Source organism: Lactuca virosa, chromosome 1 (assembly GCF_052849685.1).
Source record: "Lactuca virosa cultivar CGN04683 chromosome 1, Lactuca_virosa_CGN04683_v6, whole genome shotgun sequence".
NCBI lineage: Eukaryota > Viridiplantae > Streptophyta > Magnoliopsida > Asterales > Asteraceae > Lactuca > Lactuca virosa.
Genome location: NC_136426.1, coordinates 116,546,686 through 116,618,774, shown reverse-complemented (window position 1 = coordinate 116,618,774; position 72,089 = coordinate 116,546,686). Strand labels below are relative to the sequence as shown.

Here is a 72,089-nt window from a genome sequence, read left to right as displayed (position 1 = left end):
TACGACTCACAATAGTATAAACTAACCTTATTGTTTACGGGATTTCATTCTTCTTTAGTTTTATTTTTATTAATAAAACTAGTTCATACTACAACTGGAGGATTCCAGGGATTTCAACTCATAGTTTTAGTTTAAGTAATGAAACTACTATACATACCGGTGGTAACCAGGGTTTTTCAAACATGACATTCTATACATTAGTGGTGATAGTCATGGTTTTCATATAAAGGGTTTTTCATTCAAAACAACGATATACAATACATTTGGTGGTAACCAGGCATACAAACTAATACATTGTACATACTACAGAACACAGTATCAAACATATATGTTAGAAAATATTGGATTTTCTTGGAAAGCATACATACAATTTACAGATTCAATGACAGTTTTTCATCACAAAAACATGCTTATGAACTCACCAGCTTAATGCTGATACTCTTTTCAAAATTGCTTGTATTCTCAGGAAATCAGTAGACAGGTACCTCGGCAGACTTTTGAGAAGACGGAGCGTATAGAGTCTCGTTTTTATTTTGCTACTTTTGATGTATATAAATATGAATCAAACAGATGTAAATATCTTTTCTTATATTCAATGTAATGGTTGTGTTACTTTGATTACTATGATTCAATTGTTGTGATACTACATATGACGTCATCCACCCCCGAACGTTTCCCCTTGTATCTTTTTGAAAAATATGCCTCCCAGAAAGAGACCCAACAAAAAGAACAATGACCCTCCGCCGCCGCCACCTCCTCAGTTCGATCCTGCCATGTTCCAGGCAGCAGTTACAGTCGTTGTGGCTGCCACGATGGCGCAAATAAACCCTGGTGGTGCTAGCGGATCAGGAAGCGGTACCCATTCCCAGAATCTTGGCGGCAATCAGGGACATCTGAAGGAGTGTTCCTATAAAGACTTCATGAATGCCAAGCCTAAATCTTTCGATGGTAATGGGGGAGTCATTGCCCTAACCCGATGGTTCGAGAAGATCGAATCCATTTCCGAGATTTGTGCATGTTTTGAGGTAAACAAGGTGAAGTTTGCAGCCTGCACCTTCACTGACAGAGAATTGACTTGGTGGAATGGTCGGGTCAAATCCCTAACTCTACCGGTAGCAAATGTCATGGGTTGGGAAAGCTTGAAGGAGCTTATGCTTGCTGAGTACTGCCCAAGGGGCGAGATGCAAAAGTTAGAACACGAACTCTGGAATCTAAAGATAAAGGGTTCCGACATTGCTACCTATACAGCTAGATTCTGTGATCTGGCTCTTCTCTGTCCGGGGATGGTCACCCCGAAAAGCAAGAAAATAGAGAGATACATTTGGGGATTGACGCCCCCAACTCAAGGATACGTATTGGCTGCTAAGTCTTCTACTTTTGACAGCGCCAAGTGCCTGGTGCAGACCCTAATAGATCACGGGGTTGATCTCGATGAAGTGGCAGCCGCTCCCGAACCACCAAAGGCGAGTGGTGGAAAGAAAAAGTTCTGGAACAAGCGAAAGGGTCAGTCTTCACGGGAGCCCTCCAAGAAACAACAAATAGTGGCAGTTAATGTTGCTACCACTCCTGCCGCTGTTCCTGCAACCCAAGCACATGCCAGTAGATATGATGGTAATCTTCCAAGGTGCGACAAGTGCCACTTTCATCATCACGGACCTTGACTTGATTTGTTATGCAATAGTTGTGGCAAGAAGGGGCACACAGCTCGTTTTGCAAGACACCAGCCCAACCAACCAATCAGGCTCCTGGAGCGGGCGTTAGTCAAGCCTGTTATGGCTGTGGAGAGAACGGGCACTTCAAGAGGAATTGCCCCAAGGAAACAACAGCTGCCAACACAGGTAGAGTGCTAGCGATGGGCCAGGAGGAGGCAGTTGCTGATCTCACCGTTGTTACGGGTATGTTCCTCCTCGAGAACTCTTATGCATGAATTCTTTTCGATTCTGGTGCGGAGAGAAGTTTTGTTAGTCATGCGTTTAAGAATCTACTCCAGCATAAACCCCAACATTTAACCGAAACATTTACCGTCGAGATGGCTAACGGAAAGAAAGAGAGCACTAACGACATATTCATAGGCTATACCCTTACCCTAAATGACCATTCCTTCCCAATCGACCTTATGCCGGTTTCCATAAAAATCTTCGACGTCATCATCGGTATGGATTGGTTAAACCCCAATCATGTTGATATCCTTTACTACGAAAAAGCCATCCGTCTCAATCTACCCTCGGGCAAAACCCTCATAGTCTACGGTGATAAACTCAGCTCAAACCTTTGTATCATTTCATGCATCCAAGCCCAAAAATACCTGAGAAAGGAGTGTCACGCATTCCGAGCGCATGTCATTGATGACAATCAAAAAGTTAAAGACCTCGAGAGCATTCCCGAAGTCTGCAACTTTCCTGATGTCTTCCCTGAAGATCTTCCCGAAATTCCTCCCGAGATCCAAGTCGAGTTCCGTATCGACTTAATTCCCTGAGCTACTCCCGTAGCTAAATCCCCATACCGTCTAGCGCCGGCAAAAATGCAAGAGTTATCCAGCCAGCTCAATGAGCTACTCAGCAAAGGATTCATAAGACCAAGTTCCTCACCTTGGGGAACCCCGGTCTTATTTGTGAAGAAGAAAGTGTTGGGTTTTGAGCATTCTAACACTCCTATGGTGTACATGCAACCCTATAAACCTTGGATCTATGTTTTCTCTATTATACATGCAAATATTAACTATTCCAAGGTTTCATCCTAACTAGCATATTATGAAGCACCTATACTACAAAGTTCTAGTTAGATGACATACCTTTTTGATGTAGCTTGATGTCTTCAAGCTTTAAGAGCTTAGCCCCAATAGTGTGGAAGCCTCAAATGGAATCACAAATCACCAAAACACCTTGGAAGAACTTGAGAGAATATGTATGCACACTAAAATCGGCCTACTCTTATTTTCACACACTTGTGTCAATTTTGTGAGCCAAGGACCCCTTTATATATTATGGAGGATTAGGGTTACATCCATGTAAACCCTAATACCCATGACCTTTCATTTACATAGGATCCATGGGTTAAAAGCTCCATGGACCATCCATGAAAGCTTAGCCCAACCTAAATGAACTTGGCCCATTCCATATATATAAGAGTCCATATTTAATTAGTTCTTTTTGATCACTTAATTAATTATTGATCAATACTAATTAAATAATATGATTCCATATTAATATATTAGAACTTATAATATATTAATATAAATCATAAATATACTATTCTCAAAAGACTATCCATATAAATTGTGCCGGTGAAGTGCAACCCAAATGGACCATGTCGGGTCGGGTCAAGTACATACCAAATATAGTTATGGACTTAGACATTAATCCAACAGTCTCCCACTTGGATAAGTCTAAAACTATTATTGAGTATGACTTCAAAACCTAACTGGCAATCGTAGCTCTTAAAGCCGCTGTCGAACTCTGACCTTGTCAATGACTTGTCCATTAGATAAGGGATCATATATTCCTCCATTCTAGATATCATATGGACTGAGACATGGATTATAATCATTCTCTCTGTCCATTTGTTGTTTCCCGATTTTCGATTTATGATGACTGACTGATTGAACAAATCAAATCAGTCCTGGCTTGGCCAAGCACTCACATGTGTCATCGCTAAATCATCGAGGGGCCCACAGATATCGCTTTTATCTCGAAGGTAAAAGGAATGGATAAACTTCGACTCATATGGCTTGTTCCACTACTTGTTGAATCATACACAAAGGCACGTTTTCTAACATCGAGTTACCAAATGCGTTTTCGTGCAATCAATGTATAACCAACTCATAGTAACAACTCATATCTCTAGGTTTGAAGAATATAAGATATTATCGTCTCATGATCACTCGTGATAAAATCCATGAAGTGATTCAAATGAGCGCGGGTTGAATCCAATACTCAGAACTTATGAGCACTCATGAGTGTTGTAGCACCACTTTGTCCACCAACTTGGACCTCTACAAACCAACCCATGACAGTCTTGATTCATATCTACTTCCAACATATGACCGACTGTGGATGGTTTGAATAACTTAATCATTCAGGAAGAGCGACTTAGTTATTCTGGAAGTCAAAACATGCAAAGTGAAACACAAGAATAAATGAATCAAATATGGTATCAAACCCTATGAATATAAATAAACACTTTTATTTATCACCATACCGATTACTCATTATTCATTGTTTCGGTTTTATCAACTTTATACTTGAATTAAAAACACTAGTTGTCCCATGCATGTACACTATGTTTTTCTTAAACAATAGCTTTGCCATACACCAAGTATGAACTCTATGTTTGTCTATGATCCTTTTCTTTGTGAACTAGATCAATTGAACATAATTTCAATGATTCTCTTTTCACACTCCCAAATCCTTGTCTTAAATGTAAGAATTCCAAATTCCTATCATTTATCGAAATTTGTTTAGATTTTAAACTTATATGTAATGTTCCTCTTGTAATGATTATGCACAAAGCCACAAAGGCTTGGCAACAATCATTACAGAGTATCCCAATGGAGATCAATTCCATGGAAACGATGTCTCAAACTCAAAGCGCATTGCTTTGAACATGCTTCTTGCATTAAGTTTCTTTAATCTTACACAGATTGCTTCCACCTATGAAGACAACTCAATATTCCCATTTTGACTACCGCTTCTGAACAAGAGTTGCCTCTTTTCAGACTATGTCAATATGGTCCTTCCAATATTAAACAGTATACTTCCAACTGTCCTTGAGCAACCAATCTTTGGTAAACCTTAGATTGTCCTCGACAATTGCTTAATCACTTTAGTCATATCTAATTCTAGACATTGTTCCCCTTAATTCCCCAAGGCATTTGGAAAATTCAGAAAGGGTAAATATTATAGCACATGTAATCGATCTTGTACCCAAAGTAAATGGGACACGATTCATGATGTTTCACATAAAGACATGGTTCTAGTCTTTTGCCATAATAATTTTTTGTTTGCCATATTCTCAAATTTTGACTATGAACAGGGATGTCGTAATCATAATCGAATTTTGAGAACGCAATATATAGAATTTCCTTAAGTTGAACCAATCCAACATGAAATTCATATATATATTCTTGACTAAAGATGATTAAAATCTCAATCTAAGCTTAAAATCTCACTCTAAGCCTTTTAGAATTGACATGAAGTATAATATCCTCTCCCTTAATTATAGCAAAACAACTTTTTCAACCCCTGCAACCTCACGAATTGAAACTTTTGTTTTCTATAATTAACATTGCTAACTTGCAATACTTATCATAATTATCATGCTCCCACTAACATGATGATTATTAGCATAACACTCATGCTCCCACTAGCTTTGACATGTATCCAGAAAACAGCTGGACTTCTAGAAGTCAATACTTTATTGACATGTTTACCAAAGTTCAGATTTCTGATACTAGATTGCTTTGATAAGACTTTATCAAAATCATACACCTTATCTTAGATAGATCACAGGTGTGTCTAAACAATTTCAGAACTATGAAAAGGGATGCCATAATCATAGTCTCAATTGTTTAGACCTTTTGCCATTTCTCATAAGTCAATGTTAGTGTGCCGGTTAACCACGCACGCTCCACTAACGACTTTGAGAACTGCAAATATCAGAATTGCTATCTACTTAAAATCTACTTAGTGAAAGAATTTCCTCACCATCATTTTCATGAATCGGAGAGAAACCTTAAGACACTTAGATTTTATGGTGTATGTGTTCTTATCCATGTGAATTTGTCAAACCATAATCACAAGACTAGGTTAGTGACAAATCCTAACTCATATGGATTGAACTTGTGCAATCTTAACCTCTTGCCACCTGGCAGCACAAGGGCCTGCATTGCTTCCAAGTAGTTATGCAAACAATTGAGAACAGGTAGAACTCAAATATATATAGCCAACTTAACTGGAATGGGCACAGAAATGTCAACACGATAGGTTATAAACCTCTAGTTGTGTGCTAGTGATGAAATACATGTTTTATTCTTGATTACTTCTTGAAACCCTTTCAGGATCTTTTAGACTCTCACTGTCTCCTTGACCTATAAGACTTTCTTGCCAAATATTCAAGAGATAGTGTGGATTCTAATCAAGACAAACACTTAACACAATTGGCCTAAGTTGATCTCTGTTTTATCCAAAACATCACAACTTACCAAATTCAAATGTACAAGAGTAGAAAACCTTTTACTCTTACATTTCACTAGTGTTAATAAACCTTCTTTAAGATGTGTCACTCAAGTTACATTTGTGGTGGGCTTGGTCAGTGCACAAGAATGTGTACTCGATCCCTTAGTCATTTACTTGACTCACACATCCATGTGAACAAGTAATTAGTCTTAATTTTCCAATGCTTGAAAGTTCTCATTCATCATACTATACAACTTGCATGATTCCAAGTTTTTATCCAACTGAAACTTGGGTGATGAGAATCTTTCATTATTTGGAAAATTTAGACACTGCCACAAATGAAAGAATCAAATTCATATTTCCACTCTTGCTATTAATGGAATCATATAAGCAACAATTTTTTCCTTTTCACAAATGCCATTGTAAGGATATTTTAAAATAAATAAAATCAAAATATTTTTTCTTTTATTTTAAAAACTTTGCGGAAAAATTATCCTTACAGTGCAAAAGCACATGAAAAACTTTGTTGTTATCTATTCCTAAGCAATATATCATAACGCCTAAGCAACAGCTCAACATTCTGATCACAGAACCATGCGATCGAGATCCATCTTCACGATCAGAATCAGCATATACTTCCTTTAAGTTTCTTCACTTTTCTTTGATTCTTAAAACATCAACATGTGACCCAGTCACATCATGTAACAAGAATCTCAGAATAGAAACTTAACAGAGTTAGATAGTGGACTTTAACTGAAGTAGAGTCAATCTTCTTGACTTGATCAACCTTATGATCTTTCTGTTGGATAAGATGTCTAAGTCCATAACTTATTTGGTATATACTTGACCCGACCCGGCATGGTCCATTTGGGTTGCACTTCACCCAAACTAGTTATGGATAATTTTATGAGAGTTGTATACTTACGATTTATTAATATATTATAAGTTATAATATATTAATATAAAGTCATGTTACTTAATTAGTTTTAATCTTGAATTAATTATGAATTAATTTAGTGATTAAAAGGAAGACTAATTAAATCATGGGCTATTATATTCATATAGTGTGGGCTAACACTCATTTGGGAATGGGCTAAGCTTATATGGAAGTCCATGGATGATCCATGGAGCTTTTACCCATGGATCCTTGGAAGAGGAAAAGACATGGGTTATTAGGGTTTCACCCTAACCATGTACACTATATAAACAAGCTTATGTTGCATGAAAAAACACTAGTGTGTGTGTAAGTGTGGTGGCCAAAATCAAGAGTTAGTATACTCTCTCATACATTTTCCAAGTTTGTGGTGATTTGTGATTTCCATTTGAGGCATTCACATTATTGGTGCTTGGCTCTCAAACTCCAAGGAATCAACAATCAACAAAAGGTATGTAATTCATCTAGTTCTTTTATGGTTAAAAGTACCCCACGCCATGCTAGATAGGTTATAAACCTTGGAAAATAATATTTTGCATGTATCTTAGACAAACATACATCCAAGGTTTAATAGGGTTGCATGTACACTTAGGAAGTGTTAGAATGCTCAAAACCCAACAGTGGTATCAGAGACTAGGCTTGTTTGTTTGATACTTGATGCAAAATAGTGATAAAAAGTCGATTTTTTCTGTCTGACTGATGAACTCGCCGAGTCCATGGGGGGACTCGCCGAGTTCATGTGTAAACTCATCCTACTCGCCGAGTAGGTTCGTGCACTCGGCGAGTAGGAGCCTCAGAATGCAGATTTTCGACTTTTGCTGCTGGAAATGGACTAGAAACATTACCCTAAACTGTTTTGGTGTTTTAAAACTTGTTTTAGTTGGTGTAATGGTTGTTCTAATCCATTTACAATAGCTTATATCAAAATTTCATGCTTTGTATGTGTTCATATAATTCTTGAAACTTTGATGATCATGTTCATGTTCTTATGAATTTAGAAGATGATAGGAATTATTTGCTGAATTGTTTAGGATTAATTCTTGATCATTTATGTGTTTTAATGGAGTCCATAATTTGTCCTCAAGTTATGGATATCCAAAGGTCACTTCTTTTAAACACACACTTAAAACACATAAGTTACATGGAAATGAAGAGTCTTCATTTTTATGAACCTTTAATTCATAAGTTATGAACCTTTAATTCCAAACCCTTAGAGTTTTAAAAGTTAAAATTCAACCCTTATACTATTTATAACATTAATGGTTAATTATTATATATATGTATAAGATCAAAGTCGTCTTACCGCTAGTACGCCTCATTCACGAAGCCAGTCTATAAGGTGGGTATAAGGTTGTTGCCTATAAAATGGCAACTTAATGGGTGTCCACTCTCACCCACCGCTTGCTTGACTGGTGGAGGGTCGTTAGCCGAACGGGTAGGACAAGGACTTATAAATTCTCATTAAAAGTATGATGAATATTATAAAGTAACTAAACCTTTTATAAATTCCCAATCTTAGTTACTTTAGGAAAATGTGAATATGGTGCTAACCCATGAAATTCACACTTTGTACCTTACCAAGTCGTTGGTGGAGCGTGTGTGGTTAACTGGCACACTAACTTGGACTAGTAAGGATCACGAAGGGTGACTTAATGTTTATCATAGATCGGTGGAGCGTGTGTGGTTAACCGGCACATTGATTAGGTGATAATATTAAGGGTACCAAGTGAATTTGCATGGTTATTCACACCTTGTTTTGTGATCCTCGGCATCCCAGTCACAAAACTTGAAGGGCACAATCGAGATTGAAACATGCCATTGAAAAGTTCAATGAATCTCAAAAGAATCTAGGAATTTCAAAAAACCAATTAAACCTAATAATTCATTTCGTTTTCATGGTGGAAATTGGTGAATCGTCATTCACCTACCTTCAAATATATTATAGCTTAGATTACGGCATCCCTCTTCTAAGTTATAATATATTGTGTTGGATCCTAGCTTTAGTATTACATTTGGGTGTATTATTAAGGATTCGATATATCTAATCTGAACTTGTTTTCTTCTTTTCAGATGTCTTCCAACAACAAAGCTTCGGGCTCTAACCCTACTGGCTCCTTTTCCCTCATGAATCTTTGTGGGAGGGTCATCTTTGATGGTTCCAACTTCATGGATTGGATCCGGAACATCAGGATGGTTACTCGTTACGAGGACAAGGAATATGTCCTCGATAAGGAGCTAAAGGAGCTTGATGAGTCCACTGCTACTCCTGAGGAGGTCGCTGAGTATCAGGCACATGAAAGAGATGCCACCAAGGTGGCATGCATCATGATGGCCACCATGACAGCTGAACTCCAAAAGTCCTATGAGGACTATTACCCTTTTGAGATGCATCAGGATCTGATGGAAAGGTACCATCAGAGTGCTCGTCAAGAGCGGTATGAAATAATCTCCTCCATGATCACTACCCGTATGAAGGATAGCGAACCAATCACGAGCCACATGCAGAAAATGCAAAGGTATGTGGACCGTCTAATGAAACTGAATGTGAACTTCCCTGAGGAGTTGGCAATTGATATCATTTTGCACTCCTTGCCATCGTGTTATGATCAATTTCGTATGACATACCACATGAACAAGGAGGAAGTCACACTCAGTAAGCTTCAAGGACTTCTGAAGACTGCCGAAAGTGGTCTTAAGAGTAAGTCGGTTGCTACTCCTACTCCTACTACTACCCCTGTTTTGGCTATCGGGCAAGGCAAAGGGAAAAAGAGGAAGCACCCTTCGAAGGGTACCAAGGGAAAGTCCCTTGAAGGCTCCTCATCTGGAACCAAAGGTGGTTCTATCACTCCTTCTGCCATCCCTAAGGATGTTGAATGTTTCTACTGTCAAAATAAGGGGCACTGGAAGCGAAACTGCCCAAAGTACTTGCAGGATGTCAAGGATGGGAAAGTGAAACCATCCCATGCAGGTATTTACACTATATTGTCTAATAACTCACCATATTCTAATTCTTGGGTTCTTGATACAGGTTGTGGTATTCACATCTGTTGTGACTTGCAGGGCCTAAGAAGAAGTGAGGATATGGAGCACGGAAAGATAAACTTAATCATGGGGAACAAGAAGGTTGCACTTGTTACCAAGATTGGAGTTTATACTTTGTTGCTAGATAGTGGGTTAAAGTTAGATTTGAATAAATGTGTGTACTCGTCTGAAATGGCGAGGAATATTATTTCCTTTCATGCTTTGTACAAACAAGGTTTTACCTTTTCTTTTGATAATGAAGTTGGTAGTATTAATGCTTTCTTTAATAATGTTCTTTATTTTAAAGCATTACCTTGTGATGGTGTGTATGAAGCTGTATCGGTTGTAGATAATTTAGGAAATAATGTATTATATATTGATTCTTCTACTAGCTTGGATAAAGCATCTTTGTGGCATTGTCGTCTTGGACATGTAAGCAAGAAACGCATAGGTCAACTCCAAAAGGATGGAGTCTTGGAGTCGTTCGACCTCAAGTCGGATGATAGTTGTGAGTCTTGTCTACTTGGAAAAATGACAAAATCACCCTTCACTGGTACTTGTGCAAGGGGTGAGGGTTTGTTGGACCTTATACATACTGATGTATGTGGACCATTCAAAACCGCCACAAGGGATGCTAATCGCTATTATGTGACTTTTATTGATGATTTTAGTAGATACGGTTATGTCTACTTAATCAAACATAAGTCAGAAACTTTTGAAAGGTTTAAAGAGTTTAAACAGGAAGTAGAAAATCAATTGGGCAGGAACATTAAGATGCTTCGATCCGATCGAGGTGGTGAGTATCTTAGTACTGAGTTCCTCGACTATCTTAAGGAGTGTGGGATTGTCTCACAATTGACACCTCCCAGGACACCACAGCTGAATGGTGTAGCTGAGAGGCGCAATCAAACTTTGTTGGACATGGTTCGCTCTATGATGAGTCGAGCTTCACTACCAATCTCTTTTTGGGGGTATGCCTTAGAGACTGCCGCCCACATCCTTAATCTAGTCCCTACAAAGAAGGTTGCCAAAACACCTCATGAGATGTGTACTGGGAAAGTTCCCAATTTGGACCACATCAAGATTTGGGGTTGCGAGGCTTTCGTGAGGCGTGAGACTCATGACAAGCTCGAACCTCGAAGTGAAAGGTGTATTTTCATCGGCTACCCACAAAAATACTTTGGTTACCTCTTCTACAGACCCAGTGAGAATGTGGTCTTTGTGGCTAGGAGAGGGGTCTTTAGAGAGAGAGAATTTATAAGCCAAGGAGACAGTGGGAGGCAAATTGACCTTGAAGAAATTCAAGACTCGATTGGTGAAGGAACCTCAGACACTAGCAATCAACTTGAGGAGGAAATTCTTGTTGATCCAGCTGACGAGTCTATACTTCCGAGGCGTTCCACAAGGGTTAGGAACACACCTGAGTTTTATTATGGATTTCATATTACTACGGAAGGTGATACATTTATTAGTGACAGTACACTGGTAAATCTGGATGAACCTAACAGTGTTAAGGAAGCCATGGCAGGCCCAGAGTCTGCTAAATGGAAGGAGGCTATGGACAGCGAGATACAGTCCATGTATGACAATCAAGTTTGGAACTTGGTTGACAATGTACCAGGCCGTAAGACAGTCGGGTGCAAATGGATCTTCAAGAAGAAGACCGACATGGATGGGAAGGTGCACACTTATAAGGCTCGACTGGTTGCGAAGGGGTTTACTCAGACTCAGGGAATTGATTATGATGAAACCTTTTCACCAGTAGCAAAGATTAAGTCTATTAGGGTTATGCTAGCCATTGCTGCATTTCATGATTATGAAATATGGCAAATGGATGTCAAAACCGCTTTCCTTAACGGAAAGTTGGCTGAGGATGTTTACATGAATCAGCCAGAAGGTTTTGTCAGTGCAGAGTACCCCAATAGAGTGTGCAAGCTTGAGAAATCCATTTATGGATTGAAACAAGCATCTCGAAGTTGGAATCTTTGTTTCGATGAGAAGGTCAAAGAGTTTGGTTTCTCAAGAAGTGAAGATGAGTCCTGCGTGTATGTCAGAGCTAGTGGGAGTATAGTTAGTTTTTTGGTACTGTATGTGGATGACATACTACTCATAGGAAATGACATCCCAACCTTGCAGGAGGTTAAGTCCTGGCTTGGGAAGTGCTTTGCTATGAAGGACCTTGGAGAAGCTACCTATATCCTAGGGATAAGGATATTAAGAGAAAGGAGTAAAAGACTAATTGGACTTAGTCAGAGTATCTACTTGGATAAGGTGTTGAAAAGGTTCAACATGCAGAATTCCAAGAAAGGAGAATTACCGATCCAAAGCAATGCCAAACTGAGCAAGGCTCAAAGCCCGAGTACAGAAGATGAGATAGCTGAGATGAGTCGATTACCTTATGCTTCCACTGTTGGTTCGATCATGTATGCTATGACTTGTACTCGTCCTGATGTGGCCTTCGCTTTGAGCATGGTCAGCAGATATCAGGGGAACCCTGGCAAGGCTCATTGGACTGCGGTAAAGAATATTCTCAAGTACCTGCGGAGGACTAAGGATTGGATCCTTACCCTTGGTGGGAGTGATGACTTGAGAGTAGTAGGGTATAGTGATGCTAGCTTTCAGACTGATAGGGATAACTTCCGCTCTCAGTCGGGCTGGGTCTTTACCTTAAATGGAGAGGCAATCACTTGGAAGAGTTCCAAACAGGAGACTGTAGCTGATTCGACTTGTGAATCAGAGTACATAGCAGCGAGTGAAGCGGCAAAGGAGGCGATATGGCTGAGGAACTTCATCGGAGACCTTGGAGTTGTACCAGCTATTAAGGAGCCTATGGAGATTTTCTGTGACAGCAATAGCGCGGTTGCCTTAGCCAAGGAACCAAGAGATCATGGCAGATCCCGACACATTGACAGAAAATATCACTTCATAAGACACAAGATAGAAGAGGGACTCCTCGTGGCAAAGAGGGTATCGTCAGATGAGAACCCTGCGGATCCCCTTACGAAGGGACTGACGAGGGTGAAGCATTTGCAGCATGCGAGGCGCATCGGGCTGAGGGACGATATTAGTTTTACAGATTAGATAGCCTTTTTCTGAAACTTGTAAAATGTAATCGACGTTTGATGATGAATAAAATTTGTGATTTATTTATGAGTAAAGTGTTGCTATCATTGTCAATTATTTACTATTGTTTCAGTTTTGCATGTTTTGACTTCCAGAATAATTAATTTATTCAAACTCTCCACAGTCGGTCATATGTCGGAAGTAGGTATGAATCAAGACTGTCATGAATTGGGATTGTAGATGACTAAAGGTGTTTAGCCATAGCAATGGTTGCTACAACATTCATGAGTACTCATAAGTTATGAGTATTGGAATAAACCCACGCTCACTTGTATCACTTCATGGAATTTATCTCGAGTGATCGTGAGACGGTAATATCATATAAGTCTTCAAACCTAGAGATATGAGTTGTTACCTATGATTTGGTTGTGCATTGATTGCACGTAAACGCATCAGTAACTTGATGTTATAAAACGTGCCTTTGTGTGCAATTCAATAAGTAGTAGAACAAGCATATGAGTCGAAGTTTATCTGTTCCTTCTAGAAATCGAAGCGATATCTGGGCCCCTCGATGATTTTGTGTTGACCCATGTATCGGGCCCGGTCAGAACTAAATTGATGTGTTCAGTTAAGTTCCTTGTCAAACAAATCGGAAATCGAGAAACAACTGCTAGACAATAAGTAAGACATTGTTCCATGTATTTGTCCGGCTGATATCATGAGAGCAGAGGATTATATGATCACTTATCTAAAATGGCGTTTCATAGTTCACAAGAGTTTTCGAGAGCTACGATTGCCGGTTGGTTCCTGAAGTAATATAGGCAAATACAGTTATTAGACTTATCCAAGTGGGAGTCTGTTGGATAAGATGTCTAAGTCCATAACTTATTTGGTATATACTTGACCCGACCCGGCATGGTCCATTTGGGTTGCACTTCACCCAAACTAGTTATGGATAATTTTATGAGAGTTGTATACTTACGATTTATTAATATATTATAAGTTATAATATATTAATATAAAGTCATGTTACTTAATTAGTTTTAATCTTGAATTAATTATGAATTAATCTAGTGATTAAAAGGAAGACTAATTAAATCATGGGCTATTATATTTATATAGTGTGGGCTAACACTCATTTGGGAATGGGCTAAGCTTATATGGAAGTCCATGGATGATCCATGGAGCTTTTACCCATGGATCCTTGGAAGAGGAAAAGACATGGGTTATTAGGGTTTCACCCTAACCATGTACACTATATAAACAAGCTTATGTTGCATGAAAAAACACTAGTGTGTGTGTAAGTGTGGTGGCCAAAATCAAGAGTTAGTATACTCTCTCATACATTTTCCAAGTTTGTGGTGATTTGTGATTTCCATTTGAGGCATTCACATTATTGGTGCTTGGCTCTCAAACTCCAAGGAATCAACAATCAACAAAAGGTATGTAATTCATCTAGTTCTTTTATGGTTAAAAGTACCCCATGCCATGCTAGATAGGTTATAAACCTTGGAAAATAATATTTTGCATGTATCTTAGACAAACATAGATCCAAGGTTTAATAGGGTTGCATGTACACTTAGGAAGTGTTAGAATGCTCAAAACCCAACACTTTCAAGTAAATAGGCTGCTTCGCAATCAATGCCCCTTCCTTTGGCAAGAGAAACATAGGGACTCTTTGGGAATGGTACATGGGACTATCGCAGACGTAGCCTTTCTCTTTACCATTTGGTCAACCTAGTTGACTATGGTCAATCCCTTTCCTTGGGAAGAGAAGGCTTTTCTAGATATCCAATGTTACCATTGTCAATGTCCATGGTAGTTTGGGAAGTTGATCTACTAATCAAATTTGCTCTCCCAGTGCTCCAAATTATTGCTGATTCAGCAGCACCAAGCAAATAGATAAGATCATTAAGGGTCATGTCATAGTCTGTTTGATAGTAGTCCTAAAGGAATTCACTATGTGACTTAGAAAGTGATTGAACCACCAACTTTCTCAAGAGTTTGACACCCAACTCTCCCGGCTTGTCAATATGTGACTTCATCTCCAAAATGCGATCACACATAGACCTTGCTTGCCAATAGGGCTTGAGTGACCTTGAAGCTGTGGGTTAGGGAGAATAATTGGAGGAGGTGGAGGAAGTGAAGTTCCAAGAGATTTGGGAGGATCATAGATGTCTGAACCAGACATCTTTTTGGGAGATATTCAAGATAGTTGATCTAGAGTCCTTAATATAACACCCAATATGAAATATTAAGGCTAGGACCCAGCAAACTATTTTATAACTTGGAAGAGGGATGCCGTAATCCAAGCTATAAAATATTTGAAGGTAGGTGAATGACGATTCACCAATTTCCACCAAGATAAACGAAATGTATTATTAGGTTTTAATTGGTTTTGAAACTCCTAGATTCTTTTGAGATTCATTGAACTTTTCAAAGGCATGTTTCAATCTCGAGTGTGCCCTTCAGGTTTTGTGACTGGGATGCCGAGGATCACAAAACAAGGTGTGAATAACCATGCAAATATACTTGGTACCCTTAATATTTACCCCTCAATCGATGTGCCGGTTAACCACACACACTCCACCGATACTATGATAAACATTAAGTTACCCTTTGCCTACCTTGTTAAATCAAGCTAGTGTGCCGGTTAACCACACACGCTCCACTAACTGACTTAAGCAAAGTGCAAAGTGTAATTTCATGGGTTAGCACCAAATTCACATTTTCCTAAGTAACTAAGATTGAGTATTATTAAGAGTTTAGTTACTTAGTATTTATCATTAATACTTTTAATGAAGGGAGAATTATAGTCCTTGTCCTACCCGTTCGGCTAACGACCCTCCACCGGTCAAGGAAGCGGTGGGTGAGAGTAGACACCCATTAAACTGCCATTTTATAGGCAGTAACCTTATACCCCCCTTATAGACCGGCTTCGTGAATGAGGCCTACTATTGGTAATTATCCATGACTGTTTATGTCTCTAGCATGACCACTTGATGAAATGTGGAGGGAAGTGGGGTAAATGGCCGATACTACTGGAAGAATTCCTCTTTGGATAATAGGTACTGTAGCTGGTATTCTTGTGATCGGTTTAGTAGGTGTTTTCTTTTATGGTTCATATTCCGGATTGGGTTCATCCCTGTAGTAATCGGATGAATTGAGTTGTAGACATGAAAGCGTAAGAACTCAACGGATTCCCTTCTTTGTTTGTCTGATTTGAGGGAGAAGGTCCCGTTGAGTTCTTAATAATTAGAATATTTTTTTTATAAGTTCATTGAAGAAGTTCTATTTACTCAATTAATATATTAAACTTTTAATATTATAATAGTATAAGGTGTATTTTAGACATTTAAAATACTTGGTGGTTTAATCTATTAATTAAACTAAACTTTTAATTTAATTAAACTCAAACTATATCTTTATTTATGGATTTAATAATACTCATTTAATTAAACGCTTTAATTAACTATTAATAAAGTCCATAAGAGTTAATTTGAATTATTCAATAAAACATCATAATTCCAATTATTAAATTCAAAATTAAAACCATTTAATTAATTGTTTAAGTTATGAACCCAAGAGTTTTAGAATTCAATTCTTTTTTTTCATAAAAAGCTTTTTCCAAATTCCAAAACTTGAGAGCAAGTTTTGTAATTCTTGAAAACCTTTGGATTCCATAACTTATGGAGTTAAATACTTGTTTTATGATGAAACTTTTCATGTTCCATAACTTAAGAACAAGTTATGGAATTCTTTAAAACATTAACTCCAAATTTTATAACTCCATAAAAACTTTAAATCAATTTTTTTTTAAAAAAAACTTTCATATCCATAACTTATGGAGGTTTCAAAACACTTAAGATCACAACTTTAAAAAAAACTTTTGAGCTCCAAAATTTTATGACAAAATTTGTAACTCCATAAAACATTTAGATCAAACTTTTAAAACTAATAAAATAATCATATCATTTTATCTTTTACTAAATTTGACCTAATTCAACTCATATAGCAAATGATTCAAATTTTACAAATAATTAGTTTTTCACACAACAAGTAATTATCTTAAAATTTGACAAACGTCATGTTTTTTTTCCTTTTTTTTCAACTTGAAAATAAAACATTTGCATCAATATAACAGAAAACAACCCATGGCTCTGATACCACTGTTGGGTTTTGAGCATTCTAACACTCCTATGGTGTACATGCAACCCTATAAACCTTGGATCTATGTTTTCTCTATTATACATGCAAATATTAACTATTCCAAGGTTTCATCCTAACTAGCATATTATGAAGCACCTATACTACAAAGTTCTAGTTAGATGACATACCTTTTGATGTAGCTTGATGTCTTCAAGCTTTAAGAGCTTAGCCCCAATAGTGTGGAAGCCTCAAATGGAATCACAAATCACCAAAACACCTTGGAAGAACTTGAGAGAATATGTATGCACACTAAAATCGGTCCACTCTTATTTTCACACACTTGTGCCAATTTTGTGAGCCAAGGACCCATTTATATATTATGGAGGATTAGGGTTACATCCATGTAAACCCTAATACCCATGACCTTTCATTTACATAGGATCCATGGGTTAAAAGCTCCATGGACCATCCATGAAAGCTTAGCCCAACCTAAATGAACTTGGCCCATTCCATATATATAAGAGTCCATATTTAATTAGTTCTTTTTGATCACTTAATTAATTCTAAATTAATTCTTGATCAATACTAATTAAATAATATGATTCCATATTAATATATTAGAACTTATAATATATTAATATAAATCATAAATATACTATTCTCAAAAGACTATCCATATAAATTGTGTCGGTGAAGTGCAACCCAAATAGACCATGCCGGGTCGGGTCAAGTACATACCAAATATAGTTATGGACTTAGACATTAATCCAACAGATCAAAGCGATTGAGAGTTGGTCAGCACCAAAGACGCCCACAGAAATTCGTCAATTCTTCGGTCTCGTTGGCTACTATCGCAAATTTATCCAGAATTTCTCCAGGATTGCCAAGCCTTTAACCACCCTGACTCAGAAAGGTGTACCCTTTTGTTGGGAAGAAAAGCAAGACACTGCGTTTCAAACATTGAAGCAGACCCTATGCAGCGCACCTATTTTGTCTCTGCCTGAAGGGACAGAGGACTTTGTGGTCTACTATGATGCATCCAATCAGGGCCTAGGCTGTGTGTTCATGCAGCGAGGAAAGGTTATTGCCTATGCCTCGAGACAGCTGAAAGCACACGAGCTCAACTATCTAACTCACGATTTGGAGTTGGGAGCAGTGGTCTTTGCGTTAAAGATTTGGAGACATTATATCTACGGAACCAAGTGTACTGTCTTCACCGACCATAAGAGCCTACAACATATCTTTGATCAGAAAGAGTTAAACATGAGGCAACGGCGGTGGGTAGAGCTACTCAGTGATTATGAGTGCGAAATACGCTATCATCCCGGCAAGGCCAATGTAGTAGCAGATGCCCTCAGGCAGAAAGAGTATTCAGATCGTAAAGTGAAGGCACTGACAATGACCATCCATTCCCATCTATCCGCTCAAATCAAAGAGGCTCAGCAGGAAGCCTTAAAACCAGAGAACAGATCGGATGAAGCCTTGAGGGGGTGGAAAAGAACTTGGAGATCAGAGGAGATGGAGTTTACTATTTCATGGACCGGATCTGGGCTCCATAGTTGGGCGGTTACAGGGAGGTTGTCATGAACGAAGCTCACAAGACTAGATACTCTGTTCACCCGAGTTCGGATAAGATGTACCTGGATCTCAAAAAGCTCTATTGGTGGTCGAACATGAAAGCAGAGATCGCTACCTTTGTGGGCTAGTGTCTGAATTGCGCCAAGGTGAAGGTGGAATATCAAAAGCCCTCAGGTCTACTTCAGCAGCCAGAAATACCTGAGTGGAAGTGGGAAAGGATCACGATGGATTTCATCACTAAGTTGCCCAAGTCTCCGAGTGGGTACGATACCATTTGGGTAATTGTTGATCGGCTGATTAATCCGCCCACTTCCTGCCAATCAAAGAGACATTCAAGATGGAGAGACTTACACGAATCTATATCCAAGAGATAGTTCGTCTGCATGGTTTACCTGTGTCCATTATCTCCGATCGGGATAGCAGATTCACCTCGAGATTTTGGCAGTCACTGCAGAAGGCTCTTGGAACTAAGTTGGATATAAGCATAGCTTACCATCCACAGACAGACGGGCAGAGTGAGAGGACCATTCATACATTGGAAGACATGTTGAGAGCATGTGTCATAGACTTTGGAAAGTTGTGGGACACTCATTTTCCCTTCGTCGAGTTCTCCTACAACAACAACTACCATACCAGCATCAAGGCTATGCCGTTTGAAGTCCTCTATGGCCGTAAGTGCAGATCCCCTCTGTGTTGGGCTGAGGTGAGCGACACGCAGCTAGCTAAGGGTCAAGTCCCCGATAGCACTCTCACAGGCCCAGAAATCATTCGAGAAACTACAGAAAAGATCATACAAATCCGGGAACGACTAAAAGATTCAAGAGATAGACAAAAGAGCTACGCCGATAAGAGACGAAAACCTTTGGAGTTCCAGGTTGGTGACAGTGTTCTTTTACAGGTCTCACCCTGGAAAGGCATGATACGCTTTGGAAAGCGTGGAAAGCTGAATCCGAGATACATAGGACCATTCGATATCCTCGCTAGGATCGGTCCCGTAGCATACAAACTTTGTTTACCCCAAGAGTTTAGCAACATTCATCCCGTCTTCCACGTCTCGAACCTTAAAAAGTGTCTATCCGACGAAACACTTGTGATCCCTCTTGATGAGATCGAGATCAATGAGAACCTTAATTTCGTGGAAGAACCAGTCGAAATCATGGATCAAGAAGTCAAAGAACAAAACAAAGTCGCATACCGATAGTGAAGGTCCGCTGGAATGCCAAGCGGGGACCTGAATTCACTTGGGAGCGAGAAGATTCCATGAAACAGAAATACCCTCATCTTTTTCCGGGTCCATGATTTGTAATTTGTGTTTGAATTTCGGGACGAAATTCCCTCTATCGGGGGGATGATGTGACAACCCGAAACTTTTTCTGTTACCGTTAGCCAATTTCCGTTAATAAAATTTGAATTTTATTGAGTTCCGTCAAATTCCTTCGGTTTGGAAAATCATTTAGTTATATAATTTAATTTTATATATATGAGTCGGAACCAAAATCACGCGAAAAACCCGAGTTTCTTTTGAAAAATCAAAATTTTCGGCTAAAGTGATGTTTACGGTCGTAAACTCATTCACGGCTGTACACTCGTTTACAGCCAACGACAGGTGGCGCCACCACCGACCATGAAAACCCCCTATAAATATGAGCCCCTACCCCTGATTTACACTTTTCTAGCCGAAAACTCTCTCATTCTCTCTCTAAAACTCTTGACCGTAAACACCAAAAGCACCCTTATTCTTCCGAAAATCATCAAGAAACACCTTTGGAGGATTGTTTTGGAGCATCTAAAACGCGTTTTTCATCGAATCCAACATCAGTGTTCTTGAGTTTACGGTCGTACACACTTCAAATCTTCAAAGACTGCAAACTGTTTGCGGCCGTACACCCTTCAAATCTTCAAAGTTCCTTCAAGAACACCGTTTACGGCCGTAAACCCTTCAAGGGGCTGTTCACGGCCGAGAACAGTTCACGGCCGGAAACTCTTCACGGCCGCAAACTCCTTCACACCGTGAATCTTGGCCGCAAACCACTTTTCTACCTCGACCGAGTCTCGGTAACATTCCTAAACCAATGACAAGTGTTTTTCCAACACTATAATAGATGGTTTCACTAATAAAATACAATCATGAATTTAATTGTTGATTAGGATCCCGTTAAGTACCGCGTGCATCCAACCAAAGGTCTTCACTTCCAGTCTCGCAATCCGACTAATCACAAGACTAACAGTGAGTTCATACCCCTATGCTTTTACTATTTTCAGCGTTTTCAGGGGGGAATACAAGTCATACACAAATAATTTTTGTGAATTTATACAAAAGGATTTCAACACCTTTAAAACTGATGCAGTTACTACAAACATATAGTTTCCACATGTTTATAAAATATTTAGATATTTTATCCCTTTTGTAACATGCTGAGCATAAGGGACATTTTTCCAACGTATAGCCATAATTGCATAGTTTTCAAATCAATACATGAATCAAGTACACAACATACATAGAAACTATAACAGGTATAGTTTGGGATTTCAATACACAAGTTTACAAATTCAGAGTCATACATTAACAAACATATAAACTATGACAGACTTAGTTTATGATATATGATATACATTACTACTTTCTGAATTTGAGAGCACTACATTAAATAATTATTTAAGTATAATTATTTTTACACTACAAGTATACAACGGATTCAAATACAAGAGAACAATACAGAGCTACACGTAAACTAGTTAATACAGGATTGTGAGGCAACACTTCAATTGTACCTTTCGGGGTCCAGGTTAAATCCTATCATAGTATAACCAGAGTCTCCTGGAGGGAGAGCGTGAGATTTATGAATAGATCTATTCGGGACTGACAATCCCACACCTGAACTGCTAGCTACAGTTAGGCAGGCATGCTTGGGGTTACAAATGTCATTTATCCGACACTTGAAGAACGTCGTAAAGGTCACTAGGTCATATCAATCATGGTTATACTACTCACAATAGTATAAACTAACCTTATTGTTTACGGGATTTCATTCTTCTTTAGTTTTATTTTTATTAATAAAACTAGTTCATACTACAACTGGAGGATTCCAGGGATTTCAACTCATAGTTTTAGTTTAAGTAATGAATCTACTATACATACTGGTGGTAACCAGGGTTTTTCAAACAGGACATTTTATACATTACTGGTGATAGTCAGGGTTTTCATATAAAGGGTTTTTCATTCAAAACAACGATATACAATACATTTGGTGGTAACCAGGCATACAAACTAATACATTGTACACTACTACAGAACACAGTATCAAACATATATGTTAGAAAATATTGGATTTTCTTGGAAAGAATACATACAATTTACAGATTCAATGACAGGTTTTCATTACAAAAACATGCTTATGAACTCACCAGCTTAATGCTGATACTCTTTTCAAAACTGCTTGTATTCTCAGGAAATCAGTAGACAGGTACCTCGGCAGACTTTTGAGAAGATGGAGCGTATAGAGTCTCGTTTTTATTTTGCTACTTTTGATGTATATAAATATGAATCAAACAGATGTAAATATCTTTTCTTATATTCAATGTAATGGTTGTGTTACTTTTGATTACTATGATTCAATTGTTGTGATACTACATATGATGTCATCCACCCCCGAACGTTTCCCCTTGTATCTTTTAGAAAAAGATGCCTCCCAGAAAGAGACCCAACAGGAAGAACAACGACCCTCCACCGCCACCACCTCCTCAGTTCGATCCTGCCATGTTCCAGGCAGCAGTTACAGCAGCTGTGGCTGCCGCGATGGCGCAAATAAACCCTGGTGGTGCTAGTGAATCAGGAAGCGGTACCCATTCCCAGAATCTTGGTGGCAATCAGGGACACCTGAAGGAGTGTTCCTATAAATACTTCATGAATGCCAAGCCTAAATATTTCGATGGTAATGGAGGAGTCATTGCCCTAACCCGATGGTTCGAGAAGATCGAATCCATTTCCGAGATTTGCGCATGTTCTGAGGCAAACAAGGTGAAGTTTGCAGCCTGCACCTTCACTGACAGAGCATTGACTTGGTGGAATGGTCGGGTCAAATCCCTAACTCTACCGGTAGCAAATGACATGGGTTGGGAAATCTTGAAGGAGCTTATGCTTGCTAAGTACTGCCCAAGAGGCGAGATGCAGAAGTTAGAACACGAACTCTGGAATCTAAAGATGAAGGGTTCCGACATTGTTACCTATACACCTAGATTCTGTGATCTGGCTCTTCTCTGTCCGGGGATAGTCACCTCAGAAAGCAAGAAAATAGAGAGATACATTTGGGGATTGACGCCCCCAAATCAAGGAAACGTATTGGCTGCTAAGCCTTCTACCTTTGACAGCGCCAAGTGCCTGGCGCAGACCCTGATAGATCACGGGGTTGATCTCGATGAAGTGGCAGCCGCTCCCGAACCACCAAAGGCGAGTGGTGGAAAGAAAAAGTTATGAAACAAGCGAAAGGGTCAGTCTTCACAGGAGCCCTCCAAGAAACAACAAATAGTGGCAGTTAATGCTGCTACCACTCCTGCCGCTGTTCCTGCAACCCAAGCACCTGCCAGTAGATATGCTGGTACTCTTCCAAGGTGCGACAAGTGCAAATTTCATCATCACGGACCCTGACGTGATTTGTTATGCAATAGTTGTGGCAAGAAGGGGCATACAGCTCGATTTTGCAAGACACCAGCCCAACCAACCAATCAGGCTCCTGGAGCGGGCGTTGGTCAAGTGTTTTATGGCTATGGAGAGATCGGGTACTTCAAGATGAATTGCCCCAAGGCAACAACAGTTGGCAACACAGGTAGAGTGCTAGCGATGGGCCAGGAGGAGGCAGTTGCTGATCCCACCGTTGTTACGGGTATGTTCCTCCTCGACAACTCTTATGCATGCATTCTTTTCGATTCTGGTGCGGAGAGAAGTTTTGTTAGTCATGCATTTAAGCATCTACTCCAGCATAAACCCCAACCTTTAACCGAAACATTTACCGTCAAAAACTTAAAGACCTCGAGAGCATTCCCTAAGTCTGCAACTTTCCTGATGTCTTCCCTGAAGATCTTCCCGGAATTCCTCCCGAGTACCAAGTCGAGTTTCGTATCGACTTAATTCCCTAAGCTACTCCCGTAGCTAAATCCCCATATCGTCCAGCGCCGGCAAAAATGCAAGAGTTATCCAGCCAGCTCAATGAGCTACTCAGTAAATGATTCATAAGACCAAGTTCCTCACCTTGGGGAGCCCCGGTCTTGTTTGTGAAGAAGAAAGATGGATCCTTTCGGATGTGTATAGATTATCGTGAGTTGAACAAACTTACCATCAAGAACCGTTATCTCCTACCCAGAATCGACGACCTCTTCGATCAACTTCAAGGAGTCGGCTATTTCTCAAAGGTAGACCAAAGATCAGGGTACCACCAATTGTGAGTCCATGAGAGTGATGTTCCCAAGACAGCATTTCGAACAAGTTATGGTCACTACGAGTTTGTAGTAATGCCCTTTGGTCTAACCAACGCACCCGCAGTATTCATGGATCTAATGAATCGGGTGTGCCGCCCTTTCCTAGACAAGTTTGTAATCGTGTTCATTGATGATATACTTGTCTACTCTCGGAGTGAGGAAGATCATAGACAACACTTGAGGCTAGTGTTAGAAACACTAAGGGCGGAGAAACTCTATGCAAAATTCTCTAAGTGCGAATTCTGGATCAGAAAAGTAACTTTCCTTGGTCACGTGGTTAGCGAGGAAGGCATACACGTGGACCCTTCCAAGATCAAAGCGATTGAGAGTTGGTCAGCACTGAAGACGCCCACAGAAATTCGTCAATTCTTCGGTCTCGCTGGCTACTATCGCAGATTTATCCAGAATTTCTCCAGGATTGCCAAGCCTTTAACCACCCTGACTCGGAAAGGTGTACCCTTTTGTTGGGAAGAAAAGCAAGACACTGCGTTTCAAACAGTGAAGCAGGCCCTATGCAGCGCACCTATTTTGTCTCTACCTGAAGGAACAGAGGACTTCGTGGTCTACTGTGATGCATCCAATCAGGGCCTAGGCTGTGTGCTCATGCAGCGAGGAAAGGTTATTGCCTATGCCTCTAGACAGCTGAAAGCACACGAGGTCAACTATACAACTCACGATTTGGAGTTGGGAGCAGTGGTCTTTGCGTTAAAGATTTGGAGACATTATCTCTACGGAACCAAGTGTACTGTCTTCACCGACCATAAGAGCCTACAGCATATCTTTGATCGGAAAGAATTGAACATGAGGCAACGGCGGTGGGTAGAGCTACTCAGTGATTATGAGTGCGAAATACGCTACCTTCCCGGCAAGGCCAATGTGGTAGCGGATGCCCTCAGCCGGAAAGAGTATTCCGGGCGTAAAGTGAAGGCACTGACAATGACCATCCATTCCCATCTATCCATTCAAACCAGAGAGGCTCAGCAAGAAGCCTTAAAACCAGAGAACGGATCGGATGAAGCCTTGAGGGGGATGGAAAAGAACTTGGAGATTAGAGGAGATGGAGTTTACTATTTCATGGACCGGATCTGGGTCCCAAAGTTCGGCGGTTACAGGGAGGTTGTCATGAACGAAGCTCACAAGAATAGATACTCTGTTCACCCGGGTTCGGATAAGATGTACCTGGATCTCAAAAAGCTCTATTGGTGGCCGAACATGAACGCAGAGATCGCTACCTTCATGGGCTAGTGTCTGACTTGCGCCAAGGTGAAGGTGGAATATCAAAAGCCCTCAGGTCAACTTCAGCAGCCAGAAATACCTGAGTGGGAGTGGGAAAGGATCACGATGGATTTCATCATTAAGTTGCCCAAGTCTCCGAGTGGGAACGATACCGTTTGGGTAATTTTTGATCGGCTGACTAAATTCGCCCACTTCCTGCCAATCAAAGAGACATTCAAGATGGAGAGACTTACACGAATCTATATCCAAGAGATAGTTCGTCTGCATGGTGTACCTGTGTCCATTATCTCCGATCAGGATAGCAGATTCACCTCGAGATTTTGGCAGTCACTGCAGAAGGCCAGATTTTGTTCATGAAGTATCGCGTTCCATCGTTTCTAAGATCGAATTGCTTATCCATTCCTCGTAAAGCTTCGTCCGTTATGTTTTCTTCCTTTATAGCTTCGATTTGAGCTTCTCTTATCTGTGCACTGAGGTTGGAAAGGATAGTCACGGTTAGTGCTCTTACATGTATAGGGTTTGACGTATTCCTTACGACTCAGTGCATCTGCCACAACGTTTACTTTCCCGGGATGATAGCGAATTTCACACTCGTAATCATTTAGTAATTCGACCCATCTTCGTTGCCTCATATTTAGTTCCTTTTGATCGAAGATATGTTGGAGGCTCCTGTGGTCAGTAAAGATGGTACATCTCGTACCATCCAAGTAGTGTCACCATATTTTGAGTGCGAAAATCACTGCTCCTAATTCAAGGTCATGAATTGTGTAATTGGCCTCATGCACTTTGAGTTGTCTGGAGGCGTAAGCAATTACTCTATCTCTTTGCATTAATATGCAACCTAATCCTTGATGAGACGCATCGCAGTAGACGACGAAGTCTTTGTTGGATTAGTGTCTAAGTCCATAACTATATTTGGTATGTACTTGACCCGATTGGCATGGTCCATTTGGGTTGCATGGCATCATGCATTTGGATAGACTAAAATGAGAGAAATAACACTTAAGGTTTATTAATATATTATAAGTTCTAATATATTAATAAGATTATTTAATTAGTATTGATCAAGAATTAATTTGGAATTAATTAAGTGATCAAAAGGAGACTAATTAAATATATGGGTTGATTGTGTAAATCATCCATACTTTTATAGTGGGCTAATGCTCCATGGATTATCAAGTTGGGCTAAAACCCATAGGATGCTCCATGTATGCTCCATGGTGTTTTGTGTACCCATGGATCATGGAAATGAAAGGCCATGACAATTAGGGTTTACATGGTGTAACCCTAATTGTGACACACTATATAAGCATCTTATTCTTCCCAAAAATCGGCCACTATGAAGGAATGGTGAGGGCTAGCCGATTTCATGAAGTGTTCATTTCTCTCTAAGTTATTCCAAGTGCATTTGATGTTGTGTGAACCATTTGAGGTGTCACACTTGGGGCACTAGGCTCTTAAGATCCATGGAATCAAGCTACATCAAAAGGTATGTCTTCTAACTTGTATTATTCCTTATGAATCAATGTTTTGTATTCTAGTTAGGATAATATCTTGGAATATTCATATTTGCATGTATAATAGAGAAAACATAGATCCACGGTATTTAGGGTTGCATGTACACTTAGGAGTGTTAGAATGCTCAAAACCCAACAGTGGTATCAGAGTCTAGGCTTGTTTTCTTGTTATACTTGCAAAATTGGCTGAAAAATCGAAGTTTGTTGCTGTCTGAACAGCAGATTTGCCGAGTCCATGAAGGGACTCGACGAGTCCAAGGCTAAATTCATCCAACTCGCCGAGTTGGTTCATGCACTCGACGAGTTGGACCCCCAGACAGCATATCTTCGACTGTTTTGGCTGGAATTGGACTAGGAACATTACCCTAAGTTGTTTTTCAACTTATAAACCTGTTTTTGATGTGGTAATGTTCATGCTAATCCAATTTCAAAGATAATTGTCAATAGATTCATGTTTTGTATTTGTTTAATGGTTAGGCTAATTACATGAAAAAGTTTGATTGAATTATCTTGTTCTTATAAGTTGCTTAGATTAATAGAAAAGTTATGTGAAATTGTTGTTTTCAATCCAAATTAATCTAAGGTTTGGTTCTAAAATGTGTTTTTGTAACTTGTCCTCAAGTTATATGAAAAGTCACATTTAAGATTCATAAAACTCATAAATATTTCCATAGGTTATGAATAAAGAAAAGTCATATTCTTTTAATGGTTTAAAGTCTTCCATAACTTGTCCTCAAGTTATGGAACTTGAAGAGTTTTTAATTAAAACTACTTTAAACACATAAGTTATGGAACTGAAAAATTTTGTAGTGTTCAAAACTTGCCCTCAAGTTTTGGAATTTGTAAAGTTTTCCCTTATGAATACTTTAATTCCAAGTTAAGCCCTTAGAATTTTAAAAGTTAAAATTCAACCCTTATACTTTATAGTATTATAAGTTAATAATATATATATATAGATGTATAAGAGCAAGTCAGTCTTACCGTTAGTAGGCCTCATTCATGAAGCCGGTCTATAAGGGGGGTATAAGGTTACTGCCTATAAAATGGCAGTTTAATGGGTGTCCACTCTCACCCCCCGCTTCATTGACTGGTGGAGGGTCGTTAGCCGAACGGGTAGGACAAGGACTATAATTCTCCCTTCATTAAAAGTATTAATGATAAAAACTAAGTAACTAAACTCTTTATAAATTCTCAATCTTAGTTACTTAGGAAAATGTGAATTTGGTGCTAACCCATGAAATTACACTTTGCACTTTGCTTAAGTCGTTAGTGGAGCGTGTGTGAGCAACCGGCACACTAATCTGGATTTAACAAGGTAGGCAAAGGGTAACTTAATGTTTATCATAGTATCGGTGGAGCGCGTGTGGTTAACCGGCACATCGATTGAGGGGTAAATATTAAGGGTACCAAGTATATTTGCATGGTTATTCACACCTTGTTTTGTGATCCTCGGCATCCCAGTCACAAATTTTGAGAGGGCACAATCGAGATTGAAACATGCCATTGAACAGTTCAATGAATCTCAAAAGATCTAGGAGTTTCAAATCCAATTAAAACCTAATAAATTATTTCATTTTTCATGGTGGAAATTGGTGAATCGTCATTCGCCTACCTTCAAATATTTTATAGCTTGGATTACGGCATCCCTCTTCCGAGTTATAAAATATTGTGTTGGGTCCTAGCCTTAATATTTCATATTGAGTGTTATATTAAGGACTTTAAATCAACTATCTTGAATATCTCCCAAAAGATGTCTGGTTCACACAATTATGATCTTCCCAAAACTCTTGAAGATGATGTCCCGGAAATCATTCTTCACTCCCTCCACCTCCTCCAATTATTCTCCCTAACCCACAAGTTCTTGAATAGTTCAAGGTCACTCAAGCCCTATTGGCAAGCAAGGTCTATGTGTGATCGCATCTTGGAGATGAATTCACATATTAACAAGCCGGGAGAGTTGGGTGTCAAAGTCTTGAGAAAGTTAGTTGTTCAATAACTTTCTAAGTCACATAGTGAGTTTCCTTCGGGACTACTATGAAACAGACTATGACATGACCCTTAATGATCTTATCTATTTGCTTGGTGCTGCTGAATCAGAAATGATTTGAGGACTAGTAAAGCAAATTTGATTAGGAGATCAACTTCCCAATGGACATTGACAATGGTAACATTGGATATCTAGAAAAAGCTTTCTCTTCCCAATGGAAAGGGATAGGCCATATTCAACTCGGTTGACCAAATGATAAAGAGAAAGGCAAGTCTGAGATAGTCCAGTGCACCATTCCCAAAGGGTCCATATGTTTCTGTTGCCAAAGGAAGGGGCATTGATTGCGAAGCTACATATTTACCTGAAAGATCATAAGGTTGATCAAGTCAAGAAGTTTGACTCTACTTCAGGTAAAGTCCACTATCTAACTCTGTTAAGTTTCTATTTGGAGATTCTTATTACATGATGTGACTGGGTCACATGTTGAAGTTTTAAGAATCAAAGAAAAGAGAGGAATAGATAACAACATAGTTTTCGATCGCATGGTTCGGTGATCAGAATTTTTGAGCTGTTGCTTAAAGAGTTGTGATAGATTGCTTAGGAATAGATAACAACATAGTTTTCATATGCATTTGCATTGTAAGGATAAGTTTTTCCGCAAGTTTTAAATAAAAGAAAAGTTTCGTTTTATTTATTTTAAATATGCTTACAGTGGCATTTGTGAAAATTTGTTATTTATATGATTCCATTGATAGCAACATTGGAAAATGGATTTGATTCTTTCGTTTGTGGTAGTGTCATAATTTACCAAATAAGGAAAGATTCTCATCACCCAAGTTTCAGTTGGATAGAAACTTGGAATCATGCAAGTTGTATTGTATGATGAATGAAATTTTCATCCATGGAAACATTAAGACTAATTCCTTGTTCACATGTATATATGAGTCAAGTGAAGGACTAAGGGATCGAGTACACATTCTTATGCACTAGTCAAGTCCACCACAAAAGATCGATAAGACTATTCGTCATGATTTAGTAAAGTTTAGTAAATATGGTTATACTTACAAGTTTAAGTATAATTCTGAAACATTGGAAAATTTTCAATGTAAGGCAGAACGAATGAGAAAAATCAAATTTGGCAGAAAGATAAAAGTTTCTCCAATCTGAAAAGATGGGAGAGTACTTTAGTATCGTGTTTTGTGATTATCTTAGTGATTACGAAACCATATCACAATTGATTCTTTAAGGACATCTTAGTGCATTTGTTTGACTAAGAAGAGGAATCGTCAATTGTTGAATTGGTTAAATCAAAAGATGAGTCATACTTCGTTCCAAAACAATTCTTAGAGTCATACTCCAAGAATGTAACTTGAGTGACATATCTTAAAGAAAGGTTTATAACACTTGTCAAATGTAAGAGTAAAAGTGTCCTACTCTTGTACATTTGAAATTGGTAAGTTGTGATGTTTTGGATAAAACAAAGACCAACTAAGGCCAATTGTGTGAAGTCTTTGTCTTGATAAAGAATCCACACTATCTCTTGAATATTTGGCAAGTGAGTCTTATATGTCAAGAGGACAGTGGGAGTCTACAAGATCCTGAAAGAATTTCAAGATCTAATCAAGAATAAAACCTGTAGTTTATAACCTATCGTGTTGACATATTTCTATTTCTGTGCCCATTCCAATTAAAGTTGGCTTTGTATATGAGTACTGAGAGTTCTCAATTGGTTGCATAACAACTTGGAAGCAATGGCAGGCCCTTGTGCTGCTAGGTGGCACAAAGTTAAGACTGCTCAAGTTCAATCCATATGAGTTTCGATTTGTTATTAGCCGTGTCTTGTGATTATGGTTTTGACAAATTCACATGGATAGGAACACATACACCATAAAATCTAAGTGTCATAAGGTTTCTCTCCGATTCATGAAAATGATGGTGAGGAAACACTTTCACTAAGTAGATTTTAAGTAGATTACAGTTGTGATATTTGCATTTTCAAAGTCGTTAGTGGATCGTGTGTGGTTAACCGGCACACTAACATGGACTTGTGAGAAATGGCAAAGGTCTAAACAATTGAGACTATAATTACGGCATTCCTTTTCATAGTTCTAAAAATTATTTAGACACACATGTGAGCTATCTAAGGAAAGGTGTGTGATTTTGATAAAGTCTTATCAAAACATCTCGTATCAAAAATCTGAACTTTGGTAAGAAAGTCAATAAAGTATTGATTTCTAGAAGTTCAACTGATTTCTGAGTACATGTCAAAGCCAGTGGGAGCATAAGTGTTATGCTAATAATCATCATGTTAGTGGGAGCATGATAATTATTATTAGTATTGCAAGATAGCAATGTTAATTATAGAAAACAAAAGTTTCAATTCGTGAAGTTGCAGGGGTTGAAAAGTTGTTTTGTTATAATTAAGGGAGAGGAAATTGTACTTCATTTCAAATCTAAAAGCTTAGATTGAGGTTTTAATCATCTTTGGTCAAGGATACATATATGAATTTCATGTTGGAATGGATCAACATAAGTAAATTCTATATATGGGAACATTATTTGCGTTCTAAAATTCGATTAAGATTACGGCATCCCTTTTCATATTCTGAATTATGAGAACTTGGCAAATAGAAATATTGTAGCAAAAGGACTGGTCTAGTGTCATGTCTTTATGTGAGACATCATGAATCGTGTCCCATATGCTTCGGATATAGGATCGATTGCATGTGCTATAATATTCATCCTTTCTAAAATTTTCCAAATGTCTGGGGCATTAAGAAGGGAAAAGGTCTAGAAGGGGATATGACTAAAGTGATTAAGCAATTGTCGAGAACAATCTAAGGTTTACCAAAGATTGGTTGCTCAGGGACAGTTGGAAGTATAGTGTTAATTTTGGAAGGACCATATTGACATATTCTGAAAAGAGGCAACTCTTGTTCAGAGGTGATAGTTAAAATGAGAATATGGAAATATTCCCATAGGTGGAAGTTATTCATTAAATCTGTGTAAGATTAGGAAACTTAATGCAAGAAGGATGTTCAAAGCAATGTACTTTGAATTTGAGACTTCGTTTCCATGGAATGATCTCCATTGGAATACTCTGTAATGTTTGTTGACAAGTCTTTGTGACTTTGTGCATAGTCATTACGAGAGGATCAGTGCATATAAGTTTAGAATCTAGCAAATTTAGGTAAATGGCAGGAATTTGGAATTCTTGCATTTGCAGTAAGGATTTGGGATTGTGAAATGAGAATCATTGGAATTATGTTCAATCGATCTATTTCACAAAGTAAAAGATCATAGACAAACTTAGTGTGCATACTTGGTGTATGGCATAACTAATGTTTAGACAAACATAGTGTGCATACTTGGTGTATGGCATGACTAGTGTTTAGAAAACCATAGTGTACATGCTTGGAGCATGGGACAACTATTGTTTTAATTCAAGTATAAAGTTGATAGTTTGAAACAGTATGCAATGAATGATGTGTAATCAATATGGTCATAAATAAAAGGTGTTTTATTTATATTCATAAGTTCTGAGACCATATTTGATTAGATTATTCTTGTGTTTCACTTTGCATGTTTTGACTTCCAGAATAACTAGGTCGTTCTTCCTGAATGACTAATTTATTCAAACCATCCACAGTCGGTCATATGTTGGAAGTAGATATGAATCAAGACTGTCATGAAGCTGGATTGTAGATGTCCAAGGTATGGGACATAACAAAGAGTTACTACAACATTCATGAGTGCTCATAAGTTCTGAGTATTGGATTCAACCCACGCTCATTGGAATCACTTCATGGATTTTATCACGAGTGATCATGAGACGATAATATCTTATATTCTTCAAACCTAGAGATATAACTTGTTGCCTATGAGTTGGTTATACATTGATTGCACGAAAACGCATTTGGTAACTCAGTGTTATAAAACGTGCCTTTGTGTATGATTCAACAAGTAGTAGAACAAGCATATGAGTTGAAGTTTATCCATTCCTTTTACCCTTAAAGGGATAAAAGTGACATCTGTGGGCCCCTCGATGATTTAGTGATGACACCCCGAAGTGCTTGGCCAAGCCAGGACTAATGTGATTTGTTCAATTAGTCGGTCGTCATAAATCGGAAATCGGGAAACAATAAATGGACAGAGAGAATGATTATAATCCATGTCTCAATCCATATTATATCTAGAATGGAGGAATATATGATCACTTATCTAATGGACGCATCATTGATTTGTTCAGAGTTCGACGGCAGCGGCTTTCAAGAGCTACGATTGCCAGTCAGGTTTTGAAGTCATACGCAATAATAGTTTTAGACTTATCCAAGTGGGAGACTGTTGGATTAGTGTCTAAGTCCATAACTATATTTGGTATGTACTTGACCCGATTGGCATGGTCCAGTTGGGTTGCATGGCATCATGCATTTGGATAGACTAAAATGAGAGAAATAACACTTAAGGTTTAATAATATATTATAATTTCTAATATATTAATAAGATTATTTAATTAGTATTGATCAAGAATTAATTTGGAATTAATTAAGTGATAAAAAGGAGACTAATTAAATATATGGGTTGATTGTGTAAATCATCCATACTTGTATAGTGGGCTAATGCTCCATGGATTATCAAGTTGGGCTAAAACCCATAGGATGCTCCATGGTGTTTTTGTACCCATGGATCATGGAAATGAAAGGCCATGACAATTAGGGTTTACATGGTGTAACCCTAATTGTGACACACTATATAAGCATCTTATTCTTCCCAAAAATCGGCCACTATGAAGGAATGGTGAGGGCTAGCCGATTTCATGAAGTGTTCATTTCTCTCTAAGTTATTCCAAGTGCATTTGATGTTGTGTGAACCATTTGAGGTGTCACACTTGGGGCACTAGGCTCTTAAGATCCATGGAATCAAGCTACATCAAAAGGTATGTCTTCTAACTTGTATTATTCCTTATGAATCAATGTTTTGTATTCTAGTTAGGATAATATCTTGGAATATTCATATTTGCATGTATAATAGAGAAAACATAGATCCACGGTATTTAGGGTTGCATGTACACTTAGGAGTGTTAGAATGCTCAAAACCCAACAGTCTTCAGTTCCTTCTGGAAGTGACAGGATTGGTGCGCTACACAACATTTGTTTTAATTTCTAGAAAGCAGTTTCTTTCTTTTCTTTCCAGGTAAATTTTACATCCTTCTGTGTCAATGCGGTTAGAGGTTTGGCCGTCTTAGAGAAGTACTCAATAAATCTTCGGTAGTAGCCAGCAAGTCCTAAAAATTGGCGCACTTCAGTCGGTGTTCTTGGTGCTTCCCAGTTCTTGATTGCTTCGATTTTTGCGGGATCTACATGTATCCCTTTGTTGCTTACGACGTTCCCTAAGAAGTTTACTTCTCTGATGCAAAATTCGCACCTGGAGAATTTTGCGTATAGTTTCTCTTTTCTTAGCAGTTCCAATATTAATCGTAGATGTTGGCCGTGTTCTTCTTTTGTTTGTGAGTATATCAGGATGCCATCAATGAATAAAATCATGAACTTATCTAAATAATGTTTACAAACACGGTTCATGAGGTCCATGAACACTGCGGGGGCATTCGTCAGACCGAACGGCATAACTAGAAACTCGTAATGTCCGTACCGAGTTTTGAAAGCGCTTTTTGGTACATCTGATTCCATCACTTTAAGTTGGTGATACCCAGAACGTAGATCTATCTTGGAATAGTAACTAGAGCCTTGTAATTGGTCGAACAAGTCATCGATTCTTGGGAGTGGATAACGGTTCTTGATCGTTAACTTGTTCAACTCCCGGTAATCGATACACATTCTGAAGGATCCATCTTTCTTCTTGACAAATAAAACTGGTGCTCCCCTAGGTGAGAAACTTGGTCTTATGAAGCCTTTTTCAAGAAGTTCTTACAATTGGCTGGAGAGCTCTTGCATCTCTGACGCAGCCAGTCTATAAGGTGATTTGGCTATCCGGGCCGCACCGGGAGTTAGGTCAATTCTGAACTCAACTTATCGGTTTGGCGGCAACCCAGGTAGGTCTTCTGGAAACACATCAGGGTATTCACATCCTTGTGGTATGTCTTTTATCTCCTTTTCCTTGCTCTTTTTATCTACTATGTGAGCTAAAAAGGTGTAACATTTCTTGTGTAGATATTTCTGAGCCTTTGTGCAAGAGATTAACTTTAGATTTTGTCTCGATTTATCCCCATAAATTATCATAATCTCCCCATTGGGTAGGGTCAACCGTACAGCCTTCTTGTAGCATAGGATCTCAGCATGATGAGGGGCAAGACAATCCATGCCAACGATAATATCGAAGCTTCCGATAGGCATGGGCATAAGGTTTATTTGAAATATGTGGTCATTTAGAGTTAGTGTGCAATCTATCAGTGTTTCAGTAGTGCTCTCTATTTAACCGTTTTCTACTTTTACTTCGTATGCTACCTCTAACTTCCTAATCTCATGGTTTAAACGTTGTTTAAATTTTGGAGTTACAAATCTTTTATCTGCACCGAGTCAAAAAGTATTGTAGCATACAAGTTATTGACGAGAAACGTACCAGTGACCACCGATGGGTCTTGGATGGCATCCTTGTTTCCGATCACAAATTCTCTTCCACGGGTATTTCATGCCTTGCCCTTCAGCTTTGGGCAATCTCGTTTAAAGTGTCCCTTTTCACCACACTCATAACATGTCCTTGCTCCTCCTCCTCCTACCCCAGTGCCAATGTTCTGACTTCCCACTTCTCATGTCGGGATTTTACAGAAAGGGGCGGTATGTCCCTTTCGTTTGCAGTTGGTGCATTGAAAACATTCACCGATGTGGTGTCGGTTGCAGGTGACACACAAGGGGTGTTTTTCTGCATAGTTTTTCTGGGGTGTGGGTGTTGGAGTTGGAGTTGTTGTTGCAATGTAGACCTTCTTTCTCTTTTTTGTGCGTGAATCTCCTCCGCCCGCTTTTCGTTTATTGGGTTCAACCTTAGGAGTTTCAACCTTCGTCCCTAGGGACCCTCGACTAACTTCATTGTTGGTCAAACGCTTAGCTAGGTTCTTAACACTTTCGTAGGTTGTAACCCTTGAAGAGATGACCATTCCCTTGAATTGATGTGCCAACCCCCAAATATAGCGTTCAATCTTTTTGTGCTCCGGCGTTACAAGTGTCGGGCATAGTAGGGATAGGTCATTGAACCTCGTAGTGTAAGCTTTAATGTCCGAACCTTTCATTTTTAGGTTCCAGAGTTCATTTTCCAGGTTCTGGATCTCATCCCTAGGGCAGTATTCTTCTACCATCATTGCCTTCAGTCCTCCCCAATATAAGGAGTTGGCAGGAATGATGCCCATTGATTTCCCCTGCTCGTTCCACCATGACAGGACTGAGTCGAGGAGAGTGCAAGTAGCAAATCGTACCTAGCTATCCTCAGCACAGTAATTGATTTGGAATACAGATTCCATTTTCTCGAACCACCTCGTTAAACCAATGACTCCTTCGTTGTCGTAGAAGTTCTTAGGCTTACAGTTCATGAAATCCTTATACGAACAAGCCCTTCGGGTTTCGTTGTAGTGTATGTTTGTACTACTCCCTGGTCTTGTTCCTGTTCCCTCGATTTCTATGATGGGAGTTTCATGGTTTGCGCTCCTAGCATTTGTTAGAGCTATGAGGCGATACGAGATTAGTTGCTCCAATTCAGCCGCTGTTTGCGGGAGTCCCGTCATTAGAGGTGGAGGTGGTGGAGCATCATTCGTTTGGTTTTTCAGTCACTGGGGTTATTGGCGGATCTCTTATTGGCCTTGTATGGGGTTGCCCCCTTGGCCTTGTTGTTGGTGCTGCTGTTGGACGAGTTCGGGGGTTGCTTCTTCGCGGAGGCATTGTGGATGTCCTATTAATTTAGCAGTAAACCATTAGTTTCCTGTTGTTATGGTCGTTTTTTGTGGTGTGGAGCTGAATAATTAGTTTATTTATTATTGTGCATGAATTTAAATGTTTGCATAAAATTTTCATGATGGATTAATGATAACTTCCTTATATTATTCATTGAGGTACGCGTTTTATTAGCACACATTACAACAAGACCATGATAGGGTACAAAACCCTAACCATGTTTACATGGAAAACAGATAAAACCTATACGTGAATCGTTAAGCGACCCACGGTTTATTACACACGCTTCTACATGCTCCTTCTTCTCCATTACCAAGTTTACTTCTCCATTCATCCATTCCATAACTCCCTTGTCATGCTACACTCTCCTAATTGATCCCGAAGTTACGAGACAATGTTTTCAGTATTTCTCGGACCTATTCCTCCAAAGCTCGGATCCTTTGTTCCATTCCTCGCGATCTCTAATCCGCTTCAATGGCTCTGGCCATTGCCATCCGCATCAGTCCCTCAGATTCTTGTCGGATTGCTTCTTGAGTACTGATGTAGTTGTAAGTGCCCATCACCATATTGTGATCCCCCCTGATAACATTATAGTCTTGGTTTCTCAATTCTCTTAGTTGTTGGACGTGTCGGGTGAGTCTAACGTTGTTGCTTTCAACGACACTCACTTCGTCGCTCACCATTTTGATTTGGTTGCCCAAACGGAGGGTGCGATCAAACAGCAGAGATAGAGATCCAACATCTGTAGGGTCCTGGGGATTTGTCCCTGAGGGTTGTCCAACTTCATACCCATTCTTTCTTTCTTCATCCTGGTTTGCCAATGGTGGCTGGTCTTGCATTGGTTCGTCCGGAAAGGGGCTATATGAAACCTTTTTGTCCTTGGGCCTAAGGAATTGTGCTGGGGTTTTCTTGGTGATGCTCCTGCAAGGCGGAATGGATTTGCGTATGGTTGCTCTAGTGCGATGCATTCCGGAGCCAATGCGATGTGTCACAGGTAAAGGGGACACAGTGGGTGCGACTATCGGGGTAGGTGTTGCTTGGGTTACCGGTTCCTTTGTTTCTTCCTCGGAATCTGAATCCTCATCCATATCATCTTCCAATTCCTCTTCCGAGTCTTCCTCGGGATCTTCTTCCGGGTCTTCCTCTGGTTCGTCGTCAGGGATAAGTATCGGTGCTTGGTTATTTTGAGTTGGGAAGTAGGGATCCCCTACCAATGGCACACGTGAGTTAACCTCTTCTTCCCTTTTCTCCTGTGATTGCGATTTCATCCTATATTGAGATTTAAGGTTGTATTAGTATTTCGTATATCATTCGTTTTTATAAGGAAAAATTTTAGCCTAGATTTTTACAAGATTTTTAACAAAGTTCTTCTTTCAATTCAATACCTTTGAGTAGCAAAGGTGTACAAACATGTTCAATCATACAAACAACATTACTAGTAAACTGTAATAGGTATAGTTTAGGGAGTCACTATTACTATTTCGAGGACAATGAAACATATAAGAGTCAGTTCATACATGAGTCAGTTAAAACATACTATAACGAGAAACAATACTCACTATAAAGAGAAATAGAGACAACATACTACATACTAGACAGAGAGAACATACTACATACTAGACAGAGAGAACGTACACTACACTAGAACATACTATACAAATACAAGAATACTATAACATTAATGTGAGTACTACTTCATGGCTCGGCAATATACTGCTACGTCACGTTTTGTACCCAGAGTCTCCTGGAAGGAGAGCGTGAATTTGTGTATAGATCTATATGGGATTGACCATCCCACACCTTGATGCTAGCTACAGTGGGACCTGCAGGTCTACGGGTGACGAATGTCATATCTTTTCGACGTCTCGAACGTCGTGTTATACTAAGTCAAATCAAGTATGGATACAATCATATCACATTTTACCTTAATTAAACTAACAAGTTTAAGGGTAGTTAGTACATTAGTAGTTACCTAGATAAAACTACTAGTACATCTTTATTTTCCCATTTCATTCACATTGTGATCTTCTCACATAACGGTAATGAAAAACTATATTTTTAGTAATGATAGTCACACTTTGGGAAAACTCACACTTTTACAAAAGAACAAACATAGAAAACAGTCGAGTCTTGGTAGAAGACTACTTTAGTAGAAAATATAGGATTTTCTAGGAAGTTTACAAACATTTTCATCAAACACTTACAAACTCTTACATCAAACATTTACAAGTACTTTCTTCAAACTTATACAAACAATGACACTAAAATGCTTATGAACTCACCAGCTTTAATGCTGATCTACGCTTTCAAATGTATTCTCATGTCATTAGTATACAGGTACCGATGACCAGGTTTTGAGAAGATGGAGCACGTTCAAGACTCATCTCTTATTTTAATTTACATTTTTGGTGTCTTATAAACTATACTGAACACACTTGTATAAAAATTATTACTATTAATGCAATGGATGATGTTGTTGCTTGTTTATTATTATGCATTGTTGTGATACTGTACATGACGTCCTCCACCCCCGAACGTTCCGCCGTTCCGGTTTTGGGGTGTGACAAACGAGGTGGTTCGAGAAAATGGAATCTGTATTCCAAATCAGTTACTGTGCTGAGGATAGCAAGGTACGATTTGCTACTTGCACTCTCCTCGACTCAGCCCTGTCATGGTGGAACGAGCAGGTGAAAACAATGGGCATCATTCCTGCCAACTCCTTATCTTGGGGAGGACTGAAGGCAATGATGGTAGAAGAATACTGCCCTAGGGATGAGATCCAGAACCTGGAAAATGAACTTTGGAACCTAAAAATGAAAGGTTCGGACATTAAAGCTTACACTACGAGGTTCAATGACCTATCCCTACTATGCCCGGCACTTGTAACACCGGAGCACAAAAAGATTGAACGCTATATTTGGGGGTTGGCACCTCAATTCAAGGGAATGGTCATCTCTTCAAGGGTTACAACCTACGAAAGTGTTAAGAACCTAGCTAAGCGTTTGACCAACAATGAAGTTAGTCGAGGGTCCCTAGAGACGAAGGTTGAAACTCCTAAGGTTGAACCCAACAAACGAAAAGTGGGCGGAGGAGATTCACGCACAACAAAGAGAAAGAAGGTCAACGTTGCAAAAACAACAACTCCAACTCCAACACCCACACCCCAGAAAAACTATGCAGGAAAACACCCCTTGTGTGTCACCTGCAATCTGTCCGACCGATGGCGGAATCACAGGGGTTGCGACGTGAAACGTTGGTTCATAGTTAACAACATACATCGAATATTACAGGATTCAAATAACATTACATTCTTCAAAAGTATGAAAAAGAAGAAATACATTGTTTAGTAAATCCCAAACGACGACTAATACATAATTCAAGTTCAATAAAGCATATATCAAGAGGTCCGGTTACTCGGACAATAGTTTATTTAAGGAGAAATATCCTCTTTACCCTGCAGGCATTCTTCCAACTTTTAAGATCCTGAAGATACATACGTTTTAAAAATACGTCAACAAAAATGTTGGTGAGCTTTATAGGTTTAGACTCCAATAGTTTACAATTGAAAATACATTTGTGACCCTTTTAAGATTATAAATATGTATTTAGTCCGCACTTGTAATCTCATACAAGTAAAATGGTTTGGTTCATTGTTTATAACCAAGGGATCATAATTCGAACTGTCAGATTGAAAATATTATAGATACGAATTATATATAATAATGTTTTCAACACCTTTCCATTTTGTTCAAAAGTTCCTTTTTAACGATAAAACTTCTAGATTAAAATTTATGGATTCTAATATGAGCTTATAACCGAACTATGGACGTGCAAGCCTCTATAAAGCAGTACGGAGAGAAGATGTACTGTGACCATCACAACGCTTCATCGACGTCGTGAAATAAATAAGTGACTGAACGATTACGCCCGTTTTGACTCTTCAGACGATGGTTGTAGCTAGCAACCGCAGGCTTGGCTGTGAACCCTTATAGATCTATACCAATGTTCCACGTTCCTTTCGGATTAACGGTTATAGCACAGAGGGCTTTGTACTAAGTCTTTAAGTTCTTAGTGATGAAGTGTTTCTCATACAGAATATCCTTAAATTGTTAAGTCTAGGATTTTTGTCATCATTTGTATTCCGAGCCTTAACAATGTTTGCATTTCTTTGTCGTCACATTCGGATATATAGTTGTACATACACTATTATACATATATTTTTAAGAGTATGTAAATATGTATGTATATATCGTTGAAGGCATAAAAATATTACTTCAATTCTTTGTTTTCTTGAAGCGTTAATAGCTTTTTCATAAGTTTTCTTTTTATATAAATATCTTTTTTTATATAAACAATCATATTCTATAAAACTACTCATTTTTATAAAATATTACAAGATCTCCTTATAAGCTCCATTTTTATATCAAATAATAATTTTATATAAAAATAATCATATTTTATAAAAACTATTTATTTTATAAGAGGTTACAAGGTCTTTTTATAAACTCCAGTTTTATATAAAATAACAATTTTATATAAAAATAATCATATTTTATAAAAACTACTTATTTTATAAGATGTTACGAGATCTTTTTATAAACTCCATTTTTATATAAAATATCATTTTTATATAAAAATTATCATACTATATAAAAACTACTTATTTTATAAAATGTTTGAAGATCCGTTTATAAACTCTATTTTTTTATATAAAATATCAATTTTATATAAAAATAATCATATTTTATAAAAATTACTTATTTTATACAATATTACAAGGTCTTTTTATAAACTTCATTTTTATATAGAATAATAATTTTCTATAAAAATAATCATGTTTTATAACATAAATCCAATGGAATACTTATGTATCTATAAGTCTAGTTATCTAATATTATATTTACACTTTAGACCTTGCTTGTAAATGAATTAACAAAGTAGGTCCTAAGTCTATACTTTTCTTGGTTTGTTTTATTAACGACCATTCTAACACTAATAGTTAGTTTTGATTATCAACCAAATAATACTTGCATGCACTTATGTCACAAAGATAATACCAACACAAAATTTATATTAGCATCTAATATTTCATGTAATTGTTTTAACGCTACATGAATAACAAAATATGCTAGCATATCATGCATGAAATATTTTCGTATACCCACTGCATGTTTGTTTTGATATAGATAAGATGTTGGGTGGTAAACCGTTAGAGAAATATTAAGAGTATATGAAATATTTCTTATCTAGCATGCAAGTGTATATGTATCTCCCCCCAAAATTTATAAAACTCAAAGAAAATAGGCCATAAAGACTCACCTTTGTTGCGCGATCTAAACCCGAGACTTGTTCGTTTTTAGGAAGGCTTCTTGTGTCACCTTTAAAACCGATACTAAGGAAGAGTTCGGGTTGTTTTGGGCGATCAACAAACGGGTTTATGGTCTCCAACTTCCGGCTCAAAATCAGCAAAGAAAAGTAGAATAGGGGATTGTTTACGTGAGTTTTTTGGGGTGCCTCGTGGGAAGAATATGTATGGGATTTATATGGTTGTAAATTTGTAGGGTGGGTCTCATGTGATATGGGCAATAGTTTATGTTGTACAAGTTGCATGCAAAAGTTCTTTTCAATTGTAGGTTTTAGCCAATTGAAGTTATGCCCATTTGTTCTTATATAATGATGATACTCAATAAACTAGTAGTGACAATTGAGAGATGCTCCATGTAGAGCAATAGAAATTGACGTACAACCACTATTTTTCATCATGAATCCTTGTATTGTATGATATTATTGTTTTCTATTTTATGATAATTGAGATATGGGTTTTCTAGGTGGTGTACGCAAGTATAACTATTAATATAGGTATGGTTTTATGTTGGTTAAGTAAAACTTTGTCGTTCCAACTAATGAAGGTAATTTAATTGAACAAGTGGTTAGTAGTGTCCCATTTAGTGATGTTTAACTTGTTCAAAACAAAATCTTTTTTTTTTGTGGCATGCGACGATACTTGTAAAAACTTTTTATCGTTAAACAAGATTTTAATGGCTTGAGGCGTTTGGCAAGTGGTTATAGATTTAAAATGTCCCACATATATTTTATTATTCCACCGTTTCATTCATAGGTTCATAATATAACTATTTTATTGTGGTGGTTTGGTCGACATATTTCGACCTAAAATTACCAATTGTTACACGTTAAGTAAAGTACATTACCATCTGCTAAAATAGCCACGTACACAAACGTCTACATCAAATTTACACGTTGTGTATTTTTAATTACACGGCGCGTAATTGTTGCACCTTTAAACACTTAACCAATTTTCCAATTTTACCCTTTTAACCACCAACACAATATCTAATAGCTTAAGCTCAATTCTAGTCAATTTCAAAGATCACAACAACGTTCATCAGCATAATTCACAAAACGAAAATGTCATAGTTTGAGGTTTGATTTTGTCGTCATGTCAACCTCATACTATTTAGAACATTGGTTAAAAATAAATTCTATTTATATAATTTTCAATAATATTCCTAAAAAATCAATACTTCAATTAACTTATTACTTTTTTATTTTCAATAATACTAAAAATATTCTTTTATCATAATTTTCTTTTAAGATTCCATAGTATTTAATATTATTCTGTAAACAGTTTTTTTGAAGATATACAATTCTTGTAACCATCACAAAATATCGTCCAATTTACACTCATGTTGATCCTCACATGACCAAAATCAAATTTTCAAAATTTTGCAAACAGAATCCTCAATTCCCAGAATGACATTACAAAAAGAAAACAACTATCTTTACATCAAATAAGTTCAAACAAATTGCAGCAGGAGGTCATCTTCAAGAATCCCTCCAAGTTTCTTGGAACTAAAAGCTTAACTTTCCACTCCCATCACATGATTTACAAGATCGAGCAGACAAGCATTTCGTGCAGTAGCTCCATTTCTTTGGTAGCCTATCAATCATTTTATCAAATTTTATGATTTTATCTCTAAAAAAGATCCTGTTTTTGTGAGTAAAAAGAAAGATTCAATACCCGGCTGTGTATCTAGTAGCCATGTTCTTCGCATTCAATCTTGCTTTTTCAGCACTTGAATCCGACATTCTTTTCACCACAAATCCTTCACCTTTGCATTCTGAACAAATCCCAGAACCACCACAATCTTCACAAGGTCGTGTTGGAGTAGCATTAGCTGTCTCTTCGGACTTAGTTCTTCTGGCCAAAAGGGTGGCGGCTGCGCCCACCACCGTCGCGGCGATTGCTACAGAAGCGGCGGTTTCCGGCAACCCATTTGGTATCAAGGTTTCTTTTGGTTTTGTGGGAAATAAGATGTATGAACTTCTATGGAACGTGTTATGGTCTTTAAACTTGCATCCCCTTCCTGTTTCATAAAGTAGAATCAAAATTTTCTACTAATCATGATTTGAACAACATCAAAATCAAGAATTTCATAAAATCCCCAATTGTTAGCCATCGGAGGACTTCCGCCATGAATATTATAAGATAGTTATGATGAAGTATTTTTCAAATAAAGAACCCACCCCATGATTCTTGCAGGTTTGCATAAACCCTAAATTCAATTTGAAAAGTAACAGATAATCAATACGTATATCGTTAACATCTATAAAGATGGAAGGAACTCTAATTGAAGAATAGAGGGCGTATAACAAAACAATATATCTATTGATAATCAACACGTAGCTGATTGAAAAAGTAGCAAAAAAAAACACAATGTTGCGAAAGGAAAGAGGGTTTACGATCTTACGAGTAGATAATGAAGCAACAGGAATGATGGTCTGCAAAGAGAGCTCCATTTTCAGGTTGCGGTGTTCTTGTATAAATATCTTTTCTTTTACCTTATATAGATTTCGTTCTTCTTGTGTCACTTATTATCTATCTTCCATGATCTATAAGCTTTGATGTTAAATGACAAGTCTGCCCTTCATTGAGAATAGTCTTGTTTCTTACTTTTTTATGTGGTTTTTACTGATTTGGTTGTGTTTTTATTTTTAACTTTTGCTTTCACTTTTCTTTTTTTTTTCTTAGAGGAATTTAATATTCTCACTATTTATTTTTTGCAAATTTGTTCGTTCAAGTGTTTGGAGGTTGGTTTGTTTTTTATAGGGGTGAGCAAAACCAAACCCGGAAACCGAAAAACCGACAAAACCAAAACCGAAGCATCAACCGACGGACGACGGTTTGGGTTTAGAATTTTCAAAAACCGAAATTTTCGGTTTCATTCGGTTTTTGGGTTTAGTAAAACCGAAAGAAACCGAACCGAACCGAATTTCATATATTATATGTATTATGTGAGTTATATATGTATGTATACACGTAGTCCTTGGGTTATAAACACAAACTGAAGCATGTTCTAGTGGTCAACGCGATGGGCAATTGTAGGAAATGGTGCAAGTTCGAAACTTGCTAGTGTTGTTTTTCTCGATTTATTTTGCCAACGAGTTAACTACATCCCACATCGCCCTGAAACTTAGCCAACATTCTCTTCTATATAAGCTCGCCCCATTACTGAAACTTAGCCAACATTCTCTTCTATATAAGCTCGCCATCCTCTTGAGTCCCACATCGCTTGGGATATCTAAATATCACTTATCATCACCTTTATATAGTTGATGAGTTGAGGTAGGATTAAGAAATAAGTTTGAGATTTGGTTTGAATTATAAAAGTGAAATCGAACCGTGAAACCTAAGTTTAAAACCGATAAACCGAACCCATTGGTTTGGGTTTCAGTTTGGGTTCAAATTTTCAGAAACCGATCATTTTCGGTTTGGGTTCGGTTTTAGGTCAAAATCGATTCATGCACAGCCCTAGTTTTTTATACTCATATACCACAAACACAAATCATGTATTTTTGACTTACAATATTTAGATGAATAAAATAGATAATTGCATACATTTAAGAAATTAAAAAAGTTATGTTACAATCATCCTCTATAATTGTTGGGTTACGATGATTTTCACAAAGAATAGCAACAGAAGCAAAATAAAATATTTTATCACCATAACGCATCAAGGATCTTGTTCTAGTAAACTTGTAGCGAAAAAACTAAAACCTAGAGTATGGATCGAATCACTACATTTCTTGTGGATGAAGCAGAAAACGATTTGTTCTCTTGTCTTGAATGAATCGAAGGTCCAAACTAGCATGTGTCTACTGTAGTTGCACACAAGGATGGATGATTAACCACTTGACAACCAAATTTTTTAAAAATCGGTTTTCTAGTTGAACCGGTATGGTGATCGATTCCCAGTTTGACCGTCGATTCAACCAAAAATTTACTACATTAGTGGTGGTGTGCGTCGGCCTATAAGTTATGTACACTTTGAAAATGTTCAATTTTCTTTGGAAATTGGTTATTTTCAAGGTTGTAAAAAACGTTCGACGTTAGCTAGTCGGTGGACTAGGGTTAAGGGATTAATCGGCTAGGCGGAGATTAACCGGGGGATTAATCGGGGACCATTAATTGTTAATTTGTTGAATTTTAAAAAATTAAATATGACTAATATCATATTAAAGTTCGTAAATACCACCAATATCATAACAAAATAGGTTAATGTGATTAATACAACACTAATCATGTCTCAAATAGTTTCCATTGAGATAAAACTTCTTCAAAATGTTAAAATTTCATTGTTTTGTACCGTTTCACTCATTATGTATGCAGGGATTAATCGCTAGGCGCCCTCTAATCGGTCGAGTAACGCCTATGGATTAATCGGAGATTAATCGGGACCTAGTCGGGATTTTTACAACAGTGGTTATTTTTTAACGGACTAAGTAAAATCCTACTATAGAAGTCCAACAAAATGGTTCAAACGGTTTTTTATCGGTTCAATTACGCCGGTGCAATCCGGTTTTTGAAGAAACCGTCCAGTTCAATATGGTCTAGAAATTGACTTAAAACCGGTGGTTATTAAACCGCTATTGTCATCAGTTCCCGTTCCAACCGATTCGAACCGATTCTAAAGCATTGTTGACAACACCTTCTTCCTTATTAGATCTTTGCCAAAACTGTGAGCCTCAAGAGAGAGAGAGAGAGAGAGAGAGAGAGAGAGAGAGAGAGAGAGAGAGAGAGAGAGAGATGCCTTTGTTGTGATCAATTTTCTCCTTTTGTATATATCCCTTGCTTTTTGCATTATTATCGTTATCTCTTTTAATAAAAGATAATGACTAACATTCTAACCAATGATATTTGCACTTCATCCCTTAAGCTTATTAGTTTCAAATTAATTCACCATAACGTTGGTGTGCTAACAAACTAATCCCTTATCTTTTTTTTTCATTTTTGCTTGAATCATATATTGTGTGTAACCCAAAAAAAACTATGTTATTTATATTATTTATAGAAAGTCACTAACTTGTTGTGTCCATGGATATATTTCCAACAATAATTATCTCTTAATTAATCAAAACTTTAAACAAACTTCACGCATATCATATACAAATACAATCAGTCTGTTTCAGCCAATTTGATCATGTTTAAAAAAATATCATTCTTCTTGGATAAGAGGTTATATATTGCTTTAAATTTTGATGAGACATGTCCTCTACTCGTATTTAAGAATATGTATATGATTGGTATGTAGATGAAAAAGATGAAACTAAATCCAAAATATGACTTTTGCTCCTTACCTTGTTCATTCTCTTGTCATCTCTAGAGTTCGCATTTCGCAAAGGACTAAAAGTGAAAATACAACACCAAAAATATTATTGGTGTTACACATCGACCTTTCACATGGGCCTAGCCTGGGACATATAAAATAGCAAATAAAATTCTACTATATAACATATATAGTCGCACACAAGCCTAACCATGCAAGGCTCGAGCTAGTTTAACTAACACGACCCAAATAACGCAAAGGATGACGTTTAAACAAGGGCCATTATTTAATTTGTTACATGTGGCCGACAATCTTGATAATTATAAAGATACTTTTAACAAGTGGTGGGGACTTCTTGAAGATTTCTGAACATTCAAACAACTCAACTTTTGAAAACCCATGATATGTGAAATAATATCACATACGGGTCCTTCTAGCTTTTGGATAAAGGTATGGATCCATGGGACGATTCAATTTTATCGTTTTTAGACAATAATCATCCCACTCGGGGTCCACTATAAAAATTGAATCGTCATCACTGTTGTCACTATCTTCTAGAAATCCTTTGCTGTTGTAGCGGCATTTGTTTTCTTTTTGGTTATTGTCTTGGACTTCCATGGGCTTAGATATTATTGCGGCCCAATCGTTGTGCGAGGGCTTCCAGTTCGATGAGGATTCTTCGGGCTTCTTTGTTTTGGATTCGAACATCTTCCTTTTGGTCAGACCAATGGTTGTCTCTTGTTGATTTTCCAAAGCAGACTTGAGCTTTGCACTGTATGATTGCTTGTAAATTTGATCGCTTCTTTTGCTGCTGATAATTCGATATCTTGGGCGACTGATCTCCATGCATCAGATTTATCCATTCTGATTGGGGTTTGATTGGCTCTAAGCTGGTATTGTCTGTACATTGCTCCTGGTTCTTGCAGTATGAAGATTGTTTTAGTAAAGATTCTTGGGAGTGGTTGAAAGTGTTCATGATTTCTTCGCAAGTAATCTTCATATTCTTCTGAGAGGCAGAAGGGGATTGTAGAACTTCCTCCACTGAGTAAAGGGCTGCTGCTGCTAACCGTTTCATTTCTCCTGTGCATTCTGCAAAACAAAGGTTAACAAGTCTTGAGAGAGAATCAGCTAGTGTATTATGTTTCCCTTCTATATGCTCTATGTTAATCTTGACGCCTGTTCCTGTGACTGCATCTGCAAACTTTATCCACCTGACCCTTGAGGATTTGTTGCTATTAGCTTTGTTGTAAAAGCTAATAATGGCTTGGCAATCTGTCCTTAAAGTGATTTCTTGTTTATCAAGGTAGTAGATTTTTAGTTTCTCCAGAGTGTTGATGCAGGCATTGATTTCAGCATCAATTGTGGATTGGGTTGTTGAGAACTTGCCACTTGCATATGCACAAATCTTTTCTAAGCTTCTTGGTCCTTCCTTTTTGTTCTTCCATTTGACTATACCTCCCCATCCTTCCATACATCCGTCTGTTTCTAGGATGATATAAGCATCTTCAGGTGGTATCTCAAGGTCTGGGAGATTCTGAACTTGCATCTTGATCCTTTTGATTAACTCATAATCAGAGGGCTTCAATCTTTTGTCTCCATGAGCATTTGTCTTTTCGTACAGTGGCCTTAATAGTATCCCAAGTTTTGGGATATGATTACGAGCATAGTTAAGGATTCCTAAGAATGACCTCAACCCCTTCTTTGTCTTCAATTCTTCTGCGTTGAAGTTCACAATCTTCTTTATGATGTGCGGTTGCAACCTTATTGTTCCTTCTCCTACGACTACTCCCAGAAAATCTATTGTTGGGACTGCTATCTTCATCTTTGTTGGAGATAGGACTAGGACATTATCCTCACATATTTGCAACATCTTTTCCAAGTGCTTTGCATGTTCTTTTTCGTTTTTTGAGAAAACCAGTATATCATCAATATATACTGCGATAAATGATTTTGTTCCTCTGAAGCATTTATCCATTTTTCTTTGGAACACTGCTGGGGCATTCTTCAAACCAAATGGCATAACTAGCCATTCATAACGTCCTCCAGGTACTAAGAATGCTGACCATGGTATTGATTCTTCATCCATGGCGACTTGATGGAACCCTGATTTGAGATCAAATTTTGAGAATATTTTTGCACCTCCTATTCTCTTGATGATCGTATCTATGTCTGGTAAGGAGTATTGGTCCTTGTATGTGTTGTCATTCAAGGAGTTATAATTAAAAACCATTCTTTCTTTCCCTTTGACCTCCTTTCCAGTTACAGGATCAATTGTTGTTCCTGAGTTTACGATCATTGCCATCGTTCTGTGTCTGCTTTTGCTTGGTCGAATAACACCAATCTTGAGTAAACTATCAACATGTATTCTGAACGAATCTTCCATTGTTGGTGTCACATGTTTTAGTGGTCGATCTTCAATTGTAATGTCTGGATTTATAATATCCAGTTTACAAAGCTCATCATTCTTCTTCCAATGCTTTAAAGGTTCTTCTCCGATGTATCCTTGGAGCTTTAACCTATCAATGACAGGTTTAAACCGTTCTAGGAATGCATTGTTACCTTCTTGGTTGAAATAAATAGATTCATTTATTTCAAAGAAATCTTCTTCACTAATTTCAAGCTCAGTGATGGCAACTTCAGCAACCTCAGATTGCTCTGAAGTTTTGATCTTGGTAACCTTCTTATAAATAGTTATCTCATCACCTTCTATACGAATTCCTCCTTTCATGGACCTTAGGAAGTTGGTACCTATCAGCATTTCAATGTCATTGCTGCGATGCATATCAAATGCATATATAAGGGGAATTTTGAACTTGTTTCCCTCGATGAGAAAATAGCCTTGCTTTATTTTGTGAGTTGCCTGCTGTCTTGAATTTAAACCATTAAAGAAAACACTATGGTTTAAAGGTTCAAGTGCTTCTTCTGGAATAACCTTCTTGTTTATGCAGCATGTTGATGCTCTTGTGTCTATTATTGCGCCGATCCCAAATGTTGGGCAATTAGGGATATCAAACTCAACTTTTACGTTGTAAAGTGAGTTAGTTATCTTCCTAACTTTTGGGTTTGATGTAGCATTTTCAGAGTAATGAATCTCTGCTTCCATGATGGGCCTTGCTACATGAAGTTCGCTTAACGGTGGGAATTCTTCTTTAGGGAATTGAGGCTTTTCCCTTTCTTCCTTCCTTTCTTGTAGTTGCTCCTTCAGCCTTCTTATTTCTTCGTTCTTTTGTTCTTCAAGCCTTACTTGTTCAGCTTTAAGCTTATCGATTATCTTAAGAGTATCTGTGAGATCTTTTATTAGCAAGCCTTTTTCAAGCTGCCATGCTTCCTCTCTCTTTTGTATTTCTGCCTTGGTCTCATAAAACTCTTTGGCTTGATCCTTAATCATCTGTTGCATTTGCTCCGTCTTCTCTTTCAAAAGTTCTTTGAGAAGCTTTATTTCCCTATTGGTAAAGTCACTTTCTTCTTCCGGCTTAATCTGCTGTTTTTTCTTAACGTTAACTGTTTTGCCAAGATAATTTTTGGCGCAAAGAGCACATGTTGTGAGTTGGCACTTGGGACAGTTAAGTCTTGACACGTCTGTGGTTAGTATTCCACAATAATAACAGATCGTGTAATTTGTGACTGTGTTTTCCTTCCAATCATGCTCACAGTTTTTACTTTGAGCTGGCAATTCTTTGCTAGGTTTCCACGATCCTACGGATTGAACCATATCTACTATTTTTGTTGGTGGTCCTGGATGGAACATGAAAGCATAATGACTATGTTGGATATCCTCTCTTTCATCTTCGTTGCTACTTTCATTATCTTCATGTGTTATTGTGAAAGTTGCTTCTTCAAATGGAGTATCTTGGACCATAACACTGATGCTTTGATGGGTATCGCCTTCTCCTTCTGATATACTATAGACACTGGTGTCATCAAAGTCTGCTGAGACAATGTACCAGTTGTCATCAAGATCCAGTTCTTGATAGACAGCTGATCTTGCAATGTTTCCTTGCTTGCTTTTGCAATCTTTTGCGAAATGCCCTTCCTTTCCACAAATAAAGCATTTGCATTTCTTGACTCGTCCTCTGTCATCTTTGTACTTTCTTTTGAATGGCTTTACATGAGAACCATGTGGCTTTCCTTTGTAAGTCTTCGACTTCCTCATTCCATACTTTTTCCTGTTGTTTTTGTAATAACCAGGAATTGGTATGGCTGAACAAAGAGATAAATCTCTAAGCTCTTTGGCAAGCGCCGCATCTTTGCACATTTCTGAGATGAAAGTATGAGTGAATTTGATTGCAGGCAGAACTCCTGAACTTAGACCAGGGTACCTGGCTTTAAATGATTCTTCAACTTTCTTGGATAGAGAAGGTGAAAGTTTAGCAAAAAGTTTTTCTGTTGTTGAGGGGAAGTACAGCCTTCCAGACTTTATTGTTAACTGCCTGAAATCCTCCAAGAATGTCCACAAGTTCTTGGTTTCTTCACAAGTTATTCTGTCTAGATCTCTGTAGGCTCTGTCTTGTTCATCAGTTGAGCCTCGGTATGGATCTTCTAACAATATTAACTGCCTAACTTGTGATGTTATATTCTGTGGTTCATCTGCGATTGCTTCAAGGGCAGCATATACATCTGGGTATGTCGTTCGCCATTGTTGCCACATTAACTTTTCGCTTTCTCCAAGAAAATTTTCAACAAAGGCTAATTTTGCTTTGTTGTCAGTCCATGTTTGGCTATTGAGCCTATTGATTGTTATAGACTCTCATCGTGCTATTACATCTGACCATAAGCCTGGATCTGCTGGTAGAACAAGCATTACACCTGATTCCGTCCATGCTGGTGGCAGAGTCCACTGTGAATTATGATATTCACCATATCCTCCATTAAAAATATTGCCTTTTCCTTTAGGGTAACCAAACTGGTAGTCTGGTCTATAAATTGGCTGTGGATTTTGCCGTGCTGGTGGGTAGACAGTTGGTCCTAATATTGCATCATCTGGAGGTTGATAGCTTGCACCAGATTCTGCGTCATTTGCTGTTGGAAAAGCATGTTCTTCGTGTTTTTTGACCATTTGTGCTGCCATTTGTTTAAAGTTGCGAAATTTTGGGTATGGCAGATTGTCATCATCTTCTTTGGAAAGATGAAGAATTGTATGGCCCTCACCATGCTTCGCTGCGAATGGGTTTTCCCATTCAGACTCTGATCTTTGTGTGGCGAGTTGGTCATCCCATTGTGGCAAATATTCATCAAGAAAATCTTGTTGGTTTTTTGAAAATTCTTCTCGTAGGACAAGGATCTTTCCACCACTTCTTTCATCATCATCCCAGTCACTTGTTTTATCCATAATTGTCACTTTTCCTGGGGTAATTTCATCATCTGGGAATCCATCTCCCCGGCCAGTTGCTGCAATTTCTTCTATTGAAGTTGTGCTTACTGAGGTATCGTACTTGACATAATAGTCCCATTTTCCAGATGGTTCACCAAGAGTTGACCATTTATGTTTTGATCGTCTTGGCTTATTGGAACGTCTTGCTGTGTTCAGTGGCTCATTCTCCAAGATCCTTGCTTCATCCAGACATTCTTCACAGAAACATATATCACAGGGGATATGTTTTGTCTGAGGTGTTTGAAAACATACTCCTATAAAATGCTCTTCATCTTCGTCCAAATGATCGTTACCTAATACTTCTCGATCATTCTGGTCAACAGAGTATCTTGGTGGTTGGGGGGTTCGGCGATATCTTTCAAATTGGAGACTTAATGATCTGTTAAGCCTTTCATGTACCGCTACTCTTGATGGTACACTTACTGATGTTTGCTCAGATGGCTTTAGATTCCAGCTCATTCCTTCAAGCTCTTCTATACTCCTTTCACCAGAAATTACCATGATGCCATTTGTTGTGAGATGGTCCACAACATTTTCTACACTATATTGGAATCCTATATAGCTAGTGTTTGATAACCTACCCGTCATGGCTATTGTAATCAAAAGATTACTTTCGCCGCCTTGCCAAGTTTCATACCCATGAGTTTGTATGACAACTTCTACATGATTATGGAAGTCCTCAATACTTAGAACCATATCAGGGAACATGTAGACTAGCTGCGTTCCTGCAGAGAGGTCGACTTCCATAGTTCCAATGATTTGTCGACTATCTTCCCATCTAGTGTCCCGAAGGACAACTAGAGCATTTGTTCCTGCACTTCTCCGGTGGAGTGCATGTAGCCTGATCATGAATATTCCTAGGTGAATATGCTGGAGCCCTGAAGTTCTCAAGTTCTGGTAGCTTTCTTGGTTACACAGCCGAAGGTTAACTTGATTTTCTCCAACACATAGGATTCTTTGCTCATAGTAGTGTTCATAGACTCTGTGTCTTGTAGTACTTCTATTGTTTGAATAAAGTACCTCTGCTGGAACAAGATTTGCCCTTCTCTCTCTTGATATTTCAAGTTGTCTTTCTGGATCTACAACAGACTCCAAGGTGCGATTATAGCTGTTTCTTCCAAATACTCTTCTTGTTGCCCTAGCTGCTTGATATCTGTTTCGGGTCATTTGTCGATAACCACGAATTTGATCTTCTTGAGTTGGGAGTTCTGTTTGAGTTTGTGTGGAACTCCTGTTGAGGATGCTAGGCCTTCTGAAAGTCATTTCTTTGATTCTTTCCCAAACTGTTCTTTAAAGATTTTGTTACGATCTTCGTAGATTTGCCTGTTACTTTTCTTTACTGGAAGTTTCCCACTAATAGAGAAATTATCAAGTCTTCTGGTTAAGCTTGATATTGAGTCTTCAAGATCTGTTGGCTGAGTATTTTGTTTGATAACAGTTTGAACTTCTTGTTTGAGCTTGTCAAACTTTTCTTCAATCTCAATCAGTTTCTGACTTTGCTTAGTTGCTAAGTAAAGCAAGGTGTTGTTTTGTTTTATAACAGCCTTTACTTGGCTAACTAGAGCTTCTTTGTAGTCGGTTGTTTTTGCAAAACCAACTGCTGGTGATTCAAAGTCTTCAGTGGCTTGTATGGCTTCCTGATACTCAGTAGTTGCCTTTTGATTGGCAATACTAATCCGGTGATGAGCCTCTTGACTTCGTGAAGAAGATTTTCAACCTTCTGGGTTTTATGATTGAGTTCTTCTGTTAGTCTGAGGGCTTCTTTCTCAACTAATTTTGGTTGCTCAGCTATTTCTTGAACAAGGCTCGGGACTTCTCTTTTTGTGAGTGGTTTAGATTGATGGATCTCAGTTGAGATTTGTTGAAAGCTTTTTCTGGTTTCACTCTGAGTTTTTCTTAATAACTCCTCACAGGATTCAAGCTTCTCTTGACAACTTTGGACTTTTGACTCAAGATCTTTTTGTTTTTCAGAAATACTTTTAAAATTCTTAAGTGCTACTTTAGAAAAGAGATTTAAACGATTATAAATACAAGCTAAATTATTGGCTAAATCGGTAGTTGTAGGTTTAGAACTATTTTCTTTAAAAATGATATACTCAGGATCCACAGTTCGTGAATTATCGTACCAATTTTGTATCTCTTGCTCAAAGCGGTCGGACATAACATAAAAACTTCAAAGGTTTATATTTACAAACTTGTTTTAAGACTCACCAAACGGTTAACTTCAAACACTTACCGACTCTTTCGGTACTTTTTAATAGAAGCAATTGCGCTGTCTTTTATCTAAAAACAAGGGTTTTTATGAAGTTTTTAACAGAAATGTTACCGTAGAAATTCAAGAAATTGATAAAATAATACCTTTACTGTTTTTCCTGAATATACCTTAGGAGTTTAGCCTTCCATAGAGCTAAGAACGTTTTGATTCAAAGCTCTGATACCAAGATAAAAATTACGTTGTCAGGAATTTTTTTTTATCTTGTACTAAAGCTCAAAAACTAAAACTTTAAAGTACACACCTTTTTATTAAAATACTGCGGAAGCTTTGTTACAATGGTGGTGGTGGTGATTGTAGGTGAATGGATTCGATGATCCCAAACTTAAAACTTATGCTATCTAACACAATTTGGGGTCAAGCTCATCTGCCCATGTGAGCCCTGACAAAATATACTAAGTCATACACCTTAATAAAAATAAAAAGAAACAAACAAGTTGAATCCCAAGTTTGAAATGCAAATTGTAGACAACAGTAAGTGTCAAACATCCATAACAAAACATCCAAAATAAAACAGAGAATCAACAACTGAAACTGAAATAAAATGCAAGTCACATGACTTCAGCATAATTTTATATAAAAATCTAACTGTATAAGTCATCATCATCTCCACCACCACCACCAGCCGCCGCCGCAAACGGGTCAGAACCACCAGCTGCCGCCGCTCCAGCCGCTTCAGGGAACCGGAACTCCGACCCAAACCCTCTCGACTGTTGCAATGTCTGAGCAAACGCTTGATACTTTCTAATATCCGCATCACTCACACTTCTACGCGCATACTTCATAGACTCCTCAAAATGTGCTGCCTTAATCTCCGCCACCTCATCTTCATCCTCATCCATGGAGTCTGGATTCTCACTCCTCTTCCTTTCCCTCTCTATATCCTGCAAAACCCAATCAACAAACAAATTTTTTAATATTTGGTAGTTGAATCATGATTAATAAAGGACCAAATTTGCAAGAGGGAAACCATTAGGGACCAAAACTGCAAAATCTTTGAACATACTCTGCTGACCAAATAGTAAATGGTAAATGGTAACGTACTTTCTCGATGTTCTCTCGGATTGCGTACTTGCACGCGCGCTGACATATTTCGGTGATGTCAGCACCGCTAAAGCCTTGAGTGTATTTAGCGAGGGCTCTTAAGTCGACATCTTTGGAAACAGGGGATTTGCGCATTGCCGCCTTGAAAATCTGGTGGCGGGAATCCTCGTCTGGGAGTGGGATGTAAATTAGTTGATCGAGCCGCCCTGGACGAAGCAGTGCAGGGTCGATTATGTCGGGTCTGTTGGTGGCTCCGATTATGAAAACTGTTTTTTTCGCTGACATTCCATCCATTTCTGTCAGCAGTTGGTTTAGAACACGATCTGCAGCTCCTCCTGCGTCCCCGGAACTACTTCCCCTCTGTAAAAATCCATGGAATGGAATCACAAATCAACGGAATGGAATCAAACAATCAGTAACTGTAACTGTAAGTCTGTAACTGTAACCCTCTTCTATTACTATACACTTTATATGAGCCTTTGTTGGTTTCTGGATTTAACCTTAAAAAAGTATAAAATAAGGGCAAAATGGTAAGTTTAAAATGCCTTAACGGTGTTAAACCTAGGGACCAAAATGGTATTTTGAAAAAAGATTCATTTTTTGAGGCTTACTCTTATTTTTATGATAAGGTTAAAAATGTATATTTTTTAAAACGGTCTTTATTGGTAGGTTTTGTGTAGAATTGGTTTCTGGATTTAACCTTTTAAAAGTATAAAGAAAGGGCAAAATGGTAATTTTAACATGACTTAACAGTATTAAACCCAGGGACCAAAATGGTGTTTCGAAAAAAGATTCATTTTTTGGACTGAACCCTAGCTAAAGTGGGAAGTTTTTGAGGCTTACTCTTATTTTTATGATACGGTTAATATCATAAAAGACTTTATATTTTGTGTTTTTTCAAGATTAAACCTCAACTTTATTTTTTCCTGAAAAAGACCTTTCATTTTTTTCGATCTGGCCCTTTTAGTCCTTTTTTTTCCGAAAAAAACTTGTGAAATGTGGGGGGTTTCCGGAAAAAACTGAGGCTTTTTTCGAAAACAGTTTGAAGGTTGAGGGGTTTTTTTGGGAAAAAAAGACAAAGTTGAAGGTTTTTTCGTTAAAAAATGAAAAAAAATAAAAGGTCTTTTTCAAGAAAAAAAAAAAACAAAGTTGAGGTTTAATCCTCAAAAAACACAAAATATAACGTCTTTTATGAGATTAACCCTTAATTATAACTAGATTTGATCAAAATTACAAAGAATTTTAAATAAGATTTGTGTATTTGGATTTACATATAAATAAAAATGAGTTATGTTGCAATTTTTCAACCTCCAACCAAGGAATGCGAATTAACAAAATGGAATGAATCAATGAATGAACATGTTCTTTTCTAAATGGAATGAACCATTCCATTCCATTTCTTTTCTGATTCCAATTCCATAGTATGAATAAAACAGTAACTAAGTTCTGACCTGAGTTGCAATGGAATCAAGTTCATCAAAGAAGAGGACACAGGGTGCAGATCCTCTAGCCTTATCAAAAATCTCACGAACATTGGCTTCACTTTCACCAAACCACATAGTAAGCAATTCAGGTCCTTTAATGCTAATAAAGTTAGCTTGACATTCATTAGCAATAGCTTTGGCTAAAAGTGTCTTTCCACATCCAGGTGGGCCATAGAAAAGAACTCCTTTCGAGGGTGACATCCCAAATTTCTCAAATTTCTCAGGGTGCTCCACAGGGTATTGAACAGTCTGTTTCATTTCAAAAAAATATTAAAATCATTTTCATTTATTTTCATGAAAACTGAAATCAATGATTCAATATTTCAATTCCATTACCTCTTGAAGCTCACGCTTAACATTCTCAAGACCTCCAATATCATCCCAGCTGCAATTAGGAACTTCCACAACCTATCTCCAAAAAAAGATTTAAATATATATATTTAAAATGGTTTTATAAAGTTTGAAAAGTTTATAAATACATTCACTTACAGTTTCACGTAAAGCAGAGGGATTGCTTGTTCCAAGAGCAGTCTGGAAATGTTCATTTGAAACAGCCATGGAATTCAGAATCTCAGCATCAATGGAATCATCTTCCAAATCAATCACATCCATTTTTTCTCTAATGCATTGAAGTGCAGCTTCAGTACAGAGAGCTGCCAGGTCAGCACCAACATACCCATGTGTTTCTTTAGCTATCTTTTCCAAATCAACCTGAAATTTTTTTCAATCCATGTTTCTTTAGCTACATATCCATTCTATTATTTGTAAAAGAACAAAGTAATTAACTAATTATGACTTACATCATCAGAGAGTTTCATGTTCTTGGTGTGGATACGAATAACCTCAAGACGCCCAATTTCATCAGGGACACCAATGTCAATTTCCCTATCAAATCTCCCAAACCTTCTCAAAGCAGGGTCAATGCTATTAGGGCGATTTGTAGCTCCCATTACAATAACATGTGCACGTGATTTTAATCCATCCATAAGTGTCAACAACTGTGAAACAATCCTCCTTTCAACTTCACCATTAGTCTTCTCTCTTTTAGGGGCAATTGAGTCAATCTCATCAATGAAAATAATCGAAGGGGCATTCTTTTCAGCCTCTTCAAACGCCTTTCTGAGGTTGCTCTCACTTTCTCCAGCCAGTTTTGACATGATTTCAGGTCCATTAATGCAGAAAAAGAAAGCCCCTGTTTCATTGGCTACTGCTCTTGCTATGAGTGTCTTTCCAGATCCAGGAGGGCCATATAGTAAAATACCCTTTGGAGGTTTTACTCCAATGGATTTGAAAAGCTGTGGGTGGCGTAATGGTAATTCAACAAGTTCACGAATTTGAGCCATTTGTTTTCTTACACCACCTACATCATCATAACCAATCTCATCTAGCCTATCTTCATCATCTCTCTTAATAGGTTCACCCTCACAGAATATTTCAGTGTCTGGAGCAACAACACAATACTCCCCTGGATCAGTTTCAATAACTTTGAATTCCACACTTCGCATGCCTCCTCTCACAAGAAAATGATCACCCTTTCTTACAGGTCTATATGCCTCCAAGAAGTAGGCTGCATTATTGAAAATTAGGTTAAATTACATAACAAATAGCCAGTTATGTTAAGACTAAAGAGTAAGAAGCTGATGTATGTAGGTCACTTACGTTTCAGGTAAGCATCGAATAAGTCTCCTGTAACACCTTCAATGGTGTCATCTAGAGGAAGGACATGGATACGTTTCCCATATTTCACATCTGGACATTGGTGAACAGATACAACATCTCCTAATCGAACCCTTAGGTTTGTTCGGATGACTTTGTTCATTCTGATCTTTGGTTCATCACAGGTTTCATCAGCAAGGGCAATGCAGACTGTATCTCTCCTTTTCTTCCCCTGTAAACATAAGAAAAAGATAAATTAAACATCACTACATACAATTCAGCTGAAGTTACTATTTGCAACAAAACTACAAGTATCATCTATGCCAACCAAAAGAAAAACCAACCCCTCCCCACCCAGAAAAGAGAGCCACAAAAGAGGTTAAACTAGCATATAGGATTACTCTAGATTTCAATTGAATAATATTGGAGAAAAAGTTACAACACAACCTGTGTCAATGTTGCACATGAAAAAAGTAGTCGGGTTTGATAGTAACAGATCATAGTCTAGCTCTTTTTTCTAGAATAGAGTAGCTTTCTTCTTCGAGTGAAGACAAGTCTATCATAACCCTAGATTCAAGAAAACATAAAGAGGAATCTTTGATCTGCGAACTAGATATTATAGGATTTCACCGTGAAGCACAATTCAATTGTATCAAAAGCCAACGAAACCCTAAGACTTATAGTAAACAGTAAAGTCTGAGAAACGGGAAAAACCTTGATCAGTATGGTATCACCGCGGAAAAGCTGCAACTTCTCCATCGTATTAGGGTGCATAGCGACGACTGAGTTGTCGTCATTGACAGCTTCGTCAACGACAAGCCGGTTCGGAGACTTCTTGCGCTCCAAGATAGCGGTTGAAAAGTCTTTTTTCGCCGCAGGCGGGCCTTTCCTGTAATAAAAATCGGTCGACAAGGCGGTAACACGATTATCAGAGTCCGATTGAAGCAAATCACAAAAATAAAGCCATAAACTTGCATATAAGATTGATAATTGATTGATTTAGTCTACGACAACTTACGGCTCCGATGAAGAAGACTCCGGCTGATTGCTCATATCGAATGACTGGAGATTGGGTGCTCCGATATGGAGAAGGAATCCGTCAGTGAGGAGGAACTCGGAGAAGAGGAGAATGCGAGTAACGGAAAGGGTGAATCTGATAAATCGCCAGGGGATATTGCTCGATCTGAGTTTTTATATTTGCTAGAAAGTGATTCTTGAGCTAGTTATAAGTTTTGTCCCTAAACTATGAGTAAACTATAGTCTTGGTCCATGCGGTTTGCACGAAATAACACTTTTGGTCCTACTATGAACAAAATAACATGAACGGTCCCTATTGAGCGTATTGATAACATCATTAGTCCTTCTCATTTTACTCCGTCTCTTGTTCCATCCATTGGCTACCGTTGGAGAAATTAAAGGGGTATTTTCTTAATCTCACTTGTTCACCACTCGCACATCCTTTTTGTCTCCTAAGGGTTCGTTTGATTTCCCTTCTAATTGGGTCCAAAGGGTAGACTGGCACCAAAAAACTCAATTGGTATGTTTGACACATCCTCTAAAAAGTTGGACTCGGTCCAAACCTTAGACTCGGTTCAAAGAAATGTGTTGATTTGGTCCTTTATTCTAGAAGTGAAGGACCGAGACATATCAGCTCCAAAATAATCAATTCTCGTTATGCCCTAAACAATCGTCTACATAGAAGCACAGATCGGAAGAAGAAAGTGATTCCATAGCCCCCGTCGTATTCCTCCACAGCCTTCGTCCTCTTCCTCTGTCGGTTTCCTCCGACCACGCAGCCTCCGACCAGCCTTCCTCCAACTCAAGTGCGACATGTTTTCTCCTGCGTTTCTTAGTAATAATTTGATTTCATAAGGAAAAAATTAGCAGTGAATATCCGATTTGTAACACTCCGTTTGGAATTAAATAAAATCAATTAAATAAATAATAAACTTGTTAGGATTATTATGTTGCGTCATTGGGCCGTATGTATAGTATGTTTTGTAAACGGGTTGGGTCTGTCCTCCCGTATTTATTTTCTAGGGTTAGAGTATTAAAGATGCATGCATGCATCGTATTTTGGTAACTCTGATAATTACTTTGTAACTCTAATCACGCCTCTACAGTACCAATTCTTTGTCGGGTTCTTCTGAGTCGTGACCTTTTAATCATTTAGAATATTTTGGATCATCGTTATGTTCTTGTTATTAATCTGTTGAATCTAAACGATCTTTCAAGGATTATCATCTTAACAAAACTCTAAAGCCCCGAGATATAATATTATTATTATTTTATAGCCAAATCAATCATATTTAGCGAGGTGTTGGATTCGGGGAGCCAAATGTTATAATTTGGATTATACGGGGGTTAAAGCGTAATTCCGGGACTTATTTTGTAAAGAATTTTGAAGGCTGAGAGCTGGTTGGTAATTATTGGACTTAAATTGAATAGATTCTTAGAAGCAGGGGCTAAAGAGTATAATATGGACCTAGATTGAAAAGATTTTAGGGGGAGGGGCCGGAAGTGTCAAAACGTTGAGAAGTTTAAATGGGACGGGTTAAAACCCGTCATCGCCATGCTAACCCTAACCCTAGCCATTTTTTCAGCTGCCACCGCCTACGTATCCATCTTCAGCCGCCACTACCTTGGAACACCCTCGTCCGTCGCTGCAGTGTCGAGTCCTTACCGCCACCGTGAGCCACCAAGCGAGCTGAGCACCACCGCTGCTGCACCGCCGACGTCGAAGCTGAGAACCACCACTTGTTGTTGCCGACGATAGAAGAAGATCGACGGAGAGAGTGATCATTGTTACCGCATCCTCTCCGGTAATGGCGTCATCCTGTTAAGATTTATGGAGTCTTGAACAAATTGACAAGTTCCTAAAAGTTTAAGGGCCATAAATGAAACTTGGAAATATTAAACAATTGAATATGAAATGGAGGATGCAATAATGGAGCACACCTTTTGAATTCATTTGTTGGACTGTCAAAGTTTTGGACGGCAAATAATTGGACGGTGGAAAAAATTGTCAAACACATGCATGAGAATTATTTTTTCAAACTATGCGGCAATCTTGTGCATATTGCGGCTCACAAATATACCTATATATATGCATGTATGTTTTGCATATTTTGTGTGCAAAAACTTGAGAGAACATCAAGTGTAGAGTGTCAAGCCAATTGTAATCTTGTGAGTTTTAATAAAATTCTCTAGTTGCAGCCTGTGGACGTAGGATTTACACCGAATCCGAACCACGTAAAATCCTTGTGTTCTTTATTGCTTTATTTTCTCGTTTCGTTTATGAGTGTGTGATAGTGTTTCCGCTGCGTGTACCCTGTCTCAATTCCTAACAATTGGTATCAGAGCCTGGTTAGCGAGGTTTTGGAGGGTACGATCGTTTTTTCTGTCACACACGAGTGTACCTAATTTTTTTTTGTTTGCCGTAATGGCTGAAGACAAGGTTATAATCGAAAGGTTCAATGGTTCTGATTTTAGCTGGTGAAAAATGCAATTAGAAGCATTGCTATGTCAGAAAGACTTGGACGTGGTACTCGGAGACAAACCGGAGAAAATGGAAAAAGCTGCTGAAGATGCGTGGAACTCAAAGGACAAGAAAGCCAAGGCGGTTATTACATTGTCGTTGACGAAGAGCGTTGCTTTCAACATCATGAATGAAACCACGGCGCGTGGTATGATGGAGGCTCTGTCAAATATGTATGAGAAACCATCGGCGGCTAACAAGGTGTTCTTGATGAAGGAGTTGTTCACTACAAGGATGAATGAGGAAGGCTCAGTTACGGTTCACATTAACAATCTAAATTCAATTTTGTCCAGATTATCATCTGTGGGAATTAAATTTGATAATGAGACTCAAGCTTCGCTGCTACTAGCTTCTCTACCTGATAGCTGGTCCGGAACAGTTACTGCTGTTACAAGTTCCGTGGGGACCAGTGGTATGACTTTTGAAGGGGTTAGAGATTTGGTTCTAGGCGAGGATATCAGACGCAAGAATCAAGGTGGATCTTCCTCTTCTGATTTATTAAATGTCGGAAGAGGTAGAGGGAATAGCAGGAATAGTGGGAGCAGTGGGAGTCGGGGAAAAAGTTCTTCTAGAACTTTGAAGAATGTGAAATGTTGGAACTGTCAAGAAGTGGGACATGTTAAGAGTCAATGTCCAAAGAAAGAATTGAACATTGCTGATGCTGAGAATTTTTCTGGGGATGATGCATTGTTACTCAGTATGGAAAGTTCTGTGGACTCTTGGGTCATGGATTCAGGGGCTTCGTTTCACGCCATGGACAACGGGGAAACGATGGTGAATCTAAAAGAAGGAGATTTTGGGAAGGTACGATTGGCAAATGACGAGATGCTTCAAGTAACGGGCATGGGAGATATTGATCTAGTTACTTCATTAGGAACTACATGGAGCCTGAAGAATGTCAGGGTTATTCCGGAGCTGAAGAAAAAATTGATTTCTGTTGGTCAGCTGGATAAACAAGGACTGGAAGTAAGGTTTGGTGGTGGTAAATGGATGGTGGTCAATGGTAATTCGGTGATTGCTCAAGGTTTGAAGCGTGGGTCATTGTATATGGTTGAGGTACCTGCTGAGGGAAGTATGACCATCCCGATTAAGCAAAACAAAATCTGGTTCGCTAAATCTACTGCTAAGAGAGTTCATTTTGCAAACATGAATTCTGGAGCCAAGGGGATGTTAGCTGAACGAGTCGGAAATTCTAAACCATTCAGGGGATTCTGTGACAGTGGGAGCACGGGGTGTGTCCCGGGTACAGTTACAAAGAGCCGTTGGGTTTTGAAGACTAAGACTGGAAAATTCTCTCTTGTTGGAAGTTTGCAAAGTTTGGAGAGTGTTAGTGGTCCTCGGTGTATCTCTGGATCTGGTGGAGTGTCCAAACCGGTTGAGACAGAGGATGAGTCGGTGGTGGGATTAGCCACGACTGAGTTGGAGCTAGTGGGAGCTTCAACTGGCCCTTCTAGTACTTGAAGATGAGGGGCGACTGCAATTAGAGAAATCAGACTAAGTTTTAGCTTGTTCTTTGAAACTGGAAGCTTGAAGGACTTGGTTGTTTTTTAAGATTACTGGAGTAATTGAGAGTTGAATGGCGGAGAAAGACTAATTTGTTCAAGTCTCCAAGTGGGAGATTGTTAAGATTTATGGAGTCTTGAACAAATTGACAAGTTCCTAAAAGTTCAAGGGCCATAAATGAAACTTGGAAATATTAAACAATTGAATATGAAATGGACGATGCAATTATGGAGCACACCTTTTGAATTCATTTGTTGGACTGTCAAAGTTTTGGACGGCAAATAATTGGACGGTGGAAAAAATTGTCAAACACATGCATGAGAATTATTTTTTCAAACTATGCGGCAATCTTGTGCATATTGCGGCTCACAAATATACCTATATATATGCATGTATGTTTTGCATATTTTGTGTGCAAAAACTTGAGAGAACATCAAGTGTAGAGTGTCAAGCCAATTGTAATCTTGTGAGTTTTAATAAAATTCTCTAGTTGCAGGCCGTGGACGTAGGATTTACACCGAATCCGAACCACGTAAAATCCTTGTGTTCTTTATTGCTTTATTTTCTCGTTTCGTTTGTGAGTGTGTGATAGTATTTCCGCTGCGTGTACCCTGTCTCAATTCCTAACACATCCTTACCTACTCATCTCGCTCTTCCGTTTCTTTACTTCGCCACTGTTCCGTCGACTGTCACAATTGACAGCGAGCTTCCGAACACCGCCTACCACTGTGTGGGTGGCGGTGTTGTGTGTGTTTCGTGCGTGTGTGCTCGTACTTCAACCAACATTGTGGTGTTTGTGCGTGTTTCAGTCGTCACCACGGGTGTGTATAGATGAGTTGTTGGCTGGAAAACGCAAGAAGACCACCATGGCAGCCAACCATGGTGGCTGTCGTTGGGAATGCTCTTTTGCCGCCACCAGCCACCGTGAGAGGTGGATGTATGTTTCAAATGGTGTTTCAGTGTGTTCATTTAAGTTAAAGTTGTTTGTTGGGTGTTGCTTGACCGGAATCCGAAAAAAAAACCCCACCACCACCACCGTGAGGTGGTGGCTGCCACCTCACGCCGCCATTTTGCCGCCACCAGTCGCCACTTTGGGTGGTTGTGTGCGCTTGGGTGTGAATTGGACTGTTATTCGGGATATTTTGATGTGTTTTGGCTTGATATCATAACCACCACCACTGTGAGGTGGTGGCTTCCGTCGTCGACCACCACCGCCCGAGGTGGCAATGGGTGGTGTCCAGCCTAATGGAACCCTAATTGACCTAATAAAGCCCTAAATTGACCCAAAACTTCACAAATGGACTAATTGGAATGTTATTTGGTTGGAAACCCTAATTAGGGTTTAGAAAACCCTAATTTTGGGTATGTTAGTTTTGGATTTGTCGGGACCCGCGTATGGACCATTGGATTTGGAATTTTGAATTACACTCGACCACATTGTATGTTTGGACTAGTGGAGTGGTGGACTTAATGGATTAATTCCTTAATGGGTTAAGTAGGAACACTTAACCCTAATCGTCGTTTTATGTGAAAAAACCCTAATTGGGTTTGTGTTCTTATTGGGCCATTTCTTGGACTAACTTGTTATGGGCCTTCGTGGGCCAAATGGGAACAAGTATGTGGACTAAGGAAGTTATTGGGCTTTAGGATAAGGCTTATTGGAAAGGCTTGGGCCCAATTTGGAAAATTGGGCCATAAGTGGGCCATAATTGGGCCTTGAGGATTATTAGTTATTGGGCCATCAGAATGCAAAGTGTTTGGACTAGAATAAATGGTTGGGCCTTAAGAAAAGCCCATGTAGAGGTTTGGGCCCGATTTGGACAATTGGGTCATATGTTGGGCCTTGGTTGATTATTTGGCTTTTGGGCCTTTGAGTGTGAGTTTGGGCCTTGGTTTTGAACCAAGCTAGGTTAAGGGGTAAAATGGTCCTTTTACCCCAAGCATGGACTTATGGTTATGTATTGGAACCCAATTATTAATTGGGTGTCGTTTTGATGTTGACAGTTCGGGAATCTATCAACCAACAACTGGAGTTTTATCCACGGGACTTCAGCAGTGCCAGGTGAGTCTCCTCACCATACCAATGGGTCTAAGGCACCGAGGCCGGCCCATTTATTTAGCTGAGATGATTATTGTGAATGTATTGTCGATACATCATGTATTTATGTGAAGACCATGAGGGGGTTCCCATGGCAATTAGTAATATGTGATATGCTAGTTGATTGTGTGGTATTTGGTATGCTAGTTGTCTTTGTAATACTTGCATGGAAGACTCCGGGGGGGTTCCCGAGGTAGTTGGATATAAGGCCATGTGGGGGTTCCCATGGCATTCCAGGCTAAGACCATGTGGGGGTTCCCATGGCAGTGAGCTAAGACCATATGGGGGTTCCCATGGCATCCGGTGTAAGACCATGGAGGGTTTCCATGGCACCTTTATATGTTTGTTTGTATGGCTTATAGAGTTTGCATATGTGTACTGTTAATTGATTACGTGTTATGTTGGTATGACATTTGTATGGAAGATCCTGGGGGGGGGGGGGTTCCCGTGCCAGTAGTTAAGACCATGCGGGGGCTCCCATGGCAGGTAGTTGAGACCATGTGGGGGTTCCCATGGCAGTGAGCTAAGACCATGTGGAGGTTCCAGTGACACCTGGAGTAAGACCTTGGAGGGTTTCCATGGCTTCCTTATATGTTTATATGCATGGCTTGTGTAGTTGATATGATTTATGTGATTATATGTATAAGACTTTGGAGGGTTTCCATGGCTCCCTTATATGATTGATATGGCCTATGTGATTGATATGGTTTATGTGGTTATGTGGATTATGTGGACTATGTGGGGTATGCTCTGGGGAACTCACTAAGCTTCATGCTTACGGTTTTGTTTATGGTTTCAGGTATCATTGTTTTGGAAAGGAAAGGCTCAGCTTGATCGCAGCGCACACACCCGTGTTTTCTGCATCATGTGATTTTGGGATTTCAAAGCCCCAACAGGCATGCCCATGGTACCTGTGGAATCAACTGATGAACTCTGATAAATGTTTTTAATTAGCAATGATTTGAAACACTTGGATTTAAAGATATCTGTGTTTTGACTATAATAAAAATGAAATTTTTACCCTCGATTTTTGGGTCGTTACAAGTTGGTATCAGAGCCTTGGTTTGAGGGGTTCGGACATACTTGTGGGTGTGTCGGAACTCAAACTGAGGATCTTTAAAGTTTTCAAAAGAAAAAAACAATTTAAGGAAAGAATTTCTAAGACAAGAAGGGGTGTGGTGCATGCAATCAACCGAGCTCAAGTAAGTTTCCCGAGAATACCCATATATGCTAATTGTTATGACTTGATTTATGAATCTGAGAATCGCATGCTAGTTAGGGCTAGGAGAGATGCTTTTATATGTTGTATGAGCTGGTTGACTTGAATGCTAGTGCTGAGTAGTCAACGATAGATTGGTCTGATATGTGATGCCTGTAGCCTTGGAGATATTGTATGCCATGTTAGAATGAGAATGATTATTGGTATTAGTAACTGCTAAGTGTATGCTTTTAAAATTGTATATGGTTAGGATCTTATAGCCTTAGAATAATTGATTTGGCTTTATATATATATATATATATATATATATATATATATATATATATATATATATATATATATATAATAGAAAAGTCAGTCTTACCGTTAGTAGGCCTCATTCACGAAGCTGGTATATAAGGGGTATTTAAGGAAGCGGCCTGTAAAATGACCGCCATTGGGTACCCACTCTTACCCACCGCACCCTTGACTAGTGGAGGGTCGTTAGCCGAACAGGTAGGATAGGACACTAAACCCTCATTAAAAGTATAATGAATTATAAAGTAACTAAATGCTTTTATAAATTCCCAAATCTTAGTTACTTTAGGAAAATGTGAATTTGATGTTAACCCATGAAATTGCACATTGCACCTTATTGGTCAGTTAGTGGAGCATGTGTGGTTAACCGGCACACTAATCTGGACTAATGAAGGATGGCAATGGGTAGCTCGTAAATTATCATAGATCGATGGAGGGTGTGTGCCTAACCGGCACATTGATTAGGTGATAAATGACATCGAGAGTACCAAGATAAATTGCATGGTTATTCACACCTTGTTTGTGATCCTCGGTATCCCAGTCACAAACTTAAAGGGCATAATCGAGATTAAACATGCCATTGAAAAGTTCAATGAATCTCGAAAGATCTAGGAATTTCATCTGAAACCTAATTCGTTTAATATTTTTGTTTTCGTGGTGGAATTGGTAAATTGTCATTTACCTGCCTTCAAATAATTTACAAATGGATTACGACATCCCTCTTCCGAATTGTGTTGGGTCCTAGCCTTAATATTTCATTTGGGTGTTATATTAAGGATTAAATCAACTAACTTGAATTTCTCCCTTTTGTAGATGTCTAGTTCTGAAAACCATGGTCTTCCTCAATCCTTTGGAAAAGGCTTTCCTTTTGAAGATGATATTTCACATGTCGATCAAGGTGAAAGATCAATCCCTTCTTCGTGCAAAGGTGGAACTGGAAATCATACTTTTCTTCCTCCACCTCCTCCAGTGATTCTCCCTGACCCACGTTTTCGTCAACTTGAAAAGTTCAAGGTTACTCAAACCCTATTGGAATGCAAACATAAAGATGGAAACTATGTGTGTGGACATGTTCTAAGCATGAAGTCGCACGTTGATAGACTGGGAATGTTGGGTGTCGTTTTCCCAGAGGAGCTGGCTATTAACTTGGTTCTTCAGTCACTCCCCTATTCATATGGTCCGTTTGTTAAGGACTACTATATGATAGATCACGACGAGACCCTTATTGATCTAACAAAATTGCTTATTATTGTTGAAGCAGAAATGTTGAATAGCATTGGTCAAGCAAAAGAGTTTGAAGGACCAATCTCCCAAATCTCCATGGACATTGGTGATGGCAAAGGTGATAGTCCAGAAATGGTTTCTCCTCCTAAAGAAGAGAAATCGGCCATGGTCGAAAAATTTGATCATAAGAGAAAGGCAAATTTTGAGATAGTCCCATGTGTCATTCCCAAATAGTCAATATGTTTCTATTGCCAGGAGAATGGGCATTGGATGCGAAGCTGCCGTATCTACCTGAAAGATCGCAAGGATAGTAAAGTCAAACTGTATGACTCTACTTCATGTAAATCCACTATTTAACTCTATTAAGTTCCTATTTATAGATTCTTAATACATTATGTGATAAGATTGCATTTTGATGTTTTGTAGGATCGAATAAAAGGAAGGAAGCTTAAAAGAAGAGTAAGTTGATTCTGATCGTGAAGAGATGGATTTTAATCACATGGTTCAATGATCATATTTTTGAGCTGCTGCTTAGGAGTTATGATAGATTGCTTGGGAATATTTGGAAATATAGTTTTCATTTGTATTGTAAGGACAAGTTTTTCCGCATTTTATCAATAAAATAAATTTTGATTTTATCTTATTTTACGTTTCCTTGCAATGGCATTTATGGAAAAATTGGTGTTTATATATTTCTATTATTAGCAATTTGAAAAATGGATTTGATTCTTGGTTATATCGTTTGTGGTAGTGTCGTAATTTGCCAAGTGAGGAAGGATTCTCATCACCCAAGTTTCAATTGGACATAAACTTGGAATCATATGTTTTGAATTGTATGATGTATGAGAATCTTGATCCTTGGAAAATTGGGACTGATTCCTTGTTCACGTATGTATGTAAATCAAGTGAAGGACTAAAGGATCTGTGAAAGACCCAAAACTTTCATACTCAAGACATTATTACTCCAAGTTACTCCAAAACATGCTACATGCATATTTATAAACAATATTTTACATTGATAGTTTAATTACAAAAGACTGAATACAAACCGACTAAGTTTTAGTATATTACATAACTAACCAGGAAATTATAATTTTATACATACACTATCACTAAATACAAAAGTAATATTATTAACTATTTTATATCTTCCAACAATATGTGTCTATACTGTATCCTTATTACCTGCAATAGTTAAACACTGAGAGGGATAAGCGGTGACGCTTAGTGAGTTTAATAATAGATACAATATAACGTTATGCCATATATATACCAATATGACAGAAGCAAAAGGAACAAAGAACAACAAAGGCATATGTGAATCATATGACAAGCTTTCCATTTCAACAAATGATCTGGTTCAAAGATTTACAATCAATGAGATACAACAATTTCAACTTGATATATATCAATAAGACTTTAGCCCAAGTGGCACAGAAAATAAATGATTTCTGAATTAACATTTTGCTAGAATTTATAGGCTTTCAGCCCTATCCAGCATTCTGCCAGTGCCAAAGTGATGCTTACTCATTCACTTCATGGTCAAAGGCTACATACCAATACCCAAGTGATGCTTAGTCATTCACTTCGTGGTCAAAGGTATAGCTCATTATCATAATAACACGGGAAAGCACATAGCACATATAACACATAACATACAATTGTTCCTATAATTTGAACTCACCGTGAAATAACCGAATGATAAAATGCTGATTTGGGCAGCACTTCGTTTCTATATATGATGATTTTCGACTGGAAAGATGATTTTCTCGGGAACTTCGGGGTGCTTCGGGTTTTCTTCGAATATTAGGGATGATACCGGGACTTCGGGGGGTTAAAAGTAGGCTAAAAGGGAGTAGAGAGTGAAAGAGGAATGAAAAGTAGCAACCATTTCCGGAGGGCTTCGCTTTCTATTTATAGGCTAAATTTCGAGGTTCACGTAGTGACTTTGATCCTGGTCATCTCCTAGGCTTGCCGTGTGTCTTCTAGGCTCTAAAGGTGTCGTTCAACTAGTTCACGTCGTGAATTCTATGTTCACGTCGTGAACGCAGTCAGGTCTCGAAGTTTGTGCTCCGAACTTCAAAAATCCAAATCTTTCACATACGAGCTCCGTTTTTGACGTTCTTTACATCCACGTGTAGGTGAAATTATTCTCTACAACTTTCGTTTAGACTCCGTCGGCTAATTTTAACTTTATTTTTAATATTATATTTTTAACGGACCGAGACAGGAAAAGTCCGTTAAAAATTCATAACTTCTTCATCCGACGTTCGTTTTTGTCTGTCTTTTTACCGTTGTACTACTATTTACGAGACATTCGATTCTCATTTAGGTTGTGTCGGCTAAAACTCACTCGATCTTTATTTCGAGTTTTTTAGTTGTATACCGCTATACCGAAACTTAAAAAATCATAACTCCCTCATACGAAGTCAGATTTGGACGTTCTTTTTATGAAAATTCTCGGTTTAATGAATACTACGACTTTCATTTAGATCACTAAGGGTAAAAAGTAGTTTATCAAAAACTCACTTTTTACGTCTTATGGCGTCGTGCCGGTTCTGTCGCGAAACTTTAAGAAATCATAACTTCTTCGTTATAGCTTGGATTTCAACGAGGTTTTTGCCTAAACGTTTCTAACGAGATAATCTACAACTTTCAATAACATTATTTTTATTTATTTCCAACTTAATATTTTCGTTAATTTCGATATTTGACTTTTGATCGGAATCTCGT

The 72,089-nt window shown here is 38.3% G+C and overlaps 2 protein-coding genes across 2 annotated transcripts; both read right to left on the bottom strand.

Annotated features, from left to right (window-relative positions):
* Nucleotides 1-43,744: 43,744 nt before the first annotated feature.
* Nucleotides 43,745-44,902, bottom strand: LOC145106304 (uncharacterized). Its single transcript, XM_079043315.1, has 3 exons — nucleotides 44,795-44,902; nucleotides 44,065-44,410; nucleotides 43,745-43,983 (listed from the first exon to the last, which is right to left on the bottom strand). The coding sequence occupies exons 1-3, from the start codon at nucleotides 44,841-44,843 to the stop codon at nucleotides 43,896-43,898; spliced, it is 483 nt and encodes a 160-aa protein (XP_078899441.1). The 5' UTR covers nucleotides 44,844-44,902; the 3' UTR covers nucleotides 43,745-43,895.
* A 10,828-nt stretch (nucleotides 44,903-55,730) lies between these two features.
* On the bottom strand, nucleotides 55,731-60,655 carry LOC145157224 (cell division cycle protein 48 homolog). Its single transcript, XM_079076294.1, has 9 exons — nucleotides 60,496-60,655; nucleotides 60,192-60,366; nucleotides 59,481-59,709; nucleotides 58,622-59,388; nucleotides 58,311-58,532; nucleotides 58,158-58,229; nucleotides 57,789-58,070; nucleotides 56,338-56,697; nucleotides 55,731-56,177 (listed from the first exon to the last, which is right to left on the bottom strand). Exons 1-9 carry the CDS (start codon nucleotides 60,528-60,530, stop codon nucleotides 55,878-55,880), a joined length of 2,442 nt encoding a protein of 813 aa, XP_078932420.1. The 5' UTR covers nucleotides 60,531-60,655; the 3' UTR covers nucleotides 55,731-55,877.
* Between the last annotated feature and the right edge of the window lie 11,434 nt (nucleotides 60,656-72,089).

Coding starts and splice junctions, on each gene's coding strand:
- LOC145106304 (XM_079043315.1), bottom strand. CDS start 44,843: ATGGAGCTCTCTTTGCAGACCATCATTCCTGTTGCTTCATTATCTACT. Junction 44,411..44,794: donor TGTTGCTTCATTATCTACTC/GTAAGATCGTAA, acceptor TTTATGAAACAG/GAAGGGGATGCAAGTTTAAA. Junction 43,984..44,064: donor GCTACTAGATACACAGCCGG/GTATTGAATCTT, acceptor AATGATTGATAG/GCTACCAAAGAAATGGAGCT.
- LOC145157224 (XM_079076294.1), bottom strand. CDS start 60,530: ATGAGCAATCAGCCGGAGTCTTCTTCATCGGAGCC. Junction 59,389..59,480: donor ATTCGATGCTTACCTGAAAC/GTAAGTGACCTA, acceptor TCAATAATGCAG/CCTACTTCTTGGAGGCATAT. Junction 58,071..58,157: donor TTAAGCGTGAGCTTCAAGAG/GTAATGGAATTG, acceptor GAAATGAAACAG/ACTGTTCAATACCCTGTGGA.